Raw genomic sequence first — 72089 nt, forward strand, 5'->3', positions numbered from 1 at the left:
GAAAGCAACTCAAGAGGAAGCATCCCATCAAGAGTATTGTTACCACATCTAGGCCTTTGGAGCTCCTTCATTTGGATCTCTTTGGGCCATCACATTATGATACTCTTGGTGGGAGCAAGTATGGACTTGTCATTGTTGATGATTACTCAAGATACTCTTGGGTCTTTCTCCTTAAGTCTAAGGACGAGACCCATAGAGAGTTCATCACCTTCGCCAAGAAAGCTCAACGTATGTATGAATCCGAGATCAAGGCAATTAGGACCGACAATGGCACCGAGTTCAAGAACTACACTATGCAAGAGTTTGTTGATGATGAGGGCATCAAGCATGAGTTTTCGGCGCCATACACCCCTCAACAAAACGGTGTTGTTGAAAGGAAGAACCGGACTATCATTGAGATGGCAAGAACCATGTTGAGTGAATTCAACTCACCCCACAACTTTTGGGGAGAAGCCATCTCTACGGCCGTCCACTACTCCAACCGGCTCTTCCTCCGCCCCCTCCACAACAAAACCCCATACGAGCTCCTTACCGGTAACAAGCCTAATGTCATGTATATTCGTGTCTTTGGATGCAAATGCCTTGTTAAGAACAACAAAGGAAAGATCGGTAAATTTGAAACTAGAACCATAGAGGGTATATTTGTTGGATATGCGGAGAACTCTCACGCCTATAGATACTACAACCGGTCCTCCGGGACTATTGAAGTATCTTGTGACGTGGTGTTCTTGGAGGATAATGGCTCCCAAGTGGAGCAAGTTGTTCCATGTGTTGCAGGTAATGATGATGATCCATCTAGTGCCATCAAGCATATGGGCATTGGACACATCCGGCCCATGGAGGTTCATAATGATGATCAAGATGATGGAGTAGATGTTTCAAGCACGCCACAAGTGGAGCCTAGCTCAACTCAAGCCGAACCATCAAGTGCAACTCAAGAACCATCCTCTACTCAAGATGAGTCTCAATCCGAAGAACAAGAAGAAGATCCTCATTCCATGGAGCAAGATCATGATGACGATCAAGAAACATCCTCAACTCATGATCAAGCTCAAGTGGTCCCTCATGATCAAGTACTAGCAAGAGATGAATTCATTGATCATGAAGGAACCGTTCGGAAGATCAAGGCCGCTACAAGGGCAAGTGACATGAAAGTGGATCAAGTCCTTGGTAGCATCTCAAGAGGAGTGGTAACTCGTAGACACCATGCATTACTTATCACCTATTGTCAACATCATGCTTTTGTGTCTAGTTTTGAACCACTTAAGGTACATGAAGCCTTGGTCGATCCGGATTGGGTAATTGCCATGCAAGAAGAATTGGAGTGTTTCACTCGTAATGAAGTATGGTCTCTAGTTGAGAGACCCAAGGATCATCGCATCAATGTCATTGGGACCAAATGGGTATTTAAGAACAAGCAAGATGAGAATGGCATTGTTATACGAAACAAAGCAAGGTTAGTGGCGCAAGGGTTTGCCCAAATAGAAGGTATGGATTTTGAGGATACATTTGCGCCGGTAGCCCGTCTTGAAGCTATTCGTCTTTTGCTTGCATTTGCATCTTTCCACAATTTCAAATTATATCAAATGGATGTGAAAAGTGCATTTTTGAATGGTCCCCTAAAAGAAACCGCATATGTGGCTCAACCCCGGGTTTCGAAGACCCATGCCGACCCAACCACGTGTATTTACTCCATAAGGCACTCTACGGTCTCAAGCAAGCTCCACGTGCTTGGTATGAGTTCCTTAGGGATTTCTTACTACATGATGGGTTTTGCATGGGTACGGTCGATTCCACCCTTTTCACCAAGCGGGTTAAAGGGGGTGGCCTCTTTATATGTCAAATATATGTTGATGATATTATCTTTGGTGGAACTAACCCCAATCATAACAAAGCTTTTGAGCTATTGATGACTAGGAAATTTGAGATGTCCATGATGGGAGAGTTGAAGTTCTTTCTAGGCTTCCAAGTGAGGCAACTTGCAAAAGGCACCTTCATCTCTCAAGAAAAGTATGTGAAGGACATGCTCAAGAAATTCAACATGACCAATGCGAGTCCAATGAAGACACCCATGCCCGTAAAGGGGCAACTTGGTTCATGTGACGGTGAGAAGGATGTGGACATAAAGGTATACCGCTCCATGATAGGATCCTTGCTCTACCTTTGTGCCTCTAGGCCGGATATCATGCTAAGTGTAGGGATGTGTGCTCGTTTTCAATCCGCTCCCAAGGAGAGCCATTTAGTGGCGGTCAAACGGATACTAAGATACCTTGTTCTCACTCCTACTCTCGGGCTATGGTATCCAAAGGGGTCAACCTTTGAACTCATTGGCTATTCGGATTCCGATTGGGCCGGTGATAAGGTTGATCGGAAGTCTACCTCCGGGGCTTGCCAATTTATTGGCCGGTCATTGGTGAGTTGGTCATCCAAGAAACAAAACTCCACCGCCCTATCCACCGCCGAAGCCGAATACATATCCGCGGCATCTTGTTGCACTCAATTGTTATGGATGAAGCAAACCTTGAAAGACTATGGTGTGTCTCTTGGTACGGTGCCTCTTCTTTGTGACAATGAAAGTGCAATAAAGATCGCCAATAACCCGGTTCAACATTGTCGCACCAAACATATTGACATTCGCCATCACTTCCTACGTGATCATGTTGCCAATAAGGATATTGATCTCACTCATGTGGGAACAACCTACCAATTGGCGGATATTTTCACTAAGCCTTTGGATGAAGCCCGCTTTGTTAACTTGAGAGGAGAACTTGGTATTCTTGATCCTAAAAACTTGGATTGATTAACTTCTTGCACCATATTCTTGCATTTATCTTGCTATCTAGCTTAGAGGCATAGCACATATGGGGATAGTCATCTTACCATGTCTTGGTATGATGCATACCTATGTGTGCAACATAAATAGACCCAATGTCATTATATGGACCCAAGCATGTCTCTTCGCGGTCACATGACATTTGTGCTTTCACATAGGGGGAGTAATCCCCCGCCCCTCATTGAGCCTTCATTACAAATTGATTTGACTATATAAGGCCCAATGATCTTATTGCGAGCATCATTTCCAAAATGACTTATGATTCTTGATATACACTTCGAATCATGCCCATTGTTGCTATTCACATCTTGTTTGGATTCTCTCTCCAATGGGTATGCCTAGAGAACATTGTGTTTCCAACCCCTTGTCTATGCTCATCTCATCATCATCTATCTATCTATATGTACATGTTATCATTTGAGCACTCACACACATTTACACAAAGCATAGGGGCAAAAACGAGGCAAAATTAGACAATTCTGGGCTGGCCGGTTCCTGGCCCGGTTGGACCGGGTCCCTGACCGGATGGTCCGGTTGACCGGGCGGCAACCGGGGTCTGGGCCGGGTCAGCCGGTCACCAGCCCGGTCTGACCGGTCTCATGACCGGTCGCGCGCCTACTATATATTGGGGAAGGGATACCCCTTGGGGTCATCTTCCCCATTGTTCCCCAATCTCCAACCTCCATGGCCGGCGCCCCAACCATCTCCACCACCGCCTAGGCCCTTCCCACCGCTAGTTCCTCCCCACACTTCACCCAACCATAGATCGGGGTCTCTCAAGCTTCTTCACCAAAGGATTTGGTCCTTCTCAAGCTCGTTTGGGAGATCTTGGGGATTTGGCCCTCAAGCCCTCTTCACGTGTTCTTCTTTCTCACTTGGGCAAACAAGGACAATGTCATCGGGTAAATCTCCCTTCTATTCCCTCTCCTTCTTGCTTTCCCTCTCCCATTGCCACATGTTGAGGAAAGTTGAGAAAACTTAGGGTTAGGGTTAGGGTTTGTAAAGTCCTCATGCCTTTAGACTGTCTCACACCACAATGCACTTCTCCACTATATTGCTATAGTCTATATTCAAGTTTATGAGCTTTTGCATGGTTTTGTGGTAGAAAATCTGGGCACAACATCACAACTCGACAGACCCGGTCACCCGCTTTCGGCCGACTGCCGCTCAACCGGCCGGCCCGGTGCGTGGCCCGGTCAACCGGGCGCAAACCGGCCTGTCCGGTCTGCTGCCCGGTCTGACCGGCCTCTGCGCCGGGTTGCCCAGTTTTTGCACAATTTCATCATTACACTTGGATATATGCTATGCTCTTTTGGTTTCTCTCTTACTGATGACATGTACACTTACCCCACTGCTATCCTTGCTCTATTTTCTCATTCACAGATAGTTGGAGTGGTGAGCCACCACGTGGCGGTGTTGCCAAGCGAGGAAGGATGGCTGATCCTCCCCGCCGTTCTAGTAGTCGTGCACCCCCTCAAGCTCATCAAGGTACTGACATTGGCAGCTCAGCTCGGGGTAGAACCAAGTCTGTTGCTACCAAGCACAAGGATAAGCATGTTGCCCAAGAGGATGATGAGGTAGTGCCAACCATCAATGTTGGGGCTGCAAACCGTCTTGAGTGGCAGGAATGGAGGACAGTGAATCCGTATCGCTTTGAGAAGCCAACTTACACTCGTGCGGACAAGGCCTTCTGGACCAACACACAAGCAGCCCTCTGGGAGGGTTTCTATGATTCTCATGAGTATATGAAGCATGGTAATATTGTATCACCCAAGGCCATCAACTCTGACGAGCTTGTCTTGTATGAAGCCACAAAGTACCGTTTTGTGGTTCAAACCTTGAAGAATCTGGGATTGTATGACCTTGTGTGCCTCAAGCCTGATGATACCCAAGATGATCCTACCTTTTGTCCCCTCCTTGTCCGTCGCCACTGCACCGTCTTCTTCCATGATGATGAGGACCGCACTCTCACCTGGATGACCAGCAAGACGAAGTACTCATGCTCCTACTCTCAGTTCCGTGCAGCCATGGGTTGTGGTGATGACAGTGATCCAGGGTACAAGATTCATTCACGGTCCAGGCTTACTAGGGGTGACATCTCTTTCTGCTATCCTGCGAACCCTTCGCCTGGACCTCCCACTATCTCTGGGATGTACTACTCCTATCTGGTACTTGCTAAGCTGTTCCGTAAGAACCTCATCAGCAAGTCTGGCGACCACAGTGAAGTCCGGAACTATCATCTCAACTTGATGTACTATTGTCATCCTGACAGGGTAAGGAAGATTGATGGCTGTGATCTTATCTACAGTGAACTGAAGAGAGCAATTATGGACCGCATGACTCCCAACTACGCCCAGTATGTTCAGCGGCTCATCAACTACATTGTTCCCGCTCCTCGGAACGTTATTGGTGAAAAAGTCATCATGGACCCATTCAGGTTCCCCATTCAGGAGGCCACTCGTCCAGACGTTCCCTCCATGATGCCCAACACTGAGCGCCGTTCCAAGGCACACCATGATCATGATGCTAGCTCCAGTCACTCTCGGCGCTCCCAGCATGGGGCCGCTCGATTCTTCACATGCATGTTCCAAATGTGCAAGAACAGCAATGATGTTGCACATCAGACCCTTTCTATAACTCAGGAGACACGGAGGCGCCAGAATGAATTCATGGCCTCAAGGAACCACCCTGTTCCTCCTCCTGGACCTGAGATGGAGCCTGTGGTAGCACCTCAGTGGGAGATGCCTCTTCTTACCGATGAGATGCTCCAGAACTTCGACTTCTCCGTGTACGCTCATGGTGCTCTTCCTACTAGGACTGCTCGTGCTCCCACTCCTACTGCTGATGATGCTGATGATAATGCGGGAGATGATAATGCGGGTGATGATGATGCGGGTGATGATGATGCATGCGAGAGCTCCTCCTCGCTTGGGTTTGGTCACTACTGATGGGTGCGATAGCATCTCTCCTCTTTTCTTCGCCTTTTTGGTGTTCCGATGCCAAAGGGGGAGAAGAGAGTAGAGTCTAGGACCACGGGGTTCTTTGATTGCCACAAGCCATGGGAGTTGCTTTATTTGGATTTTATATGGCTTGTGCTTGTTTACTTTGAGTTTTTCAAGAACCATTTGCTATTTTCAATAATTCGTGTATGGATGTGTATGGACGACTATTATGTGTGCTACTCTATGTTAGGATGATTATGTGTGCTATGCTTATATATCTTGATATGCACATCTCCATACCATGCTTGTTTCCTAAAGATATTGGGGGAGCTTCTCATGTTTCACAAATGGTGCACTTTGCATTCAAACGCAAATTCTCCAAGTGCACACATTATGGGGGAGCTTTCATAATATCTTATATGGAATCAAGGTTTAGTGCTTATCATAATATCTATTTGTGACTCTAGCTCGGTTTGTCATCGTATACCAAAAAGGGGGAGATTGTAAGGGTATTTCACCCTTATCCATTATTTTGGTAACGATGACATCGTGCTAAAGTATTTGGCCTAATATGTTTATAAGGATAATCTCAGGTATTAGGCAATGAGGCGTAAATGGTGTATCAAAGGAACAAGAAGGCTAAAGGAGACCCCCCATTTCAACAACAATCAAAAAGGGGTTACAGGAGAAATCCGGTCACCTGCCCGGTCCAACCGGGCCAGCAACCGGCCAGTCCGGCGTGCTGGCCGGTCAACCGGGCGGCAACCGGGCTCCAAAGGAGGAGCCAGCAGATCCGGTTTGCGCCCGGTCAACCGGGCTCTCGACCGGCGGGTCCGGCGCTCCGTCCGGTCGACCGGGCGGCAACCGAGCGACAACCGGCCACCAACCGGAGAAGCGCCAGGACGACGCAAAGAAGCTCCGGTCACTGATCCGGTCTGACCGGCCTCTGGACCGGGCTGTCCGGTCAGGTCTTGGCCGACCGGGTTTGTCGAGGAAAAATGCTGAGGTGGCAAGTGGCAACGGCCAGATTTTGAAGAACACTATAAATAGCCCTTCTTCTACCTTGGAAGGGTTAGGCAACATACTACAAGCTGTTCTTGAGCTCTCTCTCTCTTACTCCATTGTTAGAAACACCAAAAGCCTCCGATCTCCCTCCTCCTCCACCCAAACTCAAATCCCTCCGGGGAATCACTAGAGGAGGACCCGATCTACTGTTCTACCAAGCCAAATCTCATTCCCCCTTGTATTCATCGAGAAGCTTGCTTCCTAGGGTTCCTTGGAAACCCTAGGTGGGCAAGAGGAGTCCGGAAGCATCCGGGCTGTGGATTTGCTCCGGACAAGATTGTGAAGGTTTGGAGGCTACCTCAAAGTCTACCACAAGTGAGTGAGCTATTCCTTCGTGGGATAGGCTCCGGAGAATAGGGTGAGCCTTCGTGGCGTGGGGAATCCTTCGTGGGACCTCCACCCCTCCAAACGTGACGTACCTTGTTGCAAAGCAAGAGAACACGGGAATACATCCTCGTCTCCGCGTGCTATCGGTTATCTCTAACCGAACTCCTTACTTGTGATTTAAACTGCCTAAGAGAGCCTTCGTGCTCGAGATAGTCGTATCTTCATATAGGTTGCTTCACCTAGTTTGCATTAGGCTCATCTTTATATTCCGCAAAGCCTAATATTGCAAAGAAAGAATTAAAATTTGTAGAAACCTATTCACCCCACCCCTCTAGGTTTACCATCTCTATACTTTCAGCTTTTCTTCGTCAGCGCTATCAGCCGTCTGGGGATGCTCTCTACCTATCTGTGGTCCGCCAGGAGCATGCCCTTCAGCAGGGTGATGACGCGTAAAGCACACGCCCGTTGGGAACCCCTAGAGGAAGGTGTGATGCGTACAGCGGAAAGCTTTTCCCTCAGTAAGAAACCAAGGTTATCGAACTAGTAGGAGTCAAGAAGCACGTTGAAGGTTGATGGCGGCGGAGTGTAGTGCGGCGCAACACCAGGGATTCCGGCGCCAACGTGGAACCTGCACAACACAACCAAAGTACTTTGCCCCAACTTAACAGTGAGGTTGTCAATCTCACCGGCTTGCTGTAACAAAGGATTAGATGTATAGTGTGGATGATGATGTTTGCAGAAAACAGTAGAACGAGTATTGCAGTAGATTGTATTTGATGTAAAAGAATGGACCGGGGTCCACAGTTCACTAGTGGTGTCTCTCCCATAAGATAAATAGCATGTTGGGTGAACAAATTACAATTGGGCAATTGACAAATAAAGATAGCATCACAATGCACATACATGTTATGATGAGTAGTGTGAGATTTAATTGGGCATTACGACAAAGTACATAGACCGCTATCCAGCATGCATCTATTCCTAAAAAGTACACCTTCAGGTTATCATCCGAACCCCCTCCAGTATTAAGTTGCAAACAACAGACAATTGCATTAAGTATGGTGCGTAATGTAATCAACAAATACATCCTTAGACATAGCATTGATGTTTTATCCCTAGTGGCAACAGCACATCCACAACCTTAGAACTTTCTCACATCGTCCTGCATTTAATGGAGGCATGAACCCACTATCGAGCATAAATACTCCCTCTTGGAGTTACAAGTAACGACTTGGCCAGAGCCTCTACTAATAACGGAGAGCATGCAAGATCATAAACAACACATAGATGATAGATTGATAATCAACATAACATAGCATTCATTATTCATCGGATCCCAACAAACGCAACATGTAGATTACAGATAGATGATCTTGATCATGTTAGGCAGCTCACAAGATCCAACAATGATAGCACAATTAGGAGAATACGACCATCTAGCTACTGCTATGGACCCATAGTCCAGGGGTGAACTAATCACACATCACTCCGGAGGCGACCATGGCGGTGAAGAGTCCTCCGGGAGATGATTCCCCTCTCCGGCAGGGTGCCGGAGGCGATCTCCTGAATCCCCCGAGATGGGATTGGCGGTGGCGTCTCTGGAAGGTTTTCCGTATCGTGGCTCTCGGTACTAGAACTATTATCGACGAAGGCTTAAGTAGGCGGAAGGGTAGGCCAGGGGGCGCCACGAGGGCCCCACACGCTAGGGCCGCGCGGCCAGGGCTTGGGCCGCGCCGCCCTGTTGTGTGGGCGCCTCGTCGCCCCACTTCGTATCTCCTCCGGACTTCTGGAAGATTCGTGGAAAAATAAGATCTTGGGCGTTGATTTCGCCCAATTCCGAGAATATTTCCTTACTAGGATTTCTGAAACCAAAAACAACAGAAAACAACTACTGGCTCTTCGGCATCTTGTTAATAGGTTAGTGCCAGAAAATGCATAAATATGACATATAGTATGTATAAAACATGTAGGTATTGTCATAAAACAAGCATGGAACATAAGAAGTTATCGATACGTTGGAGACGTATCAGCATCCCCAAGCTTAGTTCCTACTCGTCCCGAGTAGGTAAACGATAACAAAGATAATTTCTGAAGTGACATGCCATCATAATCTTGATCAATACTATTGTAAGCACATGTAATGAATGCAGCGATCCAAAGCAAAGGTAAAGACAATGAGTAAACAACTGAATCATATAGCAAAGACTTTTCATGAGTAGTACTTTCAAGACAAGCATCAATAAGTTTTGCATAAGAGTTAACTCATAAAGCAATAGATTCAAAGTAAAGGCATTGAAGCAACACAAAGGAAGATTAAGTTTCAGCGGTTGCTTTCAACTTATAACATGTATATCTCATGGATATTGTCAACATAAAGTAATATATATAATAAGTGCAATAAGCAAGTATGTAGGAATTAATGCACAGTTAACACAAGTGTTTGCTTCTGAGATAGAAGGAAGTAGGTAAACTCACTCAACATAAAAGTAGAAGAAAGGCCCTTCATAGAGGGAAGCATTGATTGCTATATTTGTGCTAGAGCTTTTATTTTGAAAACATAAGGAGAGCATAAAAGTAAAGTTTTGAGAGGTGTTTGTTGTTGTCAACGAATGGTAGTGGGCACTCTAACCCCCTTGCCAGACAAACCTTCAAAGAGCGGCTCCCATGAAACATTTTTATTTTTGGGTGGCACTCCTTCCAACCTTTGCTTTCACAAACCATGGCTAACCGAATCCTCGGGTGCCTGCCAACAATCTCATACCATGAAGGAGTGCCTTTTTATTTTAGTTCTGTTTAGATGACACTCCTCCCCACCTTTGCTTTCTCAAGCCATGGCTAACGGAATCCTCGGGTGCCGTCCAACAATCACATACCATGGAGGAGTGTCTATTTTTTGTAAAATTATGAGGGTTTAATTAATTTGGGACTGGGAATCCCATTGCCAGCTCTTTTTGCAAAATTATTGGATAAGCGGATGAAGCCACTAGTCCATTGGTGAAAGTTGCCCAACAAGATTGAAAGATAAGCACCACATACTTCCTCATGAGCTATAAAACATTGACACAAATAAGAGGTAATAACTTTTGAAGTGTTTAAAGATAGCACTCAAGCAATTTACTTTGGAATGGCGGAGAAATACCATGTAGTAGGTAGGTATGGTGGACACAAATGGCATAGTTTTTGGCTCAAGGATTTTGGATGCACGAGAAGTAATCCCTCTCAATACAAGGCTAGGCTAGCAAGGTTGTTTGAAACAAACACAAGTATGAACCGGTACAGCAAAACTCACATAAAAACATATTGCAAGCATTATAAGACTCTACACCGTCTTCCTTGTTGTTCGACCCTTACTAGAAAATATCTAGACCTTAGAGAGACCAATCATACAAACCAAATTTTAGCAAGCTCTATGTATTTCTTCATTAATAGTTGCAAAGTATATGATGCAAGAGCTTAAACATGATCCTTATGAGCACAACAATTGCCAAGTATCACCTTATTCAAGATATTCTACCAATTACCACATGTAGCATTTCCCGTTTCCAACCATATAACAATTAACGAAGCAGTTTCAACCTTCGCCATGAATATTATGAGTAAAGCTAAGGACATATTTGTCCATATGCAATAGCGGAGCGTGTCTCTCTCCCACACAATGAATGCTAGGATCCAACTTTATTCAAACAAAACAAAACAAAAACAAACAGACGGTCCAAGTAAAGCACATAAGATGTGATGGAATAAAAATATAGTTTCACTAGAGGAACCTGATAATGTTGTCGATGAAGAAGGGGATGCCTTGCGCATCCCCAAGCTTAGATGCTTGAGTCTTCTTGAAATATGCAGGGATGAACCACCGGGGCATCCCCAAGCTTAGAGCTTTCACTCTCCTTGATCATATTGTATCATCCTCCTCTCTTGATCCTTGAAAACTTCCTCCACACCAAACTCAAAACAACTCATTAGAGGGTTAGTGCATAATCAAAATTCACATGTTCAGAGGTGACATAATCATTCTCAACACTTCTGGACATTGCACAAAGCTACTGAAAGTTAATGGAATAAATAAATCCATCAAGCATAGCAAAACATGCAATGCGAAATAAAAGGCAGAATCTGTCAAAACAGAACAGTCCGTAAAGATGAATTTTTTAGGTGCACCAGACTTGCTCAGATGAGAATGCTCAAATTGAATGAAAGTTGCGTACATATCTGAGGATCACTCACGTAAATTGGCAGAATTTTCTGAGTTACCTACAGAGCCTACTGCTCAAATTCGTGACAGCAAGAAATCTATTTCTGCGCAGCAATCCAAATCTAGTATGAACCTTACTATCAAAGACTTCACTTGGCACAACAATGCAATAAAATTAAGATAAGGAGAGGTTGCTACAGTATTAAAAACTTCCAAGACTCAAATATAAAACAAAAGTGTTGTAGTAAAATCATGGGTTGTCTCCCATAAGCGCTTTTCTTTAACGCCTTTCAGCTAGGCGCAGAAAGTGTGTATCAAGTAACATCAAGAGACGAAGCATCAACATCATAATTTGTTCTAATAATAGAATGAAAAGTTAACTTCATTCTCTTTCTAGGGAAGTGTTTCATACCTTTCTTGAGAGGAAATTGATATTTAATATTACCTTCCTTCATATCAATAATAGCACCAACAGTTCGAAGAAAAGGTCTTCCCAATATAATGGGACAAGATGCATTGCATTCAATATCCAAGACAACAAAATCAACGGGGGCAAGGTTATTGTTAACCGTAATACGAACATTATCAACCCTCCCCAAAGGTTTCTTTGTAGAGTTATCAGCAAGATTAACATCCAAATAACAATTTTTCAATGGTGGCAAGTCAAGCATATTATAGATTTTCCTAGGCATAACGGAAATACTTGCACCAAGATCACATAAGGCATTACAATAAAAATCATTCACCTTCATCTTAATGATGGGCTCCAAACCATCCTCTAACTTCCTAGGAATAGAAGCTTCACGGTTTAATTTCTCTTCTCTAGCTTTTATGAGAGCATTTGTAATATGTTTTGTAAAGGCCAAATTTATAGCACTAGCATTAGGACTTTTAGCAAGATTTTGTAAGAACTTTATAACTTCAGAGATGTGACAATCATAAAAATCTAAACCATTATGATCTAAAGCAATGGGATCATTGTCCCCAACATTAGAAAAAATTTCAGCAGTTTTATCACAAAGCCAAAGTAGCTTTAGCAGTTTCAGGCAGTTTTTCACGCTTTGCATTAGAAGTAGAAACATTGCCAACACCAATTATTTTACCATTAATAGTAGGGGTGCAGCAACATGTGAAGCATTAGCATTACTAGTGGTGGTAATAGTCCAAACTTTAGCTACATTGTCCTCTTTAGCATTTTCTTCTTTTTCCCACCTAGCACGCAATTCGGCCATCAATCTTATATTCTCATTAATTCTAGGGATTTCTATTTTCGTGCCCTCCGTTCCTTAGTTGTGCTCAGTTTTCCCCAGCTCCTTAGTTTTTCCTCAGTTTTCCCCAAGTGCTTGTTTGAAACCCGCAGAAGGCAGCTCAGACGGCAGGATTCCCGTTAAGTTGACCGCTCCGTGCTGACGTGTGGGGCCGCGTCGTGTGGGCCCGCGTCGCGTGGGGCTGGTAGAAAGGGACCGCGTGGGACAGGACGAGATAGCGTTTGGTTGCACGTGAGCAGGAGCTGGGTTTTGTCTCTCTCGGCCATTGGCATTTCCCTTTTAAGAGTACCTTTTCTGCCTCCTTCTCTCTGCCTTTTTTCACATAATTAGTATCAAATCTAGAGAAGCTTGCATTTCTGTCTTTCTTCAATTATTATTTGTGCCTTTTGGCCCTGGTTGTTTTCCCAATATGGCAGCAAATCTAAGCCCAATCTAGTACTCCATCTGGTCCATATGTATGTAGTTAAATCTAGAAGCAAATCTACAGGGAATGTACGATAAATTCACAAGGTCATATAGTAGAATAGGGATAGATAATATAGATAATAAGCTGCATTCAGCAGCCAAACATAGTAGGGTTCGAGGTTCTTCACAGCAAGACAAAGACCATCATACTAACAACATAACAACGAGGGATCCCTAGCTAACAACAAAGGGATCCCAACAACAAAATGGAGGAGGCAGCAAGAAGACACGTCCAGGACTCCGCCTACCCCATCTCGCCTCGCCTCCACTTGTTGCTCCCCTTGGGAGCCTTGGGCTTGAGCGGAGGCATGCGCCCGCCGGAGATCTCCACCCGCTGGATGCTGCGGAGGTGCATGCCGAGCGCCAAGTGCTTGGCGCGGAAGGAGTTGGGGTTCACCGACGCGCCGACCTTGGGGTTGGTGTGGCCGATGTTCTCGGCATGCGTGAGGACGCAGTTGAAGTCAGTGCCGCCGAGCCTCCTAGTGCAGAAGGGGCACCTGTAGACACCCTTGGCGACGTCGAGGTAGGAGACATACTGGCCGACCTGCAGCCTCCGCAAAGACTGGCGAGTCTTGACGTCATGGTGCTCGTCGTCGCTGCCGACGTCGCTGCCAGACAGCTGATCCATATCAAAGGGGAATTTATTAGTGAATGAGTTGCAAACGTGCATGATAACAAAGTTAGGAAAAACAGAGGCAGCCTCAGTTAGAGTGGACACGATTATATGTCTACAGGGACGGTGTAAGCGAACCAAAGCTCATGCACAACAGATTTGTACACAGAAATGGTTCGCTGAACCCTCCCTGTAAAAATCTGTGCCCACCGATTCATCATAGGCAAAGAAACAGATTCCAGATCTGAACTAGAACACATTCCAGATTATTTGCAAAATTAAACGGTTGATATCTTTTGATTCGTGCATAAAATAACTGATTGAGATCCTATGATTACTTGCATAAATTAACTGATTGAGATCCCATTATTACTTGCATAAATTAACCGAATGGCCGAAACCCAAATCTTGAACGAAATCAAGGAGGGAACAAAATATTAGCCCAATACTCATCCATCCACAGATCCATCTACACCAGCACAAATAGGGTTCAAAAAGGAATGGGGAACAAAAAAGGAAGCAAACCGTAGTTACCTCGTTCCATGGGTCCTCTATGGAGGTGTCGTAGCGGTTCGGGGGCGGGACGTACGGCACCGGCTCGTAGGGGTCCCATCCCGGCGGGATCTGACCGCGACCGGCGGCAGCAGCCTCCGATGCACCGACGGAGGCGGCGGCGACGTCCGTTGAGGGGACGGCGGCGACGTCCGTTGAGGGGACGACGTCGAAGAGGGAGGCGTCGCGCTTGGAGCCGACGGCGCCGTGGACGATGGGATTGGCATTCTCCTTGTCCATCTCGCCGGCAGAGGAGAGGGAGAGGGAGAGGGTTTTTTGCTTTGCAGAAGATGATGGGACGTGAGAGAGGCGGCGTTGCGTAGGCGAGTGAGAGTGACAGAGATAGTGGGAGGAGGTGTCTATAAAGGCAAGGGGTGGTTAATGCGACCCGCGTCCTACGCGTCCACCGCTGCACGTCTGCACGTCTTGGACTTCTGCAATACGCCACGCGTCCACGATTGCACGTCTTCGACTTCTGCACCGCGACCGGCGTCTACGCGTCAAATATTGCACGTCTTTCATTTCTGCACCGCAACACGCGTCCTCGAGTCTAACCCTGGAAATTTAGATATACTCAGGTATAACCTCGAGCATTATACTAGCATTTTTTGTGTGCTCAGTTTTTCCCTTGAGTGCTAATACTGGCTAGTGCAATATGCTCAGTTTTACCCTCAAGTAGCTGGTCAACAGACAGTCAACAAATGGGATTAACTAGTTAAATGAGTCATTTAATGTGCAAAAATTCCGAAAAATAGTGGCACATACTCATGGAGTCTTCACCACAAATTGCCAGTTCTCAAAACATAGATAAGTCATAGATAAATCAAGTTTTACCACAAATTGCCACTTCTCAAAGGCCTTCTCAAATCACCTAGTAGCTATGAAGGTGCATGGTTTTCCACAATAAGCCCTTCCCAAAACAGCTTTCCCCAAAACATACTTTGTCTAAATGAGGCCACAATTCTCACACTCATGTATATTTGTATTGCAAATAGTTTGAGATAGGCCAAGATGGGTTTTATTCTACAAAACACGCATTTTCCATTTTTTAAATCTCATATTTGAATCCCTTAGTCTGTTTATTACATAGGTGCCCTTGGTTTCTTGATACTACTCAGTTTTGCTCTCTCCCTCCACAAATTCTCTCACACGTGCAACATTGCCCTGATTGGTCTAGCCCATGTCACGCGGATCGTGCCCGCCGACCGTTGATCGTATGATCTAACGGGCAGGATAACCCCTCTCTCTCTCTGTCGGCGGTTACCTTCCACTCTCTAAGTATGCTAAAGGGCGGTTTTCTGTATTTATTTTCACGCGCTAAAAATTATAAACTCTTTTAGGCATTACTTTTCACGCAAAAAATGATAAACCATCACCGATTTGTTGTAGCCATAAATTTTCACGCAAAAAATGATAAACCGTCACCGATTTGTTGTAGCCATTAATTTTCACGAAAATCCCAAATGATAAACCATCACTGATTTGTTGTAGCCATTAATTTTCACGCAAAAAAATGATAAGCCATCACCGATTTGTTGTATCCATTACTTTTCACGCAAAAACTGATAGACCATCACCGATTTCTTGTAGCCATTACTATTCACGGTAAAAATGATAAACGAACCAATCTATCTATCTCTGTATTTGAAGTTTGGAAGGGTTCACCATCTAGTTATGTTAACTTTCGAGGTTTTGACCTGAAAACAAATGGGTATTATAAAGGGAAATAAAAGTTCAAAAAATGTAAAAATGAAACAATCTACCTATCTTTGTATAGAAGATCGTCTGTATGATTTTTGAGGTCATTTAGAGAAGGTAGAAAAAAATCCCTTTTGAGAAGGTCGAAAAAACCTAACTTGTTACAAAAGCTGGTTTCAGTGAGACCTAACCAAATTTGGCATACATTATGCCATATCTATAACAACAAGGAATATCTAAAAGGGAAAGTTTCAGAAAATTTGAAATTTATGGCGAAAATGATGCCATACATGATGCTGTTTTTCGAGGTTTTGACCTGAAAATCAATTGGATATTATAAAGGGAAATAAAAAGTTCGAAAAATATAAAAACGAAACAATCTATCTATCTATGTATAGAAGATCAGCTGTATGAAATTTGAGGTCATTTAGAGGAGGTAGAATAAATCACCTTGTTAGAAAAGCTGGTTTCAGTGAGACGAAACGGCATGCGTTTAAGCAAAGTGATTTTTTCGAACATCTCCAAATGATCCCAAATTTGCCATACATGATGCCATACGTGTAACAACAAGGAACCCTATCTAAAAAGTGTCAAAAAAGTTTGCCCAACCGTATAGCTCTATCAAAAAGAACCTCACCATGGCGCTAGTATAATTTTGGGCTTAGTTACAAACTTTCGTTACCTAACCTTCAACACGAAACTTGTTTCAAATCACTTTTGGCGTACAAGAAACAAATCCCTCCTTGATTCGAGCACCACAGCCTCCAAACTTTGCCGATGCCGATATCGGCATGGTCAGAACGGCTATGCTCGACGCCACTGCTAGGTCACCGTCGGGATGCACCCTCAATCCCGTCCCCTCATTCGATCACTGACACACCAGAGATACCACCGAGGCCAATGCCGAACGTACATGCTGATGCCAATGCCGAACATGCATCCACGCCGATGTGGGCACGGCCACGCCGCCCCGCTATGTTGGACGCCACAGACCACCGCGAGGTCTTTCCCTTCGCCACCACACTCTTCTAGCACCCATCTATACACGCCAGAAAGGAGAGACACTAGTTTTCTCTACATTGCTCGCGTTCGTGTCGGACACGGTCAGTCAAAGTTTTGAGGTAGTCGTCGATGTCGTTGACCATTTCTTCTCTTCTTTGCATGGTTAAACGCGTCTAGTTCATATCTATCTAATGCGTCTGGTCTCGCCTCATGCAGTTCTTTGTGGACGTCGATCTCATCTCGGCACTCCGCAGGCCACCTCCTCCGTGCCATCGCTGTAGAGCTCCGTTTAAAAATCTATTCCTACCCGTGTATTGCCCCTTGTATCAGCGCCATGGCCCACTTGTCATTCGATATACCGAAGCCCCACTCGTGCGTGTTTTGGTCAGGGATACAGCGATGCTTACGGTCAAACAAAGATGGATGGTCTGACGTGTCTTTGCGGGCTCTACGTGGCCCCACTAGTCAGAAGATAACGGTCAACCGTCGGGCAACAGGCCGTTACAGCATCTGTGATGGTTTCAGACAAGGTCTTGGGGAAAACTGAGGAAAAACTAAGGAGCTGGAGAAAACTGAGCACAACTAAGGAACCGAGGGCACGAAAATAGAAATCCCTTAATTCTAACGTAACTTGGATGGTATTGGCTGTAGAAAATGACTTAATATCTTTATTTTCATTAGGCATAACTTTCAATTTCAAAAGATCAACATCAGCAGCAAGACTATCGACTTTAGAAGCAAGTATAATCAATTTTCCCAAGCTTTTCTTCAACAGATTTGTTAAAAGCAGTTTGTGTACTAATAAATTCTTTAAGCATGGCTTCAAGTCCAGGGGGCACATTCCTATTATTGTTGTAAGAATTCCCATAAGAATTACCATACCCGTTACCATTATTATAAGGATATGGCCTATAGTTGTTACTAGAATTATTCCGATAAGCATTGTTGTTGAAATTATTATTTTTAATGAAGTTCACATCAACATGTTCTTCTTGGGCAACCAATGAAGCTAACGGAACATTATTAGGATCAACATTAGTCCTACCATTCACAAGCATAGACATAATAGCATCAATCTTATCACTCAAGGAGGAGGTTTCTTCGACAGAATTTACCTTCTTACCTTGTGGAGCTCTTTCCGTGTGCCATTCAGAGTAATTAATCATCATATTATCAAGAAGCTTTGTTGCGGCGCCTAGAGTGATGGACATAAAGGTACCTCCAGCAGCTGAATCCAATAGGTTCCGCGAAGAAAAATTCAGTCCTGCATAAAAGGTTTGGATGATCATCCAAGTAGTCAGTCCATGGGTAGGGTAATTTTTAACCAAAGATTTCATTCTTTCCCATGCTTGGGCAACATGCTCATATCCAATTGTTTAAAATTCATTATGCTACTTCTCAAAGATATAATTTTAGCAGGAGGATAATATCTACCAATGAAAGCATCCTTACATTTAGTCCATGAATCAATACTATTCTTAGGCAGAGATAGCAACCAATCTTTAGCTCTTCCTCTTAATGAGAAAGGAAACAATTTTAATTTTATAATGTCACCATCTACATCCTTATACTTTTGCATTTCACATAGTTCAACAAAATTATTAAGATGGGCAGCAGCATCATCAGAACTAACACCAGAAAATTGCTCTCTCATAACAAGATTCAGTAGAGCAGGTTTAATTTCAAAGAATTCTGCTGTAGTAGCAGGTGGAGCAATAGGTGTGCATAAGAAATCATTATTATTTGTGTTTGTGAAGTCACACAACTTAGTATATTCAGGAGTACCCATTTTAGCAACAGTAAATAAAACAAACTAGATAAAGTAAATGCGAGTAACTAATTTTTTGTGTTTTGATATGGAGATTGCAAACAAGATAGTAAATAAAGTAAAGCTAGCAACTAATTTTTTTGTATTTTGTTTTAGTGCAGCAAACAAAGAAGTAAATAAAAATAAAGCAAGACAAAAACAAAGTAAAGAGATTGGAAGTGGAGACTCCCCTTGCAGCGTGTCTTGATCTCCCCGGCAACGGCGCCAGAAAAACAGTACCTGGCGCAAAGTTGACGTGGGAGTTAGAGATCTCTGTGGTGTAACTTTTCTTCAGGTCCCCGGCAACGGCGCCAGAAAAACAGTGTTGATGACGCGTAAAGCACACGCCCGTTGGGAACCCCAAGAGGAAGTTGTGATGCGTACAGCGGAAAGCTTTTCCCTCAGTAAGAAACCAAGGTTATCGAACCAGTAGGAGTCAAGAAGCACGTTGAAGGTTAATGGCGGCGGAGTGTAGTGCGGCGCAACACCAGGGATTCCGGCGCCAACGTGGAACCTGCACAACACAATCAAAGTACTTTGCCCCAACTTAACAATGAGGTTGTCAATCTCACCGGCTTGCTGTAACAAAGGATTAGATGTATAGTGTGAATGATGATGTTTGCAGAAAACAGTAGAACGAGTATTGCAGTAGATTGTATTTGATGTAAAAGAATGGACCGGAGTCCACAGTTCACTAGTGGTGTCTCTCCCATAAGATAAATAGCATGTTGGGTGAACAAATTACAGTTGGGCAATTGACAAATAAAGATAGCATGACAATGCACATACATGTTATGATGAGTAGTGTGAGATTTAATTAGGCATTACGACAAAGTACATAGACCGCTATCTAGCATGCATCTATGCCTAAAAAGTCCACCTTCAGGTTATCATCCGAACCCCCTCCAGTATTAAGTTGCAAACAACAGACAATTGCATTAAGTATGGTGCGTAATGTAATCAACAAATACATCCTTAGACATAGCATTGATGTTTTATCCCTAGTGGCAACAGCACATCCACAACCTTAGAACTTTCTATCACTGTCCCAGATTTAATGGAGGCATGAACCCACTATCGAGCATAAATACTCCCTCTTGGAGTTACAAGTAACGACTTGGCCAGAGCCTCTACTAATAACGGAGAGCATGCAAGATCATAAACAACACATAGATGATAGATTGATAATCAACATAACATAGCATTCATTATTCATCGGATCCCCACAAACGCAACATGTAGCATTACAGATAGATGATCTTGATCATGTTAGGCAGCTCACAAGATCCAACAATGATAGCACAATTAGGAGAAGACGACCATCTAGCTACTGCTATGGACCCATAGTCCAGGGGTGAACTACTCACACATCACTCCGGAGGCGACCATGGCGGTGAAGAGTCCTCCGGGAGATGATTCCCCTCTCCGGCAGGGTGCCGGAGGCGATCTCCTGAATCCCCCGAGATGGGATTGGCGGCGGCGGCGTCTCTGGAAGGTTTTCCGTATCGTGGCTCTCGGTACTGGAACTATTATCGACGAAGGCTTAAGTAGGCGGAAGGGTAGGTCAGGGGGCGCCACGTGGGCCCCACACGCTAGGGCCGCGCGGCCAGGGCTTGGTACGCGCCGCCCTGTTGTGTGGGCGCCTCGTCGCCCCACTTCGTATCTCCTCCGGACTTCTGGAAGCTTCGTGGAAAAATAAGATCCTGGGCGTTGATTTCGTCCAATTCCGAGAATATAACCTTACTAGGATTTCTGAAACCAGAAACAGCAGAAAACAACAACTGGCTCTTCGGCATCTTATTAATAGGTTAGTGCCGGAAAATACATAAATATAACATAAAGTATGTATAAAACATGTAGGTATTGTCATAAAACAAGCATGGAACATAAGAAATTATCGATACGTTGGAGACGTATCACAGGGTGATTCTACTATTGATGAGTTCTACACTCAGAGTGCTGCTATTTGGCGTCAGCTTGATTCTCTCCATACAGTTGTGTGTGTCACCTGTCCCTGTTGTCTGACTGTGCGCGCGGATCTGGAGTTTCAGCGCGTTTTTGAGTTCTTGTCGCGGCTCCGTAAGGAGTTTGACCCGCGCAGGGCCCAGCTTCTTGCCCGTGGTCGTGTTCCGCTCTCTGAGGTACTTGCTGAGCTTCGTGGTGAGGAGACTCGTCTTCGTGGTGCTGGTCTTCTTGAGGTTCCCTCTGTTCTTGCTGCTCGTGGCCCTCCTGTGTCGTCTGCTCGTGGACCTCCTATGCTGCCGGTTTCGTTGCGGCCTCCGGCACAGCCGATACTTCCTACTCCTCCATTCTAGGGTCAGCGTCAGCCCCAGGAGCCTCGTGGTTCGACATCACCTCCTTGCATCTACTGTGGCAGGACTGGCCACACTATCTCTACTTGCTGGCAGAGGGATTCCAGCTTACGTCCGCCGCAGCATACTCATCGTTAGGCTGGTTCTTCAGGATCTTCTGTTGTTGCGCTATCCGATCAGGACATTATCTGTGGTCTTCATGGTCTGCTCGCTGGTACAGGCTCTTCCTCGATGGGTACTGCTGGTTCTGTGCCTGGCTCTTCTGGTACCGCGCGACCACCACCTTCCACACAGTCAGGTACGTCATCCCCGTGGTATATGGATTCTGGAGCTTCTTTTCATATGACCTCTGCGTCTTCTATTCTTTCTCCTCTTCGCTCTCTTGTTTCTCCTATTCGTGTTATCACGGCTGATGGTACCACTCTTCCTGTTTCCAGTCAAGGCACCCTTTCTACTACCTCTTTCTCTGTTCCTGATGTTTCTCATGTTCCTAGTCTTAAGATGAACCTGTTTTCCGCTAGTCAGCTTACTGATTCTGGTTGTCGCGTCATGTTGACGCGGATTCTTGTGCTGTTCAGGACCGCCGTACACAGGCCCTGGTTGGAGCTGGCCCTCGTAGCCTTGAGTCCCCGGGGCTCTCGGAATTAGACTGGATTCGCGTTCCATCTGCTGCCACTTCATCTGCCAGTTCTCCTGCGGTTGCTGCTTCTGTCACTGGATCTTTTCATTAGTGGCATCATCGGCTGGGTCACCTCTGTGGATCCCGTTTATCGTCATTAGTTCGTCGTGGTCTTCTAGGGTCTGTCTCAGGAGACGTGTCTTTGCATTCGTGTCAGGGTTGTAGGCTAGGCAAACAGATTCAGCTTCCCTATCCTACTAGTGCGGCTGTATCTCAGCGACCTTTTGATTTAGTTCATTCAGATGTTTGGGGTCCGGCTCCCTTTCCTTCAAAAGGGGGTCATCGATACTATATTTTTTTATTGATGATTTTTCGCGATACACCTGGTTGTTTCTTATGCACTCTCGTAGTGAGGTGCTTTTCTATTTATCAGCGTTTTGCAGCCATGGTTCGTACTCAGTATTCCACGCCTATTCGTGTGTTTCGTGCTGACTCTGCAGGAGAGTATATCTCCCAGCACCTGCGTGGTGTTCTTGCTGAGCAGGGCACCCTTGCCCAGTTCTCGTGTCCCGGCGCCCATGCTCAAAATGGTATCGCCGAGCGTAAGCATTGTCATATTCTTGAGACTACCCATGCTATGATGATTGCTTCCTCTCTTCCGCCGCATTTCTGGGCTGAGGCTGTCGTTACGTCGACTTACCTCATTAACATTCAGCCTTCTGCTACCCTTCAAGGTGGCATTCCTCTCGAGCGTCTTTCTGGTTGCTCTCCAGATTACTCGATACTTCGTTTATTTGGTTGCGTTTGCTATGTTCTTCTCCCTCCTCGCGATCGCAGCAAGCTGACCGCTCAGTCTGTTGAGTGTGTTTTTCTCGGATACAGTGATGAGCATAAGGGCTATCGCTGTTGGGACCCCGTTGGTCGTCGGATGCGCATCTCTCGTGATGTCACGTTTGATGAGACGCGTCTCTTCTATCCTCGTCCCACCTCGGGTACTTACCCGGTGGATGATATCTCTTTTCTTCTTTTTCCGGATGCACCCCCTGCTATCCCGTCTCCTCCCCCTCCTAGTCCGGATGCGCCCCCTTCGGCGCCATCCTCTCCTCCGTCTAGTCCACCTAGTACTCCTCGTTCTCCGGCTTCGGATCCTTCTGATGATGTCCCTTCTTCCTCTTCTTCTGATGAGTTGTCCTCCGCTGATGACCTTCCCCCTTCACGGCATGTCCGTCAGCGTCGTGCTCCAGCTCGTTATTCTCCCAGTCAGTATGGTCTCTCTGTCGTTTCTGAGCCGACTTCTTATCGGGATGTCGAGCCTCATCCTGAATGGCAGCTTGCCATGGCTGAGGAGATCGCTGCGCTTGAGCGCACTGCCACTTGGGATCTTGTTTCCCCCCCTTCTGGTGTTCGTCCTATCACGTGTAAGTGGGTCTATAAAATTAAGACTCGCTTTGATGGATCTCTTGAGCGCTATAAAGCGCGTCTTGTGGCTCGTGGCTTTCAGCAGGAGCACGGCCGTGACTATGATGAGACTTTTGCCCCTGTGGCTCATATGGATACTGTGCGTACCCTGCTTGCTGTTGCTTCTGTTCGCCGCTGGTCTGTCTCCCAGCTTGATGTTCAGAATGCTTTTCTTAATGGCGAGTTGAGTGAGGAGGTTTACATGCTGCCTCCTCCTGGGTATTCTATTTCCGATGTGATGGTTTGTCGTCTTCGACGTTCTCTCTATGGTCTCAAACAGGCCCCTCGTGCCTGGTTTGAGCGCTTCGCCTCTGTGGTGACTGCTGCTGGTTTCTCTCCTAGTCTTCATGATCCAGCACTTTTCGTCCACACTTCTCCTCTTGGACGTACTCTTCTTCTTCTCTATGTTGATGATATGATCATTACTGGTGATGATCCTGAGTATATTGCCTTCGTCAAGGCTCGTCTTCGTGATCAGTTTCTTATGACTGATCTTGGTCCTCTTCGTTGTTTTCTTGGCATTGAGGTTTCCTCCACTTCTCATGGCTTTTCTATCTCTCAGGAAAAGTACATTCAGGATCTTCTTGCTCGTGCTGCTCTTGGGGATGAGCGCACAGTCGATACTCCTATGGAGCTTAATGTTAAGCTTCGTCCTACTTATGGTGATCCTTTTCCTGATCCCACCCGTTATCGCCATCTTGTTGGGAGTTTTGTTTATCTTGCTGTCACTCGTCCTGATATTTCTTATCATGTTCATATTCTGAGTCAGTTTGTCTCAGCTCCTACCACTGTTCACTATAATCATCTCCTCCGTGTTCTTCGTTATCTTCGTGGCACGATCACTCGCTGCCTTTTCTTTCCCCGTTCCTGCTCTCTCCAGCTCCAGTGCTATTCGGATGCTACGTGGGCGAGTGATCCTACGGATCGTCGTTCGCTTTCTTCTTACTGTGTGTTTCTTGGTGGTTCGCTTGTTGCTTGGAAGACGAAGAAACAGGTCGTAGTTTCCCGTTCGAGTGTTGAGGCTGAGTTGCGGGCTATGGCTTTGTTGATTGCTGAGGTGACTTAGTTACGGTGGTTGCTTGCAGATTTTGGGGTCTCTGTTACGACACCCACTCCACTTTTGTCTGACAGTACAGGTGCTATGAGTATTGCACGTGATCCGGTCAAGCATGAGCTGACGAAGCATATCGGTGTTGATGCTTTTTACACACGTGCACAGGTACATGATGATGTTGTTGCGGTTCATTATGTGCCTTCAGATTTGCAGTTGGCGGATTTCTTTACGAAGACACAAACTCGAGCGCAGCATGATTTCTTACTCTCCAAACTCAGTGCTGTGGATCCACCATGAGTTTGAGGGGGGGGGGGGGGGGGGGGTGTTAGATGTATATATCTGTATATTGTAGTTTCCCCGTATGTTAGGAGGCTTTCTGCATATGTGCACCTGTACATGTACTATTTATTGTGGTATTTGACCCCTGGTAATAAAATAAGCATATTGCCCTAACATGTTCCACAATCACCAATATTTTGGCACTGGCATCTTTATCTGTTGTTCGTCGCGTAGATATGGCTTGTTCCGCACTCGTGGCTTAGTTCATCACGACGCACATGCGTATGATATGAGGTCTGGAAATGATGCACTCCGTACCCCAATTTCTTATCCAATGCATGCGCACTCATTCACCCACTATTCCACTTGTGCCGCGAGCAATGCTGTGCATGTGTTGATGATAATTCTTGCACCCATGTACGCATGACACCATTCTCGCGTCATTCCGCAATTCCATAGCGTATCCCGTCCATGAGCTACGAAGTATCCAAGTGTAAACTCACACTCCAATGCAATAGCGTGGAGCAGCACCACACGATGATTTCCGACGACCGATGCGGCCAAGGAAGTAGCTCTCGACCAAGTTCGGCGGTGCCTCTCCCCTACCCTAGAACGAGCACCCCCTACACGTGCAAGCCGCCGCCCTCGATCCCTGTCAAGGCTCCACGACCAGCGCATCGCGCTCACGGATCACCGTCCCTGTTCCGCCACCGTGTCCGGTCCACCCATCAGCACGCCCAGGCCGCGACCGAACGAACTCGTGCGGCGATGTCACGGCTGCTTGGGGCAACGTGGCCGGCGGAGCGCGGCAGCCAGCCGTCGGCGGTCACAAGCTTTTGGGTGGCAGCGACGCTCGCGGCCATCCACGCCGCCACGGCCCACGCCGCTGCCCTGCCGCCGAGGGAAGGGGGGCGGACAACGACGGCAACGAGCGCCCGGCACCGCGCGCGCACACGCGTCGTCGCCGCGCCGGACCGGAGACTAGCTGCCAAACCGTGGCTTTTTGGGGGATATTTCCACCACGTACCGTAGTCGGCGTCGGCCGGGGCCTGCTCCATCGGAAAGCTACTGTTTTGGTTTCTCGGCGGGTTTGACTGGACGTGCGACATGGCGCGCCGTGGTTGCTCCGGCGGCGGCCTCCGATTCGAGCGTTTGACCGCTGTTTTGAACCTGCCTTCTCCATCCCCCTCCTCTCGTTTCCACAAGCTCCATTTGGTGGCATGCACCATACGACAATCAAATTATTAGGCTTATCTCATGGTACTACTCCCTAATAGGTCTCAGGGTTCTAGCTCAAATTTGATCAATTTAAACTACTCCCTCCGTTCCACCAAACTTGTCTGACATTTGTCCAAATTTAAACCGTATCTATATGCCTATAATATCTAGATACATCTAAATTTGGAAAAATCTCAGATAACTTTAGTGGTACGGAGTGAGTATAAGATCATACCCGCCAGCTGCCTTAATAGCACCACCACAATGTCTACTTGGGTGCCGGGGACAAAATGGATGCACACTGGCAGCCTCGATAAATTGCAAGGAATCTGAAGCCCAATAAACAAGTCGACACGCCCTGGCTGACCCCGAACCACAGGGGTCGGCGTGTACTGTCACGTAGCATCTGGCAAGGCGGCCTCGCTTGGTAGCGATATGTTCACTGGCCGATTTGGTTCCCCAGGTATGAACACCCATCTCCGTACACGTGTTGATGGACACCTGGCGGGGCGACTCCCCATGTCGGGGTGAATGCCACACCGGCCCTCCCATTTGCCGTAGAGTCCATTTAAGCAAGGCACACTGCTCGGCTCTTCACACCGCGTCTGATTACTTCCAGAACACCCAAAAAAAACCTAGCACCACACATCTACCTTCCCGGAGCTCGATGACGTTCAACGACGAAGACAACAGCTCTAGCGGGACGTGCCTGGAGATCGACAAGGCCAATGTCCTCCCAGACAATGGCGCCCTCGTGACGTCGGATGCCAGGCATCCAAGCGGCTGGAACATTAGCGTCAGGGGCCTAGCGGTGCCGCTGGTGCCCAAAGGTGGACAATTGGAGGCACTCATCGAGGAATGCCGCGCCCTCCTCACTAACGAGCAGCTCGCCGACCCAAGCTACGGGCTGAACTACCAACTCTGGTTGGCCTTGTTCCAGAAGGAACGCCGACCACTTTGTTCCGCCATACCCTACAGACCACTTTGTTCCGCCACAACCATCAGGAGCGGTGCTGCTGGTGGTACGGGTGCACACTCGACTCGGTGCTAGCCTTCTACGGCTACACGGACTTGTGGGAATTTTGGATTTAGTTTTAGTTCACCGGCAGGAGCTTGGCGCTCCCCAAGTCGTCCGAGATTCCTGTGGCGACGACGAACCGCTTCGGTGAGGTGCGATCGGTGTTGGAGAATGATATGTTCATCGACCTTGACGACGACGACTTCAACGGCTAGATTAGGATTGATTTTGGGTTTTATCAATTTTTATACAAATTTGTAATATAGACCTAAATTTAAATGAAAATAGTTGTCTTCGTCATAGTTTATTGATTTTCCCTCGATGCCTAAAAAATTATAGGGTGCGCCGGTGTGGGCAGCCCCTCGTAATACGAAAGTTCCTTTCGCCGGCAACCCCATAAAACACCCCGGTGAAGATGCTCTAACCTCAACATTTATTATGGATCTGAAGGATGAAGGAGTAACTGTTTGTGTTTGTTCGCTAAAAAGGAACAATTGGCGTGTTCCAGATTTGTAACTGAACACTCAGTCCCACCATATCAGTCACCAGGCCACCTAAAAAACCATGCCACTCAACTCAATGTTCATCTTGGAGTTCACAAAGCTACATTTCTACTGAAAACAAGACCTGAATTTGTGATGGCCAAGTTTAAGCCAGGCTCCACATTGGCCCCACAAAACGACCTCAAAAAAGATCGCGTTAACAATACTCAACGTGGCTATCCTTGCATCCACGATTCCGCTAGATATTTCCCCAGCCGTATGTGCTGTCGCCGTATAAGAGTTCGCCACTTGGGATCATATCTTTAGCTTGCAAGTCAACGTACGGGCGATGCCACCGTTTTGAAGATTAGCCACCTGTCCGGACAGAACCACCAGTTCTGCATTCTTTATGCACATGAAAAGTGCACGTAAGAGGAGGGATCGTGCCACCTGTTGTCCTCGGTTCTTGTTTTAGTCTCCACGATGCAATCAAGCAACTGTTCACTGCCTGTTTCTGTATGAATTATTGGCAAGCCGAAATCGTCGACGACCATACTATTGAAAGAAAGAAATTGGTCTCCTCGAGCATTGCTTATTTTCAGAAGCAAGCCATATGTACCGTTGCTTTTGGTGACTGGTTTATGATGGTCAAGACAAGCAAATCGAGAAAGTCGAGCTGGAACGACTTACTTGAAGAAGAAAGGAGGCGGTGCCATGCATCCACATTCTTGACACCGCTTTTGCGTAGAGAAGATGACCTTATCACGATATCATCGATCTCTGTCTGTTGGAAAGGAAAAGGTCACGAAAAAGCTAGCTCTAATATGCGTTAGATCTCTGCTTTTTTATTTCTTCCTTTTTGGCAGAGGATTTGGTACGTAAGGACGAAGCAGCGTGAGATCTCGATCACGTACATATCCACATATGTATCTCATGCTAGCTACCATGTCCATCGGTATGGTCCTACGTTTTGCGTGCACTGTTCATTAGCTTGCACAGCTTGTTGCATCAGCTGCCATGAGATTACCGGACATCCACAGATGTCCGTTCACGTGTCCAATTAATACATGTTTTGCTTATGCGTGTCCCTTGCTCATGCGCATGAGGTTCTAGAGATTCGTAGCTAGGCCTAAGCTTTGTTTGGAAACTAAGCGTGCAGGTGTGCTTATCCGCAAAAAGGAAGAAGATTGTCACAGCACTCAAGCGCGGCAGCGTGTCTTTCCCCTTTCGGCATCACGAAGGATCGAAGATGGTATTCGAGCTGGTGTGTATATCCTACGTGTGTCCTATGTTGTCCTACCGTTCAGCAGAGCATATTTTTTCGATAAAGGAAATATATTAATATCAATTACATCAATGTTCTAAAACATTACAGATATACATAGCCAAAAAAGAGAAAAAAAACTTATCCCAGCCCTAGCAATAGTAGTACAACCACCACCAAGACAACACCTGAAATTCAGACTCTTCAAAAGCGACGCCTCCAAAAAGAGAACAGTGCACCAGCTTCGTCATCGCCCGATCAAAGATCTTAGAGCATCTACAGTCGCGTCCTCCAGCGTCCCCAACAGGGATTTGGGGCGCGCCGGACAAAAAAACGTTCCCAGACGCGTCCCCCAAAGCGTCTTTTTGTCCGGCGCGGCCCGGTACGGTGTCCGGCGCCCCGAGCCCGTCCCCGCTACACAGGGGACGCTCCGGGCACACCGGACACACCGAAAAGCGAGGCGAAGCGACCTGAGCCTGACGCGTCAGCGGCACAGAGAAAATTCGCCCGCCGCTCCCGCCACATCGCGTCCCTCCCGCCACATCGCTCCTCTCCCGCCGCGCTTTCTGCTATCCCAACACATTTGACCTATCCCGCCCGCCGATTTATTTCTCCCTCCCACCGTTGCTACGCTGTTCCTCCCGCCGCCACCCTCTCCCCATCCATGGCGCCATCGACTACCCCCAAAAAAATAGCCAAGAAAGAGACCAAGAAGCCGTCTGGCAATGGGACGAAAGGAGCGAAGGCGCCCTTCGCGAAGCCGCGGAAGGCGTCGGCTTCGAACAAGAAGCCGGAAGGCTGGACCGATGATCAGTGGCATCAAGACTCAAGATGAACCACAAATGGAGGCAACAGCGGCGCCGACGTCGCCCAACTGGTACGACTCTTTGTTACATAATCTGTAGCGCCTACAATGTGTTCGATGAAATGATTGCGCTTCCTTTAGTTAGTTTGACAAGGCCATGGATTTGTACCGGAGGAACTCGGATGGGCATAACCGTTCGCGCTGATGCATTGCTATACCAAGCGCAAGATGAACCACAAATGGAGGTTGACGCGCGTTTCGTTGTCGAAGGGGAAAGACACCATTGATCTGGATGCACTGCTGGCAACATCGACAGGGTGCCTTATTGGCAACAAGGCTGCCAAGGCCGCCTTGGCCGACGCTGCGTCGGCCGAGAAGACGCAGGCGTCGCTCACGCAGTGCCTCGTCGAGGTCTCCTCGGCCTTGCTCTCTCGCGACAAAAAGGCCGAGCAAAGGTGGGCGGCGTTGCTCAAGAGGCAAGAGGAGAAGATGGAGCTGAAGAAACGCAGGGTCGGCATGTCCCTGCTGAGATAGTCGACATAAGGATTATCTCCCCGGATGCGGGCGGCGCACAACTTCTTCAAAGGCCAGATCCTCGACGATATCAAAGCCAAAATGACAGCGGCCGAGGCAGAGTCCGAGGCGGCGGCCCAGGCAGCTGCAGCGGCAGCGGCCCCAACCCCGGAGCAAGAGCCGGTAGACGCATCTGCTACTACACCTGCGTCGGCCTCTGCCTCGACGTCGGCGACGTAGCATTACACCGGGCAGATCACGATGAGTTCATCGTCAACGACGGGCCTACATCGACTCAGGATGCGCCGTCGCCGTCGGCGTCGGCATCGCCCTACAACAACCCCTTCTTTTAATTCTATCGTCGGCCTGTAATATGATCGCGTGCCCAATACTTTGATCGCCGCTACTCTGATCGCGACGACTTTGGCGGGAACAATCTCGTTTGAATGCAAACTATTTGAATTCCTCATTGGGGACGACCTTTGGGGACGCGACTGGGGAGCGACGTCCCCCAAACGCGGCACGAACAAAACTCGTCCCCCAAACGCTCGATTCGGCGCCCTTTGGGGGACGCGACTGAAGATGCTCTTAGGTTTTCACCCTGAAGATAGTCTCCGCCCTCAAAATAATGCCTTCAACAAGGACATTGCCAGGCACAACCAGTTAAGGCCAGACCTTGGGTTTTCACCCTGAAAGGTAAGACTCCGAACTTCACATGTGTTGCCGCCCCCATTTTCATACCACTGCTGCGAAGTTCGGAACATCAAGCAAGTCCCTCAACAGCGCAAAAATTTGAACCTCCATTAGCTAGTCCTCATCCGGCCTTCATGATATTCTCTTCTTCTGACTTCACCATGGATCAGCTGTCACTTGGTGTCAACACAGAAAAGAGTTTCGCCGCTCCCTCCAGATCAAACGGTCGGAATAAAAGCACGGGTGCGAACGACCGAATACCACCGATCCAGCAAACTCAAGGCAATAGAAGCACGGTTACACTCGCCGGCGGTGCCTTCCGGAACTCAACACTACGGCTAGATAATGAAGGCCAGGTCTCCGACAGATCTTCATCTTCACCTAAGAGAGACCCTAGGACCGTCGCATATGTGCGAACGTGCTGATTTTAGTAGTGGTTTGCTCTGAAATATCTGAAGATCGCTGGAGCGAGGACTGTAATATTGTGGAGAAAGTAGTGATGATGCTGGTGTAAAGGCATTGCCTCCAAAGTGCAAGTTAAGAGGATCTAATCCACTTTGTTCCCACTAGGATTAACAGGTGATTAATCATGGTTGGTTAGCAAAAATGGGCGCCATCAGCAGTTCTTTAAGCACTTTATTTGGCAAGTCTACCGGTGAATGCTCCAAACGGGGAACGTAGCGATCTGCGCCCGAGTATACAATGATTAGGGGTGGCAGCCAGAGCTTATTTAATCTGATCCGGTGGATTAAAAAACCGGTGTTCATGTCATGGCGTGATCCAATGCCGGTGCCGGTTGTGTCGTGACGTTGGCTAGATGCCTAGGCCTACGACACTTACTATAAGATCATCGCATCTCATACAATACAACATCATATATCTACTCCTCTATACTAGTACTATATAGACTAGATCGACTGCACAACCGTGGATTGGATGTATGTATCCATACTGAATTGGCCGAATCCCATGAACCTGCTGTAGAACACATGAGTGCGTACGTCAGCGCTTTGGAAGCAGATACATCTACCTGCTTCGAATTCCAAATGTATCTTTCTGAAGGGAATTTAAACCTGGTTGGCCAAATATTTCGTACCTAAATGTAAGACATGGGATGGCTGCACTACAACCACCACAAAAAAATATTTTCGAACTTCCTCAATGTACGTATTTAATGTATAACATAAATATCAACATGGCTCCTCATACAGCAACACCATATCTACTTCCTTATATACTACATGTCATAGTGGGCGTATCTAAATGAACTCATGACCAAAAGCTTGTAGAACACAGAGTGCGTACGTCAAAGTAGATTCGTGAGCCACTAGAACACATGTCTACATAGGTCATTACATCAAAACCCTCCATTTGTCACTGGTTCAAGTGAATCCAGCAGATGGTGATGCACAAGTGCATTTTCCTTCGTGAAGGTATAGTCGTGAAAGCTAATTTCCAGCATCTACTCCTTGACCGTCTTTTAATTTTGATATAAATATTGTTGGTGCATCACGTTATGCAGAAGTTGATAGGAATAGGATGAACCCCTCCATAATATAAGAGAAGTATGTCATCACTTGAAATCAGTTTAGATACCGTCCCTTGAAATCCAAATATGTCTCTACTTTTCAAGAAGATTTTGAGGTTAGATCCTGACATATATAGTTCCATCTATTGAATACCGGGTTGATCTCATATAGCAACATCGTATCTACTTCCATATACAATAGAGAATGGTGTACGCATCTAAATGATTTCATGACAAAGCTTGTAGAACACATGAGTGCATACGTCAAAGTAGATTCAGGAGCCACTATAACACATGTGTACATAGGTCATCACATCAAAAACCTCGATCTATCATTGGTTCAAATGAATCTAGCGATCGATGATGATGCACAAATGCCTTTCCCTCCGTGAAGGCATAGTCACATTGGATAGTTGCTCCATATCTGTTCAAGTATTGTGTTTATATGGTTGCACTAATTATAAGAGTAAAATGCCAGTGTTTCTAACGAGTGGCATTGCTGCTCCTTTTATAAGCTGGTTTTCAGCATTGACGTCTCAAACGATTTTTAATTTAAATATTAATTCAGTTGGTCCATCACATTATGAAAAGGTTGGTAGGACTAGGATGGCCTCTCCATCTCAGAAAGATAAACCATCACTTGAAAGAATTTACAAATAATTGCTTTGGAATCCAAATACATTTATATTTTTCAAGAGGATTGTGAAGTTCGATCTTGACCTATATAGTTTTTCATCTATAGATCCCGGGTTGATCTCATATAGCAACATCATATCTACTTCGGTATAAAATAGATCATAGTGGACATATCTAAATGATTTCATGACCAAGCTTGTAGAACACATGAACACATACATCAAAGAAAATTCACAAGCCAGTAGAACACATGAGCGTATAGGTCACCGCGTTGAAAAAACCTCCATTTTTTGTTGGTTGATGGATCTATGAATGAGAGTGCACGAACACCGCCCCCTTCGCGAAGGTGTTGCCACATTAAGAGAGTAGTTTATAACTTATATGGTTGTACTAGGTGCAAGAATTGCATGCAGCTAGCCGCCGGCGTCAAGTGGCATTGTTTTTCTTTTCTTACTTCCCAAGCCAATTTTGTTACGTTGGCAGCTTGGCGGGTTCCCGTAGTGTTAGGGTACATCATATGATGCAAAATATAGGATGGTGACTCATCCATTATGTAAAGAGATACGCCGCCACTTTGTAGTACATACAAACACTTGCTTTGGAATCCAAATGTATCACTGAATTTTAGAACTCTTAAAAAGTAGATCTTAACACAGTATGCTGCCCTAGAATTATTGTAGATTGTCCGTTACTGAATTGGAGGAGAGATGCGACAATCGGTGGTTGATTCTCGCAATGCATCACATTAGAACTAACTTGCATATTATTATTCGGTTTCACTTGACGATCTTTGGAACCTTTGGTTCAAAGGAATTTTATAGAAGTTTGAGAGGATTACGTTTCTTAGATTTTTTTTCCTATACAACTTATTTGATTCGTAGGATTGGACACAATAGAAAATTTTCCTATATCTTCAAAGATAATTTCATGTGTCTGCCATTCCAAGGAAAAAAAACGTAGTTTCTCATGTGGTGCAGCCGAAAAACAACTAGACAGGATGATGTGTTTGCAATTCATGTACTACGATTCAATATATCATGACGTCTAATTTCTATGTTGTTTCTAGTTATGTGTTTTTTGAAATGATGCGACTCAAAGAGGCCCTTAGGCATTCTCCCTCCTTCAGCGAATAAGTATATTTCCAGCTCTTCGAACTTTTTTACAATTTAACAAGCTTTATAGAAAAAAAAAGTAGTAGCATTTATGACACTAAATAGATCTTTTGTATAAATTAAAGTTGATCAAAGTATAGTAAAAAAAAAGTGACTTCGGACAATAGGCAGTACAATTATTCGAGGATGGAGGGAGTAGACGATAAGAACTACTCTTTAACTACCTTAAAAAAAAGAACTATTCTTTAACTTAATATTTTTTCTTCTTGAACAAACATCTGAATAGGTGTCGTTTGTATCAGAAAAAAGACACCTTAAATACACTTTGACGACAGAGTTTTTTTGGCATCTGTTTTCTTCAGGCGAGTATGAACGAACGTAGGCAGGTATTGGTAGCTGCCCAGCTAGCCGGAGACCGGAGACAGCCACACAGGTGTCTGCCCTCATTAGATTACTTCACACGCAGCCAGGAATCCCCTGCAAGCTGCCGCAGGTAGTTCACGTGACGGTTTACCATTTGTAAGCCGGAGATCACAGATTTGTCCCGCACACGTTTACACGTCGGAGCTCCAGAGATCTTTTGGGTTTGGTTGGTGTCCGTGTCGCTGACCATCCGTGCTGGCCGCGGGCGTAATAATTGAGGGTTAGATTACACTTCCATCACCGCAAATCGCTCACCCTTTAAATAGACAGGTCGCACGTCCTGCACCTCATCTCCCTCTCTGACGACTTCATCTTCCAGTTCCAGCTCGCTCCCCCGCGGCGACGGTCTCTCCGCGCTTGACCAGTTGAGTTCTTCATCTTCTCCCCGAGTTCTCGTTCTAGAATTGGTAGTGCCTGTAGCTAGCTAGCTAGCGCAAGCAGTTCCCGTCGAGATTAGGTAGAAAGCTCGTATTTTCCCGCTCGATGTCTCAGTTCGCATCCACGATCTTTGAACATTTCCCCGTCGTACTTTATCCTTTTATTAAAACAGTCCAGCTGAGCTAAACATCGGATGATGCATTGCTCTCCTACGCAGTAGTAGCAGGAGCACGAGCACCGGCCTCTCGTAGTCGTAGCTTTCCCGACGGCGACCCACGGCGAGGGCAGAATACTTTTCCGTGGCGAAAGTATGCCAACTGGGCGCGCATTACGCCAAGTTGCGCTACCTTGTTCTGATGTCGATTGGTCCCCTGCGGCCTACGAACTTGTGAACCAAGGGATAAGTACCTGAGCTGGGCTGTGGTGCGTGCAGATAGGAGAAGCTGAATCGGAGGCGACACAGGCTTGCGTTGCGTGTGGTCTGAAGAAACGCAGAAAATATCGAGAAAAAAGAAGCAAAGATAAAGGTACGAGCTTTTTTATTGCCTTTCTCCTGGGTGTATTCTTGTTCGATGGAATCCTCTCCGATCGCTGAGCTCGCTTACTAGTCAGAATTTCCCCTTTCTCCCCTCCCATCAGAAGAATTCGATACTACCAAAAATACATCTCTCGATTTGGCCTTGCGGGTCGCTTCTTCAAGCTTCTGATTGCTGGTGTTTCTGCCCCGGTTCTCGCAGGTGATTGATTAAACAGCCCGTCAAGCATCCATGGGTTGCGGGCTGTCGACGCAAGACGATGGCGGCGGCGGCGGGCCGCGGAGAAAACAGGGGGGCGTCGGCGACGTCGTCGTGTTCCTCCCGGGGCTCCGCACGCCGAGGAGCGTGGACTTCTCCGCCGAGGCGCTCGACGGGCGCCTGGGCAAGAGCGCGGCGGAGAGGCTGTCGGCCCTGAGAGCGCGGGTCGTCGACATGGCAATGCAAGAATCGGCGTCGGCGCTAAAGCCGAGGCGGAAGACCGCCGCGCGGCACGGTATGTACAGACTACAGAGCATGGATTTTTCTGCTGCTTCCGCCCGAATTGTTGGCTGGTTTTCCGTGGAAGATGTTGACCTCTGAACTGACACCTTCTTTTTGCTGCTCTGCACAGGATCTAGCACCGCTAACCTCCTGCAGGCGCTGGAGGACTACCTGCCAGTCCTGCTAGGATTGGTCAAGGAAGGTAGTCAGTCGAGAAACAGCGTGCAGTTTGTCTGGACTAACCAAGAGGACAATGCCGAGGTAACATTATCCAGCATAATCTAAGATGATGATAACATTAGTAGCTGTTAGTTCTTTGGCGTAACATGAGATTTTCAATTGCAGGAAACGGCCATGGCGGACGCGTGGTACGAGGTGCTCTCCGTGCTTCATTTGATGGCCATGGTCTGCCTGCTGCAGGCCAACTCCCTGCTTCTTCCCAGGGCATATGGCGACGGCTACGGGCCAAGGGTCTCTGATGGTAAGCCTAGTTACAAACTGAACTGCATCTTAAGTCATGTTCTGCCAAGCTTAGGCATTAAGGCGTTAGTTCTTGCCAATGCACACAGAGAGCAGACGTGCCACTGTAGACGTTTTCTTGAAGGCTGCTGGCTACTTGGATTGCGCAATTCGACAAGTACTTCCACAGATACCGTCAGAACTAAGGTCTGCACTTTTAAGCAGCTCACCAGATAGTGTTATGGTATTTCCATATTTAAATAATATTAGGATATAAAGTTGAAAACTTGTACTAAAATTCCCTTTCTTGAATGTACGAATTCAGGAGACAACTTCCAGTAGACCTGGCTGAAGGAAACCTCAAAGCTCTTAGCCTGCAAGCTCTGGGTCAGGTACTGTACTCTCAACTAAGCATGCTTTATTTGAATTATGGTGGCTAAAACCCAAAACATCATGCTCCTACAACAATTCAAATGACCTGTTCTGAAGATGACCATTTCTTTTTTCTTGTCGATGTTGTTTAAAATTGCCAAATTGGTAGAACACATGTAACAGTAGAAACAGAGGATGTAAACTTGAACATAGGTTGCTCTTTCAGAGTTAGTCTCCTGATTCAAAATTATGGTCCTTACGGAACACCAAAAATTCTCAAAGAATTATCTTGAAAAAAAACGTCGCTTAATGTTGTTACAATCTGAGTGATACAGTGCTATTACCCACCCACCCCCCCCCGCGAAGCAACGTATATATGCTGAGTTTTTAATAACACCGGGCACTATATTTGCAATATTTCTGTGTATTGCAGAATGAAACCTAGTACCACCTATGAGGTTTTTCCAAGTTTGGTGCATTTTGTTTTGTTCTATGGTCAATTGGTCACAAAAATTGGCAACCTTCTTTCTGCAGGGGGTTGATATGCAACTTGGGTTGGCAGTTGATAGCCCAAAGGCCACTTTAGCAGTAAAAAGGCGCTTAGCTTGTGAGATGGTCAAATATTGGAAGCAGATTCAGGAGAGCATTCCAGACCTTGCTGCGTCCGACGGATGGGGAAAAAAGCATCTACTGTTTGTCAAGTGGAAGTATGTCGAAGCAAAGGTGTGTAAAGCTACATCAACCATCATATCCTAACTATCTAATTTTCAAATCACATATGTGCGACTCAAATTCAAGTAGACTGTTCTTCAGACTAGATATTTATAGACAGTATGTTCTTCAGACTCTAGATATTTTGCTTGGAGTAGCCTACTAGTCTTCTTACAACCATCTAGACTGAAGTTACTATATGTGCTTTTATCAGGCTGCAGCATACTATTTCCATGGTTTGATTCTGGATGAAGGAAACAGTGAGAAATCGCACGGAATGGCAGTAGCAGCCTTGCAAGCTTCAGAGGAGTTTCTAAAAGAAAGCAAAAGAGCTTCTGAAGCCTTCCATGCAACTCCTCCAACATCCAGGTAAGACATTTGCTCCTAGTTTACTATTTAATGCATATTGACTAGTATTTTATCTTTCTAGTTTACATTTATTTACCCTTAGTATGAACAAACTAGTTTAAGGAACATCTGTTAGAGTCATCAGCACCTATCATTTTAAGCATACAAAATGAAGTACCTAAAACTTTGCAGGAGCCCCACTCCTTTCGGAACAGCTAAGTATCTTTTTGACAAGATCCCAAAAGATGCTTCAAGCAAAGTCCGGATCAACCAGGACCTGTATACTCAAGAAAGGTAACAATTAGCGGCGAAACAAGCTCGCTCTGAATTGGCTTAATTTGTGAATCCAAAGGATTGATGTGCCATCTGTTTTGTGCACTTGCAGGGTCATTGGAGCGCCACCCCCATTGCCAGATTTCTCACTGGCACTAACACCTGAAGATTATGATCTTCCTCCATTAGACCCACTTTGGAACAAAGAGGACGGCCATCAGTAACTGTATATTCAGCAAGAGTGTCTTCTGACAAAAGGCTGTGGCACTAAAGAGAGAGCAAAGGACCAGGATTCAGCCATGTCCAAGCAGAACATGGCACAAATGAAGTGTACAAAAACATGTCCCAACCAGAAATCAATGTCGGCAAATGGAAGCAAAATTTAGAAAGGCCTGAAGATATGTGAAGAGCATTTTACAGTTCAATTTTCTTCTGACAATGGAAATACATTGTCGAAAGCTTTCCAAGAATTCCTGTAAAAAATATTTCCAACGTGTGCCATGGTTCCTTTTCCCTAGGATCTGACCATGGTTTGATGTTGGGGGCTATTCTAAGCCTATTCATGTGGTAAAATTACCAAATATGACCCTGATTTTCAGTGCTTGAGGTTGAGGCGGAACTGACCAGGAAGAAATTATAACTGCTCACCAATAAGCTACAAGATCAATCGCATACAATATCACAATATCTTCTGAGAGTCATGAACATTTCAAAAAGTAACATAATCGACCAAATGTACAACTGATTACTGAAGTGACAGAATCAACTAGCATCTTCGAAAAAATGTATAATACTACGGAAACTTGGTGCAATACTTCATGGCATATTTTATGGAGATCATTGAAAGAGTACACTAAAACAACCGGCTGCATTGCAAAATGCTGTTTCCTTGTCTTTCTACTCACGGATGCCAAATTTAACCTTAGGCACTTCAGCAGTTGCCTTTCAATCCTCCCTTAGCAATTATCTTTTCCATATAAAAACACTTGTTATTTCTTCAACACAAGCTCAAAACAAACAGTTCTGGTTTGTTATGAACATTTACATGTAGCAAAAATTCTATCATGGAGCATGCAACCCCAATCAAGTTTAGACGAGACAACGATGTCCCCGTAGTTAATTCTATGGTTGTTCAGTAGATGCATATAAAAAGCATTTGAATTTCACCAAATGGTGTCTCTGCATGCCATCTACAAGAGCTGATTAATGGCAAAATAGTAGGACCCAACAAGTACAAAAGATGCAATTCCACTGCGCGCCATCCGTAGTCCAATGCCACGGAATAGAACATTCCTATCAGCAGGTGATATTCCTGTCATCCGCTCTATCCATATTCCTGGTGCCCTCCATTTATGAAACCTCCTCTCCATTGCAATGTACTGAAAAACAAATGCGAGAACAAATAATGTGCATTTGCAAACAGGGAAGAATGCAGCTCCAAGTTCAAAAGCAGTCAAGTATAAAAGTACCTTCGGTATCACAGTGCATTGTGAACGACTTTTGGCAGTATCAAATGTATGTGAAGCAGCAGCTGCTACAACTCCAGAGAAGCCTGCGGCAAGACTAGAAGCTAAAGGGTGCACGGGTCCTGCTTCATCTAAATTCCTGTGAGGCACAAAAGGTTAGAGTAGACCAAAACTAGGAAGACTCCACGAAAATCAGTTATGACATTGCCCTTATCTTGACCTTGCAAATTGAATATACTAATATGACTCCATTACCTGGGTTCAGGGTTCATATTAACAGACTTCCACGTAAGCATCGCCGTGTGTATGAATTGCCAAGATGAAAAGAACATTCCACTAAAGACACAGTCTCGGGCTATCGCTGGTCTAAGTCCTCTCCATAGAGCACCCCAACCTTCAAGTGCTATCACTCTAGCAGGCACCTGGACATCAGAGGGTAACGGGGGCTTCCCAGAGCCAGTCAACATCCATGGGTGCTGTTTCAGGGCACCCATCATGTCAGGATGTTTTGGCGAAAGATTGGACAAAAGACTGACACTGCCGTTCCATACTCTGATGTCAGGGACATAACCAGGTAATAGTTTGGAAAGCAATGGAAATGAGTCTTGTACAACATTAGCAGTGTTCTTTAAAGGTATGGCAGAACCAACTTGGGAACGAAGTTTGAGAAGTTCAAATGGTGTGCTAAGAAATGCCTCTACAGCACCAGCAGTAATGCCAGCCAACATAGCCTCAGAATAATAAACATGGTTGTCCTCCCTTCCATCTGCCAAGAGCCAAACAGATCATATATCAGTCTGAAGTTCCACACGTTGACCAGCATATGAGCTGCGGTGATTACACCGTTAGAAAGCACTTTGATGTTTGAACTATCGGAAACCGGATAGTAGAATATATTTCAGAATGATGTGCATTTTGTTTTGTTGCGCACAGAAGCAAAAGCTCCAACCACAACAGTTCATCAGAGGTACCAATGTGTTACAAATTGTCAATCTGCAACTGGAGAGTATGATAACAGGGAAACATATGGGAGAATATGACAGAGGAGTCTAACATACTAAATGTATAGTTTGCTCATGGGTGCTGACCAGCTAATCAAAGGCGCCAACAAGATTGATATAAAGGAGCTCATACTAAGCAAGGAACTGTGGCACAGAAAGAAAGCTTGTACCTTTATAGAAGGCTGTTAAAAGCTCATAGGCCCCAAACCGTGCTCCCACACCAGGCAGTTTTCCAAATATTGACCATCCAAGACCACTGTAGAGACCTAAAATACATTTGATGATTTAATAAGGTACCAATTTTGTGTGGCAGAGCAAGGTAACATATGGGTGATAAGAAGCCATCATACTGGAACAAGAAATGCCCATATATGTCAACCAGGGAAGATTACATGAAGCAGGCAACACAACATATTCGGCTGAAAGCTTGCTGCAAGCGCATGTATTTCAGCACTAAGCAGCACTGGACCAATTAAAATCAAGCTTCTAGTAGACCTTTTACTGTTTGCACCACAAACAATTGTACAATCTGAGTTAATCTGGTCGAAACAACTGAAGCCTTAGGCTCCTACTGGATACACCTTGATGTACACGGTGTGCCACCGCTATGAACACAGTCGCAGTAAGTATACTAATCTAATGCATATTCAGTACCTTTGTCATGCTACCAAACATTGTATTGTAGTCTATTGATGGATTGCTACTAATAGCTGGATGGCAACCCTGAGAACTCAGCCAAAACTAACAACAAAACCAAGCCAACTATGAAGGTGGGTAGACAATACCAGTATTAGCCTGGCATGTCAACAATCAACATCAGAACTCTGTCAACTCCGCTAGCTATTAGGTGTTGCCGCCAATGCAGATCGAAGACTTAACCACTCTAATCAGTAGAGCCACCGTACGAAGGAAGATCTCTACTCGTCTAGTAGCAAGCAAGCAGGCAGGCAGGCAAGCAAGCAAACCTGCAGGGCCGGAGACGGCCATGAGCCGGTCCACCGCCTGGCGGAGCCCCATCTTCTGCTTCGGCCCCGTCGCGCTCAGCTGCAAAACACGCAGAAACAAATCAAACCCTGAGAGAGAGAGAGAAGCGCAGAACATCAACGGGGGAATCTGAGGCCGGGGGAGGGGGGCGCTCGCCTGGAGAAGGCTCTTGACGGTGTCGAGCGGGTGGACGGAGACCGTGGAAGCGCTGATCGCCGCCGCGCCGGCGGCCGCGTGGCCGGCGAACACGCTGTCCCCGAACGGCTTGCCGCCTCCGGCCATCGCGGCGGACTGGGAGGGGAAATGGCTGGCGACGGAGGGGGAACGTCGTGGGTGAAACACTCACGAAGGCCGGCCCGTCTCGGCCCGGCCCATGAAGCCGCGGGCGGAAGTGCGCACGAATCTCAGCGCGATCGGACGGTTGAGAATGCTGACGAGAGCCGCACTCGGGTCCAAGTTCGCTTCCGGCGTTCTGGTGCGCGCGCCGCCTGGTTTGACCCAAGTTCTTGCTCTCACTCTCGCCGCCCGGGAAGAGCAAGACGGAAGTGGCCGCCGTAGCCGCCTGCGCGAGCTAGCTAGAGCTCAAGCCTCGATGGGCCAGGAGCAGAGCCAGCCCGCCCAGGCGGCGGAGGAGCCTTCTCCGCTGCCCGCCGAGCCGGCGCCGGCGCCGTCGCAGGCTCCTTCCCCAGCGCCCTCCTCCCTCGAGGAGCTCGCCGCAGGTACATGCCCAACTCTGAATCTATTCGGCGGAGGCGGTTCCCTCGTAATCTTGGTTTCCCTGTAGATACACGGGCGCTTCCAGGGGTAGTTCTCCTTGAGTCGCGCTAGCATCTAGGTCCCTTCGCGATACTATGGACTGCGATACTATGGACTTCAGGAGCATCGGTGGGAGCGGAGCTCTAGGAGACTAGGACCTCTACAAGTATACGTAGTTGGTAGTGGATGGATGACATTGTTCCTGTGATTCTCTAGTTTGTGGTTATGTAGTGCAGACATTTTATTGGATGGTGAACTCTCAACTGGTGACATATTGCAAATCCTACAACATACTACCATGTGTTCAGGCTGAAACTGAGGTAGTCTTAACTGTTAGTGCCACCTACGGTATATGCTAATTGCTAAGTTAATAACGCCCCGGTCCTGAGGAGCTACTAAGCTTTTAACCTGCTAATATCTGCCCGAAAATACTAGATTGAGTTCATTCAAATTTCTGGACAGTTTGTGCGCTCTTTCAAATTTTTGTGGCATGCTGTGCTCTTTCAAAATGTGCTCTTAGTGTTCTTTTTTTTGGAATCAGGGGCTTTCACTCATCTTTTTTCAATGGAGCCATCATTCATTAATTAGTAGCAGGATTGCAATACTTTCTAGGCAACAACCTAGACTGATATTAACTATCTGATGTTGCATTTTTTTTTTTTTGCCAAGCTTTAAACCGTGCGCTTTGCATGGGATATCTTGTTTCATTTGAAGGCTCATTAATCTATCCTAGCATTAATGTTCTTTTTTTTATAATGCACAGAGGCTATGTCGTTTAGTGAGGATAACAATGACGTAAGACCCTTTCTTTTGTCTCTGTATAGTCAATACCGTATTCTGCATGACACTTGGGATATCAGTGAAACTGTTATTTGCTTGTGCAGTCAATTGACGTGAAGGTACAAAAAGCTCTGGAATGTCCGTGCGTTGCTGATTTGAAAAGTGGACCTTGTGGCAGTGGATTTATCGATGCATTTTCCTGCTTCCTGAGGAGTACAGAAGAAGAGAAGGTTGTATTTTTGCTTCAAATTACTAATTTGCTTTCTTTGAACTTTATCTTGCTGTAAGTTATTTCTTTCCTTACAAATTTCGCGTGGGTGGTCATTAGTTCACCTCTTTTCTAGCCTTCCTTTTCTCAGCACTGACAAGTGGGATCATACAAACCTACAAGCATAGCAGCATGCTACTGTATCATCTGCTGCCCTGATAAACAAAAGCATCAAAATTAATTAATTTGACATACAACTTAAGCAAACTATGTTCTACATTGTCTTATTAGGTTCGGTAGCGTAACACGGTTGTCTTACTAGTTACTTAAACATGTGGCATGATAATCATAACAAACTGCTCTTTGTTCTAAGCTTAGCCCAATATGACCAAACAATAATAAATACTCAAGGATAGGTAACTTCTCCCACTGTCCTTTAATATAAGATGTTATTACAACCAATTACAACTTATATTTGTTGTAATGACATCGTATATTACGGACAGAGGGAGTACTAGACAATGTGCGAGCTATTGTTTAGCAGATCTTCTTAACTGATACCATTTCCCATGTGCTGTGCACCCTTGATACTGAGTGGGTTGATCCTTTTTATTGCCAGCATTTTTTTTCCTATTGGCTTGGTATCAAATTGGTAGGTACATTTTGGTTTATGCAAACAAGATACATTTGCTACTGCACATCAAAAATACTTGGCCAGGCTACCTGTTACTTTAATACAAAATAACACCTCGAGAATTAGCCTCTTGCCTCTTCACAGTTGAGAATAAAGAAATTTAGCTGATATAACTGACTTGAAAACACAAATTCTTGTGGTTACTTTTCTAAATTTTTGTACTCCCTCCGATCCAAATAGACTCCACTTTGTCTAGATACGCATGCATGTAGTCTAGAAACTTAAGTAGATACATATGAATCTAGATAAAGTTAAGTAAATTAATATGGATCGGAGGGAGTATTTACAATCTTTGTAAGAACCCCCGTTACATACAATGATACAAATAGGTCCTGCATGTTAAATGCTATTGACTGTTTCATTCATGTCTAGTTCTTCCTTAATATCGACTTACACAAAACTTGTTTCCGTTGCCTTGCCAGGGATCAGATTGTGTGAAGCCCTTTATCGCATTGCAAAACTGCATCAAGGAAAATCCGGAGGCATTTTCTAAGGAGATTTTGGAAGAGGAGGAGAATGACGAGGAGGCTGAGAAGTCCAACCTGAAAGTTAGAGCTCCAGCGTGGTCTAGAGAAGCCAAGCCAAAGCTTTGAGATCTTGTGGGATTAAGCTGACCGCCCGATAAAAAGATTCCTCTGATTGGTGCGCTACACCTTATTTATCCTATAAATTATTCCTTTATAGGCTAGATTTCCGTGAGCAAAGTATGCATCCTGGGTCCTTCAGCAGAAATAAGCCCAGTTTGTGCACGAGAAATATTCCACAGAGAACATATTCGTTACTAGGTGTAAGCATATACACGTCTGAATTTAGATTGGCAAGAGAAATTCATGTTTGAATCTGCTGGCTGTGTAATATGCAATTAGAAAGTACTCCTCATTATGGCAGTGCAATTTCCGCTTTGGTGAGGATTGTGTTATCATTACAAACATGTAAAACATTCTCAGTTCTACATAACAATAAGGAAATGGTTTTGAGCTATCACTACTGGACCAGACATCATAATAGTACACAAATTGTGGCCATGTCAAGTTAATGCTTCGAGTAAGTGTTGCAATTCCAGCTTTTGAGTACTTCCTGTTTTTCAATAACTTCTTGCCAACCCAAAGCACCAGGCATGAATGGTGTGGTACCTGCTATTTCAATGAAAGTACCAGACATCACAACCCCATTTTGACGAAATGACAAATGGTACTCACGTTAGCTGCTTATGTCCTTGCCCTCGTCCAGCATGACAGCTGAAGGTAAATATCAGCTTGTGATTTAGTGATGCAAAGTTTGGCGAGGTGCGTATTTCAGAGATGTGAATTCAGTTTCAGGGGAAATAGTTATAGTCGTTGCTTCCTGATCAATTTACTCTATTTAAAATATTTATCACGACACAAAACAAAAATGAAGTCAGTAGTTGCCTTCTTGCCTATTTACTCCGACTTCGTAATAAATGTTTGAAAAAACATGCTGGTAGGGATCTGTTTGACGCAGGAAAAAGGGAAGTACTGAAATAAAGAGGAGTACTTGAGTGTGACTTCGGCACATCATCTCCCTACAAAGAGGAAGTTAGATGAAGTGTTGTATTCTCGGTGTTCGTGTGGAAACAGTCTACCAAAAAACAAAAACATATCATGGTATAAGAATTTTGAGAGGATTTCAATGGAAAAAAGTTATTTTCTCTTGGGATTTAAGTCAACCATATAACAAAGAACGTTAGTCTATCTCTAACCAGCGCAGAGAAGAAAAGGCCCTTGGCTCATAGAACAACAATTGCATTCAAAATAGAAGAGACAAGAATTTCAAGACCTCATATTAAAAATTATGCACAGTTGCTAAATATTGCGGAGAATCACATGGTACAAATCATTAAAACATAAACCAGGCCATGTGGATAATTTTATATCGCAAATTTCATTTACATTTTAAACAAATCAATCATGTATGTCAGTACCTGTAGGTTATATCACCTGCGCTTGCAGACAAATCATAAAGTGGTGCATTTATTTTGTTGCATTTCTATCCATGAGTCCATCAAATTAGCATAGAATGTTAGGTAAATGTTAGTTAAAACCAATGTTAAGGAAATCGGTAATCGTTAAATGCTCGGCCGGCTTGGGAGTAGAGATTAATCGGAATTCGGACGATTAACTGATTTAATCGGTCGGCTACTAATCGGTGCAAGCTACACAAATTAGCACTTAAAACAATTTATATAGGAAAAATAATAGTATATGAGCCTCTATATGTCTCTCCCTACTTCTCTAAAGCCTAAAATCCTAGAAAAACTTGTACGCTTCTCCTCCATGACCTAATCTTTATGGTCAGGAGCGAATCAAGATCCACTAGCCGAAGCCGCGTTCCTTCCTTCCACTTCTTCTCCTCTCACCTCTGAAGTTTATATTCTCCCACCACCTACCTAGGGTACGATCCCTCTTACACCTCAACCACCTAACCTGTTGAAGGCGTCCTCCAGTTCCTGGATGAGCTCCTCATGGTGATCGAGCTCCTGTATCTAAGGTCTGGGAAACTATGAGTAACTGATCTGGGAGGGCAAGAAACTATTTGGCAACAGTGGAAATGAAGCTACTGGAGGCTGCAATCAAGCGGGAGCTTCGCAAAATCTACTTTATTGGGGGGTAGCGCCTGTATTAGCGATATGCATTGAAAATATTGTAACTTTTTTGACCAAGTGTGGTAGTTAATCGGGAAAATACCTAGTAATCGGACTTTCAGACTGATTAATCGGGCTAAAGGATTAACACAAGAGATTAATGGTAATCGACACGGGCAAGCCCCTAGTAGCGATTAATCGGCCTAGTAATCGTTGAATCGGCCTAGTTTTTGAATAGTGGGTAAAACAGTGAAGTTTTCGGTTTGCCCATTTTGTGTTGCAGCCTATCAAGGAGAAGTATACTTTATTTGACTCCCAAGAACAATCAGATTCTTTTTTAACTCAATATACTCTTAGGGAGAAGAAAGAAGGTACGCATTCATTCATAGTCTCAAAAACCTAGCTACAAGGTGGCAATATTTTATAACAGATTAGTAACGAATTTAGTTGTATTACAACTAATTAAAAACCAAATAATCTGTTAAACTAAAAACTATGAAGCCTGAGATATTTGGTAAAAAATGAAAGAAAAAAACATATATGAGGAGGATGTATATGACTAACTGAAGCTCGGTTATTTTCAAACATCTACAAATGAACAACAGGAGAACACCTTTATTTTCCATTCTCCTGCTACAATCCCCCCAAAAAAAAACATAGAATTAATGTAAAAGAAATACACTACTTTATTGCAGCAGAGCTCAATTGTGGAGCATGTAGCTGCACTTGCCCTTAAACTAATAAGGAATACTATAACCCAAGGAATTTCCTAACGCCAAGATTGATATTGGTATCAATTCTTTTTTGGTAAAGTTGGAACTGAATGAGTGAAACATGCATGAAGTGAGCATTTCAGCAACACCCAATTGTAGGAAGATAGTGAGATACCTTCAATCCGTTGATGCACGAATATTCTACTCGACTTGCTTTTTCTTGCAATATATCTATAAAAGGAAAACAAGCCATCAACACGCAAAGGAAAATAAGCATATGCATCTGTTTTAACCTTCTAGGCTGAATCTCCTTTTTTCTGGCAATTTCAGTAGTTTAGGCAACCATTGTCACTGAAAATCGTGGTTGAACCAACATATTTTGTTCACGGAAACCACATATTTAACTTTTCTAACCTACAATGATAGATCAATTTTCCTACTTCTATAATCTTGCACTGGTAGAGCCTTACCTCGCGTTCCAAGGGCTTCTCCTCCAAGTTAGCCTCGAGAGATTGAGCATCATCTATGCTCTTCGGAGACATAAACTAAGCCAGAGCTATCTCTTCACGAATACAGCTTTTTCAAGCTACATACTCAAACAAACAAAAAGCGTTAAGGAAAACCAGAAGGAAAATATTGGATTATATAATTTTCAAGGCAGAATGACAATATGGCAATCTAAAGAATAGAACGGAAAATGTGGTATAACACCAGGTATGGCCATATTTATACTTTCAGTATTAGCAACGCAGATGACTATGATGGATGCACTTTTCCAACAAACTCAATGTTTCTATAAGAGGTTATACTCAAAACTAAGATAACATAAAACAAAAGATTTGAAGTTTTGAAAACCTTTCTAGAATCAAATGCATGCCTATATAAGATGATTTACAGAACATATATATTAAACATAAGGCTCGAAGTGAGCCCGGCTTTGAATTAACGAAGCCATCAACCGGCAAGGAGTTACAGCAAGAGTTACAACACACGCGCACCAAGAAACCCAAAACAAAAGACAACAAAGTGAAAGTCAAGCCGAAGCGCCAGCTTGATCCATGAAGAGGGAGCCTTGTCTTCTGTTGCACCGGAGTAATCACGACCGTGCCCACACCAACATACCTCCACCGCGCCAAGCCGACACGCCAAGAGAAACTCAGCGATGCGCCAGCCACCTAGAGAGCTTGAGGAGCCAAAGGAGGGGGGGTCTTACGGCGACGCCTCCAAGAAGGTGAATGACACAAGAATGCGTCATCGTCGTCGGCAGAAACAGAGGTCCTGCAAAGTTTTCACCCAGACCCGAGAGCCACCACCCCTGGAGCTCGGGCTAGGTCCAGACCAAATACACAGCATCTTCCCCTGGCGTTGGTAAAAGCACACCGGCAAGAGCTACGACCAGAGTTTGAATTCCTCCGTGTTTCACTCATATCCGGAAATCTGGATCAACTGTTTCCCCATACCTTACGATTGCTAAATGGCCCCGATTATATGCATGATCTGTTTCATGCTTTTTTAGATGAAAAGCTACAGAGTGCGCACTTGTGATCTCTTATTTGCTTGGCACATCTGATCAGTGTTCTACCTTTTGTGCTCTCATTGAGTAATGCATCTGAATTATCTGCATACATGTAACTGGAATAAGCGATTTTCCGCAACCACTTATAGGTAGATCCAAATATAAATAACCTAATATTATAACCAAGGAAAAAAGAGAATCAGGTTCAACTCAATTTTTCTTTAATGGTCAATGCAATGGTAAGCATCCCATATGTCAAACTTCACCGTTGTTGAGCTCTCTAATGCCAATGTTTGTGACAGAAATGATGCTCCTATAATTAGCTAAATCGAATGCAACTAAAAAAATTGAGACAAAACAAACATAAAAGGTACAGTGGAATATTTTTCTAGTGTTCAGGAAACTGGAAGAAATTGAAGTACAAAAAAAATTTCGTATCTGCATATAGCACATACAAATACAACAGCTTAAGAAATGAGGACTGCAGTGTATTACTGGGAAAGCAGCCAATGATAATGTGGATTTTACAATATGCATACCCGTATAAGCAGATCAGTTATCAACACCTAACAACAGAAAAATACGCGTTGATCTCAAGTTCAAAGTTAACTACACAGTTATAGCTTTCCTAAATGGTAAAACAACAAAAAGATCTAACTGAAAAGTAGGAAGCACCATGAGGTTTCATCCAACAGAGGTGGGCTGGCTCAAATCAACACTCAGATCCAAACTTGATTTGATGCCATTTTCAAATGAAATCATGGGACCAAAAAATAATAATTACAGATTAACTCGATACTCAGATATCTGATTTAACTTCAGTGTAAAACACCACATAAGTACATATCTGATATGGTAGTTTGTTTATCATACTGAAGTGAAAATGCAATGGCTAAATAACCAACTTGCTGGTCCGAGCAATATCCAGTGGCATTGGCTTACTGTTAAATATAGAGTAGGCCGAAGTGAGCCTTGAACATGGACCAATATTAGAGACAAACTTACATAGCTAAATCCAGCATATCCGGAGCCCAATATGTTCTATCTGAGCTCTATACAGAAAAAATTAGTAGAAGCCACTGGAGTTTCTAAACAAGTATCCTGCCACAGCTATTCTGACAGGTGTCCTGCATGCTCTCATTTCTGTTGGTAAGCTTTGGATGTGCAGAAACTTCATGTATGCATGGCACTGCCAGTCTAGACAATAAGAAGGAATCGAGCTTGACACGAGAGAGTGAGATCACACTGGCCTATGCAAAGAAGCAGTAGTAGTGGATCGTAAATTGTTACAAATCATCTCATTCTATAGAATAACTTGATTAATTAAATTTGCACAAAGTAACTTGGACTTGCAAAACCAGAAGTAGTTAATCATCTCTTTTTTTACATTATGTTTCAAACTTAAACCTATCACTGAACTGGATACAAAGATTGACTTCAAAACTTCGGTTCTGCTGAAAAGGCAAATTTGTATGTACAACCTAAGCCTGAAACACTGAATTGTATCTACAGCCTAACTCTGAAACAATGGATTGTATAAATGAGATTGACTTCAAAGACTGTATTACCAGAAGCTATCCGCATACTATATGCTGGTCTAGCTAACATCAGGCGCATCGCAGTCTCCAAATTATTTCCATGTATGAAAGACTTACCCCTTTAATATATCATATATTTGAGATTTTTTTGCAGTTAGATTTACATCATGTTCCATGTGAACTACTACCACCTAATTAGACAAGTGCACTGTTAGACTTTTCAAAAAAAAAAATGTAAATAGGCAAGGAGAAGAAAGGTATGCAACTAAGTTGCAAGCCTAAATGATGTATACGAAACTCGAGATGGAATTAAGCTAAAAGGTAATACAAATATACTCCCTCCGTTCCAAAATATAAGGCGTCTAAGGATTGGTCAAAAGTCAAACCTTACAAACTTTGACCAAATATTTAGAAAAAAATATTTACATCTATAATATCAAATTGACATATTAAGAAAATATACTTTAGGGTGAATCTATTGATAATGATTTAGTATTGTAAATATTTATATTTTTGTGTATAAACTTGATCAAACTTTAAAAATATTGACTTTTAACTAATCCTTAGACGCCTTATATTTTGGGACGGAGGGAGTACTACATTAGCACAACTACTAAAGCACTAACAGAATAAACTTGTATAGTTTTATTGGAGCAGCTGAAATACTAACCAGAAAAAAAATCTAATACCCATATTTAGATGTAGTCCTCCAACCATTGTATCTACACGCACAGATAAGCAGCATGCAAAAGTGCAGGACGGAAAGAAGAAAATTAAATTGACAGACTTTAAAAGTCACCAAAGAGAGAACACATTTGTGGTATCAGGCAGAAACACCGTTGATTCCGTTCTTGAGGAAGACAAAATCAGCTACAAGTGATGTGTGGAGGCACAACTGCTATCGCCCATAAATTCTGTAGTCAGGCCAATAATTTAAAACAACTATGATTATGTATTCAATGAAACAAATATCAGTCAGCATAATGTGACACACAAATGACTCTAAAAATGTAGATAAGCAGTCGTACAGAGCATGTCACTAAGTAATAAGAAATTAAGTAGTAAGCAGTAAACTGTCCAAGAAAGAAAGAAGCGGGGATGGAAGGCAGCAGCCCCATTGGGAACATGTTCTACCACCTGAATCAGTGGTCATAGAACATGTCGATGGTATCCATTGGAGCACAAAAAGCACCAACAAAGAAATTTCTAAGCATATACCCTCCAGAGCTACAATGCAAAACGCACAAGAAAGATTCACATGCTCCTCCAACCATGCCGTGCAAGCATCTCCTCTGGCTTCATGCCATGTGTTATGACTGGGTTGGTCTACCGCCGGAGGGGGTCCACCGGCCAGGCTTAGTTAGGGGCTTAGCCTAATTAGCAGATTAGGGGCTTAGCCCATCAGCAGATTTCTCTTATATATACGAGTTGTAATCGACCAGAACAATCAAGCAATAAACATATTTTGTTGCCGACTCCTCAAGGAGTCGGAGTCCCAAACCCTAGCCGCCGCCTCTCCCAAGCCGCGCGACGGTGCCCTGCCGCCGGCGCCCTCGCCTCCGCACGCACACCGCCCCTTCCTTCCCCTACAATCTCCGCCCTAGACTGGGTAGACACGCTGGTTCTACCAATTTGGTATCAGATTGTCCTCGTTCGGTCATGTCGTCGTCGCCGCCCACCACCACCACCTCCGCGTCGCCCAACCCGCCGCCTCCCGCACCGCCGCGCTCGCCGCCGCCCTCCACGGGAGCCGCGGCGTCCATGGCGGAGGCCGCCGACGCTGCTCCCCTCCTCTCGCAGCAGGAGGTCTCGACGGCCATCCGCGACCTCGCCACCGCGGTCTAGGGCATCCGCTGTACTTGATCGGCACACGGGGGATGACCACGCCATCACTACCGCCGGCCCTCACTGCCTACCCGGCCGCGTCGGTGCTTCCACCCGCCCAGGGCGTGCCCGTGCCGCCTCCGGCCTCGCCGCCTCCGCTGCCGTGGGCGTCGTGCCAGCCGGCCCCGCCTCGCTGCCCCAGGGCGTCCCCATCCAGCGGGTGCCGTTCCCGTCGTCGCCCTCCCAGCTACCGGCGTGGGTGACCGCGACGGAGCCCCCGCCCATCTACTCGGCCGCATCGGCACCTCCTCCCGTCTACACGGCTGTCGGGGACCCTCCGAGGCCTTCCTTCCCGGAGCCGACGTACTCGCGCTTTGCGGAGCCCTCCGCTGGCCGCGCGGAGTACCCCGGCCAGGGCACCGCCGGCCTCGCTCCCTCATGCTACGCCAAGCTCGATTTTGCCACGTACGACGGCGTCGAGGACCCCCTCAACTGGCTCAACCAATGCGAGCAATTCTTTCGCGGATAGCGCACCCTCGCTTCGGACCGGACTTGGCTCGCCGCGTACCACCTCCGCGGCGCCGCCCAGACGTGGTATTACTCCCTCGAGCAGGACGAGGGTGGCATGCCCCCATGGGACCGCTTCCGCGAGCTCTGCCTCCTCCGCTTCGGTCCCCCGATCCACGGCAGCCGCTTGGCGGAACTCGGGCGTTTGGCCTTCACCACCACGGTGCAGGATTTCGCCGACCGCTTCCAGGCCCTCGCATGCCATGCGCCCGGGGTGACGGGGCAACAGCGCGCCGAGCTCTTCATTGGCGGCCTTCCCGGCCACATCCGCGTGTACGTGGAGCTCCAGGCCCCGCAGGACCTCCAGACGGCGATGCACTACGCGCGCGCTTATGAGCGTCGCGCCCAGGCGGTTCAGCAGGCACCCCTGGCCCGCGGCGGCCGCGCCGCTCGGCCTCCTCCTCCGACCGTGGCTGCCACCCGCCCCACCCCACTAGGACCGGCCAGCCCCGCCCCCGCGGCTACTCGCACGTTCTGCCGCCTCACCCCGGCGGAGCAGCTCGAACGCCGCCGCCTTGGGCTCTGCTTCAACTGCGACGACCCCTACACGCCCGGCCACGTGTGCCCGCGCCTCTTCTACCTGGAGACAGTCGACGTGGAGGAGGGGGACGCGATGCCCGGGACTGCTGCCACCACGACCGAGCCGACCGAGCCGACCGCCGCGGCCGCCACGGCCTTCGTCGTCTCCCTACACGCACTCGCCGGCATCCGCCACGAGAGGACGATGCTGCTACCGGTCACGATCCATGGCGAGACCCTGGTAGCACTGCTGGACACGGGCTCCACGCACAGCTTCCTCCCCGCCGCCACTATGCGCCGCCTCGCGCTCCAGTCGACAGGCGGGGATCACCTCTGCGTGACCGTGGCCAACGGTGACCGCCTCCGCTGCCATGGGGTGGTCCAGCACGTACCCCTCACCATCGGCGATGAGAACTTCGTCATCACGTGCGCCGGCATCGACTTGGGCTGCTTCGACTTCATCCTTGGCGTCGACTTTCTGTGGACGCTCGGCCCCATCCTCTGGGACTTCGACGCCCTGACGATGACGTTATGGCGCCAGGGTCGCCACATCCGCTGGGAGGGCCTCGGGGGCGCCACCCCCGCACATTAGCTTCAGCTCGTCTCCGGGGACGACGACGCCGAGCACACCCTCCTGACACACCTCCTGCAGTAGCACGGCGACATCTTCGAGGAGCCGCAGGCCCTGCCGCCCCCACGTGCGTGTGACCATCGTATCCACCTCCTGCCAGGGTAGGCGCCAGTGACGGTGCGACCATACCGCTACCCACAACTGCAGAAGGACGAGCTGGAGCGTCAGTGCGCGCTCATGCTTGCCGCGGGCATCATCCGAATCTCCACGTCACCGTTCTCCGCGCCGGTGCTGCTGGTGCGCAAGTTGGATGGCACGTGGCGCTTCTGCATCGACTACCGCGCCCTCAACGCCCTCACACTTAAGGACAAGTTCCCGATCCCAGTGGTTGACGAGCTGTTCGACGAGCTCCACGGGGCGCGGTTCTTCACCAAGCTTGACCTCCGATCAGACTATCATCAGGTGCGCATGCACCCGGAGGACATCGCCAAGCGGCGTTCCGGACGCATCATGGCCACTTCGAGTTCGTGGTGATGCCCTTCGGCCTCACCAACGCGCTCGCGACCTTAAAGGCCCTGATGAACGACGTCCTCCGTCCATACTTACGCCGTTTTATGCTGGGTTTTTTGATGATATATTGATCTACAGTGCATCATGGGCGGAGCACCTGCAGCATATCACCATCGTCTTCAACGAGCTTCGAGCGCATCGACTTCACCTTAAGCGCTCGAAATGCTCGTTTGCGACGACTTATGTGGCCTACCTCGGTCACGTCATATCCGCCGACGGGGTGGCGATGGATGCGGACAAGGTGGCGGCCGTCGCCGCCTGGCCGACGCCGCACTCCCCGCACGCCCTACAAGGGTTCGTGGGCCTCGCCGGATACTACCGGAAGTTCATCTGGGAGTTTGGCCTCATCGCCTTGCCACTCACGCGCCTGCTGCAGCGCGATGCCTTCGCTTGGGACGAGGAGGCTACCGCTGCCTTTGAGGCCCTCAAGGGGGCCCTCACGACGGGCCCCGTCCTCCAGATGCCGGATTTCGACAGGCCGTTCATCGTCGACTGCGACGCCTCGGGAGCGGGGTTCGGTGCCGTCCTTCACAAGGGTGACGGGCCTCTCGCCTACTTCAGCCGCCCGTTTGCTGCACGCCACCTCAAGCTCGCGGCGTACGACCAGGAACTCATTGGCTTGGTACAGGCCGTGCGCCACTAGCGCCCCTACCTATGGGGGCGCTTGTTCCGCGTACGCACGGACCACTACAGCCTTAAGTTCCTCTTGGACCAGCGGCTGTCGACGGTGCCACAGCACCAGTGGATCAGCAAACTCTTCGGCTTCGACTTCACGGTGGAGTACCGTCCTGGGCGCCTCAACACTGTGGCCGACGCCTTGTCTCCCCGCGATACCGACCAAGACACGGCCGACGGCGCCTCGGAGGGGCGCCTGTTATGCATCCGCTCGGGACCCTCTTTCGCCCTCTTCGATCGCGTCCGCCAGGCGACCGCGACCGCGCCGGATGCCCAGCTTCTGCGGTAGCACCTTGACGCGGGCAAGCTGGACGACCCATGGCGCTTCATCGACGATCTCCTCCTCCATGGGCGCCGGGTGTTCGAGCCCGAACACGACGACCTCCGTCACCAGGTGCTGCTACTGGCGCATTCTGCGGGTCATGAGGGTGTCCAAAAGACACTCCACCGCCTCCGCGCCGACTTCTACGTCCCCGGCGATCGGGCCATGGTCCAGGACTGGGTGCGTTCATGTGAGACGTGCCAGCGCAACAAGACAGAGACTTTGCGCCCAACGGGTGTTTTACAGCCGCTCGACGTACCATCGCAGGTGTGGGCCGACATCTCCATGGACTTCATCGAGGGCCTCCCTAAGGTGGGGGGCAAGTCCGTCATCCTCACGGTGGTCGACCATCGCGCTCGGCCATCCCTACACGGCCTCGTCGGTGGCCCGTGCCTTCTTCGATGGCATTGTCCGCCTACACGGGTTTCCCTCGTCCATCGTCTGTGATCGGGATCCGGTGTTCACGGGGCACGTGTGGCGGGATCTCTTCCGCATGGCGGGGGTCCAGCTCAGGTTCAGCACGGTGTTCCACCCCCAGACGGATGGCCAGTCCGAGGTGGTCAATAAGGTGATCGCCATGTATTTGCGCTGTGTTACAGGTGACCGCCCTCGCGCTTGGGTGGATTGGCTTGCATGGGCGGAGTACTGCTACAACACCTCATACCACTCCGCCCTGCGCGCCACACCATTCGAGGTGGTCTACGGCAGGCCACCTCCGCCTATTCTGCCGGTGGAACCGGCAACGGCGCGGACGGAGGCAGCTGGCGAGCTCATCCGCACCCGTGACGAGATGCTAGCCGAGGTGCGGCAGCGTCTTGCCCAGGCTCAGCAGGTCGCCAAGCACTACTATGACGGCCACCACCGCGAGGTGGAGTACACGGTGGGTGACTGGGTGTGGTTGCGTCTGCTACACCGTTCTCACCAGTCTCTTGACCCGCGGGCAAAGCGCAAGCTTGGTCCGCGCTATGCGGGGCCCTTCGTCATCTTGGAGCGGATTGGAACCTTGGCGTACCGTCTTCAGTTGCCTGATGGGGCGCGCATTCACGATGTCTTCCACATGGGGCTGCTGAAGCCCTACCGCGGCACGCCACCGGTCACCACTCCACCACTTCCGCCGACGGCAGAGGGCCGTTTACTACCCAGCCCGGCGAAAATGCTGCGTGCCCAGCTACGTCGTGATGTTTGGCACTTGTTGGTGCAGTGGGAGGGCCTTCCAGGTGAGGAGGCGACTTGGGAACCACGTGATGCGTTCCAGCAGCATTATCCGGACTACCAGCTCGAGGACGAGCTGTTTGCGCAGGCGGGGAGATATGTTATGACCGGGTTGGTCTACCGCCGGAGGGGGCCCACCGGCCAGGCTTAGTTAGGGGCTTAGCCCAATTAGCAGATTAGGGGCTTAGCCCATCAGCAGATTTCTCTTATATATACGAGTTGTAATCGACCAGAACAATCAAGCAATAAACATATTTTGTTGCCGACTCCTCAAGGAGTCGGAGTCCCAAACCCTAGCCGCCGCCTTCGCCTTGCGCCGCCACTTCTCCCAAGTCGCGCGACGGCGCCCTGCCGCCGGCACCCTCGCCTCCGCACGCACACCGCCCCTTCCTTCCCCTACAATCTCCGCCCTAGACTGGGTAGACACGCTGGTTCTACCACCATGAAAGCATTGTTTGCCTGCAAAGAGGAAGACACTACTGAATCACTGAAGTCTAAAGCTACACTAACTTATTCTCTTTTTAAATTTAGACATACCAAGGTGTGCTCACAGCCATCTCGGCTCACACACCAGCCACTATTTCTTCTCAATCGTTGCTGCTTGCCAATCAATCAACTCCTTCTCAAGCCTACCACTTCTCCATAACCTCCGATAAGAACGGCCTGCAAACGTTTTTTCTCTTCAGGAATTTCATCAAACCGTTTGCGTGCATAAGAGCCTGGAACAAAAGGAGGTAAAAAAGTGTTTGCATCTGAACTCCATCAGCTGCAGCAGAGAGGAGGAGGAAGGAATTCACGTCTTTGGGTGGCCCCAGTGGCGAAGGACGGAAATTTTTTGAGGTCGGGCGAACTTTAAACATAAAAAAGGTGACGCATAAAAATAAAATTGTCTTGACAATTAATATTTATATGATATAAGGCATAGTTGCTCGGTACTATGGTAAAAGCAACATATTTGAATATAACCAGAACCTTCAAATGTACCGATAATGAAGCTTCAGCGTCGTTTAGAAGTTCCATGCAATGAAAAATATGCAATTGAAAACATGGAATACATTAGTAGTTAATTAGCCCATATTACCGACCTCACAATTCACAAATTTAAACTTCATCCAATTGACAAAAACTCCGACAATTGTATCTCCCCCTTAGCTGCAGTATTCTTCCTCTTCTTGTCCATCTTAGTTCTTAAATGTCGACCACAAAATCACAACGACAAACTGTCCGTAGTCTCGCAGAAACTAGGGTGATCTGCGGGCAGGATTAGGGATAGGAGTACCAGAGTAGGGAAGTGGGAGGGATGTGGTCGGGACTCGGGAGAAAGCAGGTAGTGCAGGGCATCGGGCGGCCGGCCCGCGGCGCAGTCGCCCATCGTCCGTCGCCCGTCGCCCGTCGCCCGTCGCGTGGAAGACGAAGTGACGAACAGGAGAACAGCGCAGACGACGCCTAGAGGCTCCAGCCCTGGACTCCTGGACACCTCGATTCACGATCGAATCGATTGAGGACTCTGTGGGGCACGGCCGCACGACTCACAGGCTAGTGGTTTTCCTTCCACTGTCCACCACGCGTGGCCTGTCAGGCTAGCCAGCAGCCCATTTCGTTAGCAGCTTCTCCCCTGTGGCCCATTTCCTTCCTTTTCTTCGTTTTTTTCTTCAGATACGAATAGAAATTGTGCAAATCTTGATTGTATGTCTAAAGATGCATATATATATGCGATTTTTTGCAAAAAATTAAGGTAGGGCAGCTGCCATACCTTGCCCAAAGGGGAGCTTCGCCCCTGGGTGGCCCTGGTGACAAGGGATTAACTTGTCAATGCCTACAAGTTGTAGACTAAGGTTTCGCGGAAAGTAGAGGGCAAGTAGATCTCGAAGGTTCAGCCGAAACAGGTGCCCGACTATGAAAACTAGGGTTGCGTTGACAATGATTCGATCATTTCTTTCTCCCTCGACTCCCCTTTATATAGGAGGTGGAGCCGAGGCTTTCATGTCATACAAGTTACAAATAGCGAAAGACTCTTTGAGTTCGTCGCCGTAAACGTACAAATCTCTTTATTCCTAATCTCTCTCTATCTTCCATACCAATGTTTATTGGGCTTTCGGACTTTGTAATCTTCGGGTCATGGACCTTCAATTATCCCCGAGTACTTTATTCGGCAGGCCCATTCGGGATGCTTATATCAGTAGCTCCCAAGATTTTGCTTAAATCACAGAGCCGAGTAAAATCTCCATTGTAAAGTCAATCCATAAATTCTTCGAGCTACCACACATTTTCTCTAAAATATTTATATTTTGCGCAGGCATAATGGTAGATGGGGCTAGTTTATCTGACGGATCAGGTACCAGTTAACTGCTCTCGTGAAAAACCTGTAAAAACCTACTTCAAGGTCAAGTCCCTGGACTCGACCTCGATATACTGGCGTAATTCAACATGTGACGCCTAAGGTCTTACCATGAGCCGAATTGCAGTCATATTTTATCGAGTACCTAACGCGTCCGCTAGGATTTTTCTTCGCGTTTGTTGACACGGATAAAGTAGTAGAACGCATTCGGGTGCGATACCACTCCTCACAGGACGGATCCTGGGGACTTACCTCGCAAAATATTACAGCATCCAGAATTTTCATAGCAGGAGACGCGCTTCTGGGAATATATTGTCGAGTGCCTTTTTCGGCTGCTGGAATTGCTAATTTCGTCGAGATGCTGATGATAATGTCTTGATCTCCTGATGGGAGTACATGATGAGTTATATGTAACTCAAAGATATACGACGATAACTTCTCACTTTATATTTTGTATCGTCATCCTTTTTTCCCCTCTTCTTTTTATGTTTCATCGGGTGCGCGACCAGCGCTCCCGATGGGAGTAGCCCCCGAGGCTACAAGCGAGTGCTTGCACTTGGGTATAGGCTCAACTCAAATTATTCATACCTTCTATATTTTTGGACTTGCTGCTGTATTTCTTTCTTTATTTTCATCGGGTGCGCGACCAGCGCTCCCGATGGGAGTATCCCCCGAGTCTACAGGCAAATGTTTGCACTTGGCTGTAGGCTCAGCTTTTGCTACTGCAATGAACTCTATATTTTTATCTTTCGACTCATCCTATTATCGGAAGTATGAACTACTTCTGATAAGAGTAGCCCCCGAGCATATGAACAAATGCTTGTATTTGCTCATAGGCTCTCAAAGTTTCTTTGTTAGAACACCCGAAATTTTCCTGCCACTATCTTTGATGAAGGCACTCGAAGTTTTCTTTTGACGACGTCATTGCTGATGATGGCCACGATTACCTCCTTGGGAAACCACGGTTGCTGTCACTTCACTGAGACGTGGGTCCAGAATTCTGCGCCATGAACACGTTGCGCGAGTGGGGGACACACGTCCTCCGTAATTTCCGGCACGCGCGCAGTAACTCCCGTCCAGTAACTTCTTTTTATCCAACGGCGCGACGGGTCAGCTCCCTGCTATAAATTTACTGCCTCTTCCTCATTCATCCCCTTCGCCGCGCCGCATATCTATTCTCTCTCCTGCTCTCCGCCATTACCAGCACCGAGCTCCTCGCGCTCTCGCTTTCTCCCGCTGCTCCACCAAAGCGCTCCCCCATGCCGCCGCGCACGAAACTGACGAAGCACATAGCTCTGGGCACCAACGCTCCGATGGACAAAGCTGAAGTCTCTGGATGGGAGCGATCCAAGATCTCCAACCAGGATCAGAGGATGCTCAAGAAACTTGGCCTGCTGAAGAAGCATGATTCGTTGATCTTCCCTGGCGACGAGAGCTTCCCGCGTCCTCCTATCGGATACCGGGTAACTTTCATTGACCATCTCATTCGCGGTCTCTCCACCTTTATCCACGAATTCCTCTGTGGTCTTCTCTTTATCTACGGGATCCAGCTACACCAGCTGACCCCGAACTCCATCCTCTACATCTCCATTTTTATTACCTTGTGCGAATGTTTCCTCGGCACCCATCCTCATTGGGGCCTATGTAAACGCATTTTCTACCTCTGGCGCAACAACTCTCAAAACACCGTCTACAATGTAGGCGGCGTTTGCATCTGCGTCCGTCCCAATGTTGACTACTTCGACGTCAAATTCCCCGACTTCGTCCAAGGGTGGCGCAAGAGGTGGTTGTACATCCATGACGAGTACAAAACCTCCCAGGAATATGGCATCTCGCCATTCGAAGCTGCTGAAGAAATTCAAAGGCGCCGATCTTGGGACTCAGAGGCCACTACCGAAGAAAAGGCGGCCACTGAAGCCTTGATGAAACGCATCCACCAGCTCTAGAACACCAATGGAGAGGAACTCTCGGGTGTTCAGATAACTTCTTACTTCCTTAGGATCAGGGTGCAGCCTCTGCAGGCTCGCAAAACCCCCCTTTGGATGTACTCTGGCGAGAAAGATGTCGACCGCTTGTCCAAGGATCTCTCTGTGAAAGACTTGGAAAGGCTCATCCGATGTTTTACCTCCTTGAGAAAGAAGCACGAGGTTCCGTCCTCTTGCCGCGTGGAGCCATATAGCGCTCACACGCTCTTCCTGAAGTAAGTGTCTCCTTTGTTTTAAACTCTGTTTTTATCGACTGTTGTTGCATTTTCTTGTGTTCTTACTTTCTTGCCTTTACTTAATGCTGCACACGACCACCCAATTCTCTTTTCTCTTCCCCAACTCCCTAAAGGTGAAGAGGTAGATGGGCGCGCCGTTATCACCAACGACTCGCAAGAAAACTCTCTTCCTAAGAGTGACGCCGCGCAATCTCAGAAATCCGCAGTTTCCTCCGAAAAAGAAACTGGGTCAGGACGATCTGACTCTAGCCACTCCATCTCTCCTCCCCTTGCCAATTCTCCTGGGCGCAAGAGGAAGAGAAACGATGTCAAAGACTCCGGCGCCTCCAAACCTACTGAACCGGCTGCCGAGGAATCTTCACCTGAAGAAGGGGGTGCCTTTGACCCTTACGATGACGCTGGCGTCGTTAGCTCGTGAGTCACTTTATTTTTATGTTTTATCCAAATCCCTTTTGTTCGGAATGCTCATTTTCTATATTGACAGCTCTAAAGAGGAAGAAGAAAAGGAGGAACCCGCGGTTCATGGCACGGCTCCTACGAGCACGTCCAGTACTATGGTTCTTTCTGAAGAACACCGCACTGCTGCGGAATCTTCGCCTCCCCCTCAAAAAAACATGGAAACATCGACTCCTTTAGCCAGCCCCTGAGCACCTTCACCGAAAAAAGCAAGGATTGGGGCTGGCGATGCTCACGAAATTGTGGCGGGGAGTTCTTCGACTCCTTTGTTAGACGACGTAAGTTCTTTTTTTCTTTGGTTTTCTATGGTGTGATGCTTGTCTATCTTTTCTCTTTCTGCTGATGTTTTTTGACCTTTGCCGAGTTTTGTCTCTTTTTAACTTGCTTTCTGATGTTTCCTCTTTTGCAGCCTCTGATGAAGCATCTCATCAACCTTAGAACCCAGTTTATTGGGTTTCGTGATGAAGCCGACGATTTGAAAGGTAAAACCCGCCTTCTTTTGAATGACTCGCTTTCTTCGCCTAGCACCTGTTTTTGTATTCTGATTATTGGTCTTTTCTCTTTGAATATCTTTTCAGAGGCGCTCCGTCGAGCCGAAGAACACGCTAACGCACTTGCGGCTAAGCTAGATCTCAGCGAAAAGGCTCGCGAGAAAGCTGAAAAAGACGCTGCTACTATTGAGGATCTCCGCAAGAGACTCCAAAATGCTGAGAATGCTTTGAGCGACAAGATTGCTCCGTAAATCGAGCGTGAGAACGCCATAGTAGATCGGTTCGACACCCAGAATCGGAGATTCACTAGTAAGCTTTTTTGCTTCACCTGCCTCTTTGTATTTATTTTGATTTTGTCCCTCTGAATGTTGATGGACTCGTATTTTGTTCCAGCAGGAAGGATGAGTGAAGAATTTACTTTGCACGAGGGGGTCCAGGATCGCCTTCTCGACACCCTCTAAATCTTGGAGTTAAATGGCGACTTGGCACGCACCAGTATTTCCAATGCTCCTGTCGCGTTTAAGCGCCTCTTTCCCCATTTCTTTCCTAAGGAAACACAACCAAAGATTTTCTCTGAGCTCGTCCAGCACTTCCTGGGTAAGGAAGATCGTGCCTTGGCCTATCGACAAGACAACTTGAAGGTTGGAGTCGAGAGAACCATCGCCTTGGTGACCGACAGCTAGCAGGACGTCGACTGGGCGAAGGCTGGTAGCCCCAAAGGGATGAACAAGGAGAAATGGAAAACTTTGATGAAGGGCGCTAAGCCCCATTCGAAGAAAATCCTCGCCTTCATGAGCCCGAAGCCTCCTGCATCCACTAGCACTGCTAGGATGGAGGTCAAGTAGACCAACATGTCCCTATGTTTTTTCTTTTCCTTTTGTAATTGTCGCTTTCTTTGTGATCTACGACTATCCATATCGGCTCGCTAGGAGTCGACTTTTGTAAGGGACCTTGCTTATGTAAATATCTCCACTATTAATGAAAAAGTGATCCTTGCCAAATGATTGGTGTCGATATTTCTTTCTTCTAGTTGATTTTTGATAACTATACCCAGGCTGCTAGACCTTTCGGTGCTTCACCTGCTACGTCTCGCTCTACGAGAACATCTACCGATGTTTTCTTAGATGATTCTTCGTGTGCTGATTCAGTTCAACAAGAACTAGCCGAACTTCGACAAAAGCTCCAAGCCATGAAAAAACAAGTTGTCACCATTATGGACCAATCCCGCAAATCCTCTGAGCGTGAGAAAGCTGCTCTTCGACAAGAACAGGAGGCTCTAGAGTTAAAGGAATATGCGGTAGCGGAGGCTTTGCGGGCTACCACCCGTGAGGATTACATGCTTGACCTAATGACTGAAGCAAGTCAAGATATGGCGGGTGTGTTGCGCTGCATCTTTCTTTTTCCTCGACATTCCTCGTGTGTTTTCTCATATCTTGTTTTTCTTGGTTGATTCTAGGTTCCTTTCTTGATGCTGTTACTAAGGACCAGCGCGTTGATGCGCGAGTTGAGGTCCTTCTCCGGCTTGCCAGACAAAGCGGTAGTGACTTCTGGGCGAGCGAGGACCACACTCGATGAATTTTTTGGTTCCAGGATCGAGCCACTCAAGTCCGGGAGTTCCGTGATTTCTTCGGCAACACTCTGGCTATGATTTATAGTGCTTTGTTTCCTCGGAACCCTCAGCCTACAAATCTTACCGAGCTGATGGATAAATTCAAGGATGTAGAGAGTATCCATGACTTTGTGAAGGCGCAGTTGATAGCTGGTGCTAAATTTGATCTGATTTGGCTGAAGATTTGTTACTCCAAATTGGATCTTGACACTGTCTTTGATACTCTTTACCGAAAAACGTCGAAGAGAAGGGTGAACGCCGAAAAGCACAATGAAGCTGTATAGCCTGTGGCTAAGAAGATGATTGATGAACTTCTTTGGTACGATGCTGCTTTCTTCACAGACCATCGTTACGATGATTCGACGCAGATTGTTCGCGCTGCCCGGGAGAACATAACCATAGATAGGTTTATGTAAAGATTACTTTTTCTCTTTCCCGATATATTTGGTCTGAGCCGAATATATTTGTGGCTTCATATGTACTGTAAACATTATTGCGAGACTTATGTATAGTCAAGGCAAATTTGTACGTTTATTGTTTTCTTTTTCAAGCCCCCGAGTGTTTTGGTGGCGTATCTATGTTTATTACCGCGAGGTTTTTAACCTAGGCGAATAACTTTGAGCTATATTTTTCGAGAAACAGGTATATCTTGTGAATTCTTCGGGTTCGAGCCCCCGAGTCTTGCGAGAAATATATATGCCATCACTATTTTTATTATATTGCAGCATCGTAAGCCCGCCTCATTAAAAACCTTCCAGCCCCATGATGTCTACGCACGCTTCTATTCCTGTAGACAGTGTTGGGCCTCCAAGAGCAGATGTTTGTAGAACAGCAGCAAGTTTCCCTTAAGTGAATCACCCAAAGTTTATCGAACTCAGGAAGGTAGAGCTCAAAGATATCCCTCTCAAGCAACCCTGCAATTAAAATACAAGAAGTCCCTTGTGTCCTCAACACACCTAATACACTTGTCAGATGTATAGGTGCACTAGTTCGGCGAATAAATAGTGAAATACAAGTAATATGGATGATTATAAGTAGTAATTGCAATCTGAAATAAAAATGGCAGCAAGCGAACATGTAGCAGAACTTGTTGGAAACGGTGTTTCAATGCTTAGAAACAAGGCCTAGGGATCATACTTTCACTAGTGGACACTCTCAACAATGATCACATAACTGAATAAATAAATGCTACTCTCAAACACTCTCTTGTTGGATAACAAACACCATTCATTGTGTAGGGCTGCAAAAGCACACCTCAAGCCGGAGTAAACAAGCTCCACAACGCCATAAAGGAATCACACACGATGCGCACAATGTCACCATCACACCATGGAGAGTAACTCCGGAGTTCATATTAAAGTAACCTCTAGAGTGCATATCTACATATTCAACTAGATTACAAAGCTCATGATCACATAAAGATCACACCATGGGAGAGAGATATGAACCACATAGGTACCGGTAGAGCCCTCAGCCTCGGGGGAGAACTCCTCCCTCCTCATCATAGGAGACAACAATGGCGATGAAGATGGCGATGGAGTCGATGGAGATGGCTCCGGGGGCAATTCCCCGTCCCGGCAGGGTGCCGAAACAGAGACTTCTGTTCCCCGAATTAGGGTTTTTGGTGGCGGCGGAGCTACGGAACTCTTCTAGAGAAATCGTCGATCCCGAATTAGGGCAGGAGCTTAATGTTGGAGATATGCCCAAGAGGCAATAATAAAATGGTTATTATAATATATCTTTGTGTTTATGATAATGTTTACATACCATGCTATAATTGTATTAACCGAAACATTGATACATGTGTGTTATGTGAACAACAAAGAGTCCCTAGTAAACCTCTTGTATAACTAGCTTGTTGATTAATAGATGATCATGGTTTCGTGATCATGAACATTGGATGTTATTAATAACAAGGTTATGTCATTGTATGAATGATGTAATGGACACACCCAATTAAGCGTAGCATAAGATCATGTCATTAAGTTATTTGCTATAAGCTTTTGATACATAGTTACCTAGTCCTTTCGACCATGAGATCATGTAAATCACTTATACCGGAAAGGTACTTTGATTACATCAAACACCACTGCATAAATGGGTGGTTATAAAGGTGGGATTAAGTATCCGGAAAGTATGAGTTGAGGCATATGGATCAACAGTGGGATTTGTCCATCCCGATGACGGATAGATATACTCTGGGCCCTCTCGGTGGAATGTCGTCTAATGTCTTGCAAGCATATGAATAAGTTCATAAGAGACCACATACCACGGTACGAGTAAAGAGTACTTGTCAGGAGACGAGGTTGAACAAGGTATAGAGTGATACCGATGATCAAACCTCGGACAAGTAAAATATCGCGTGACAAAGGGAATTGGTATCGTATGTGAATGGTTCATTCGATCACTAAGTCATCGTTGAATATGTGGGAGCCATTATGGATCTCCAGATCCCGCTATTGGTTATTGGTCGGAGAGAAGTCTCAACCATGTCTACATAGTTCGCGAACCGTAGGGTGACACACTTAAGGTTTGATGTCGTTTTAAGTAGATATGGAATATGGAATGGAGTTCGAAGTTTTGTTCGGAGTCTCGGATGGGATCCAGGACATCACGAGAAGTTCCGGAATGGTCCGGAGAATAAGATTCATATATAGGAAGTCATATTCCAAGTTTGGAAATGATCCGGTGCATTTATGGCAGGTTCTAGAAAGTTCTAGAAAAGTCCGGAAGAACGACACTATGGAAGGTGGAGTCCCGGAGGGACTTAACTAGCATGGCCGGCCAAACCCTAAGGGGGAGGAGTCCCAGGTGGGCTCCACCTTGGTGGCCGGCCAGCCCCACCTCAAGGCAAGGTGGGAGTCCCACCTTGGGTAGGACTCCCCCCTTGAGTAGGTTTCCCACCTTTGGGAAGTTTTGGTGTTGGGGTCTTATTCGAAGACTTGGACCACAACTCTTGGGGCTTCCACCTATATAATGAGGGGCAAGAGGAGGGTGGCCGGCCACTCTTGGCTCATCCTTGGCCGCACCCCTTTGAGGGCCGGCGCCCAAGCCCCCTCTCCCCAAACCCTAGCTACCTCTCCTCCACCACCTCTCCCGCATATGCTTAGCGAAGCTCCGCTGGAGATCTCCATCGACACCGCCACCACGCCGTCGTGCTGTCGGGATTCCAAGGAGGATCTACTACTTCCGCTGCCCGCTGGAACGGGGAGAAGGACGTCGTCTTCATCAACACCGAACGTGTGACCGAGTACGGAGGTGCTGCCCGATCGTGGCACCCTGATCAAGATCTTCTACGCGCTTTTGCAAGCGGCAAGTGATCGTCTACCGCAGCAATAAGAGCCTACTCTTATAGGCTTTGGAAATCTTCAAGGGTGAGTCTTGATCATCCCCTCGTTTCTCCCATCTTCTGGATTGCATCTTGGCTTGGATTGCGTTCTCGCGGTAGGAAATTTTTTGTTTTCTATGCAACGTATCCCTACAGTGGTATCAGAGCCGTGTCTATGCATAGATGGTTGCACGAGTAGAACACAATGGTTTTGTGGGCGTTGATGCTCTTGTTATCTTTAGTTTGAGTACTTTGCATCTTTGTGGCATAGTGGGATGAAGCGGCCCGGACTAACTTTACATGACCGCGTTCATGAGACTTGTTCCTCGTTCGACATGCAACTTGTATTGCATAAGAGGCTTTGCGGGTGTCTGTCTCTCCTACTATAGTGAAGATTCAATTTACTCTTCTATTGACAACATTAGTATCACCGTTGTGGTTCATGTTCGTAGGAAGATTAGATCTCTCTAGAAAACCCTAAACCACGTAAAATATGCAAACAAAATTAGAGACGTATAACTTGTTTTTGCAGGGTTTGGTGATGTGATATGGCCATAATGTGATGATGAATATGTATGAGATGATCATTATTGTATTGTGGCAACCGGCAGGAGCCTTATGGTTGTCTTTAAATTTCATGTTGAGTAGTATTTCAAAGTAGTTGTAATAGTTGCTACATGAGGTGAACAACCATGAAGACGGCGCCATGGACCTTGACGCTACGCCGACGATGATGGAGATCATGCCCATTGATGATGGAGATCATGTCCGTGCTTTGGAGATGAAGATCAAAGGCGCAAAGACAAAAGGGCCATATCATATCACATATGAACTGCATGTGATGTTAATCCTTTTATGCATCTTATTTTGCTTAGATCGCGACGGTAGCATTATAAGATGATCCCTCACATTAATATCAAGATAATAAAGTGTTCTCCCCTCGTATGCACCGTTGCCAAAGTTCGTCGTTTCAAAGCATCTCGTGATGATCGGATGTGATAGATTCAACGTTCATATACAACGGGTGTAAGCCATGTTGCACACGCGGAATACTTGGGTTTGCTTGATGAGCCTAGCATGTACAGACATGGCCTCGGGACAACGGAAACCGAAAGGTTGAACACGAGTCATATGGATGATATGATCAACATGTTGATGTTCACCATTGAAGCTACATCATCTCACGTGATGATCGGTTTTGGTGTAGTGGATTTGGATCGTGTATCACTTAACAACTATGAGGGATGTTGTATTAAGTGGGAGTTCATTAGTAATTAGATTAAAACATGAACTAATTATCATAAACTTAGTCTGAGTAGTATTTTGAATTAATTTTGTAGTATTGGCATCCGTTTACTACTATGCGCTAGTCTTGTAATTGAGATAGAAATACTGTTAAAATCTGACAAGAAACTTTACGGTTTTGTTAAAGAATCAAGAATTGATTAAGTCCTATTGCAAACTTTTAGTAAACCTCACATTGTTGATTCAAAGAGCTATGTTTTCAATTAGTACCTAAAGTTATCTTGTCTCCGTGAAACTTGAAGTTCAAATCTGTTTGAAAAGTAAGGAGCTGAAAATTTAGTTTTCAGAAATAATCAAGGTATGAGATATATGTGATATCTAAGACCTTATTACAAGATGATAGAATATAATTTGGTGAGACTACATAAACTCATAAGTTTTATGGGAATGTACGAAGGTTGAAGACGCAAGGCGTCCCAATCCTCCAACTATTGGGGCACTAACAATATTCGCATATCCATGAAGTAATCGTCCTTAGTATGCACCGTTGCTAATACTCGTCGTATCGAAGCATCACGTGATGATCGGGTGTTACAGATTCTACGTGTGCATACAACGAGTGCAAGCCAGATTTGCACATGCGAATACTAAGGTTAAACTTTATGAGCCTAGCATGTATAGACATGGTCTCAGAAAGTCATCATGATACAATGGATAAAATTATGAATGAAATTGTTCATCATATTACAAGGCTACTAATAGTGAATTCCGGAACACTTGTCATATGATGATCAACTTCAAAGTAAGAACCTCAAGGTTATTGGTATTTGACCAACAAACCTAGAAGTTATTGATGTTGAAGTGTCTTTCTGAATAATGAGGAAAGCTAAAAGAGAAACTACAAAATATTATTGGCAGAAAGAAAGAAAAGACTAGAAAGTCTAGCTCAGGTGTATATAAATGATATACATGTTATGGATGTATTCCTCGTTTGGTCACACAATGAAATTCTTGGGTATTTGTACCATATTGGTTGGTATGATGTATCATACAAAACAACGCAATACAAGAATACAATGGCCTAAGTGACTGACAAGGAATATGATAGGAATGCACGTCTGGAACAAAAAATAAAGTGTTATTATGTTCATCGTTGGCATTCTATCTAGCCCTTAGAATTTATAATAAAGAACTTAATAATTGTTATTTTTCTCTTGTCAAATAAAAACAATGAGTTGTTCAAATTATGACATTACTCCATGTACGATGGATAAGTTATTATAAATTTTAATGGTGAAACACACATACATAACACTGACGCTAAAATACCGTAAGGCAAATGATTTGAATTCCACTTATTTGTGGAACCGCCATTTAGGTCATGTTGGAAGGGAACGCATGAAGAAACTCCATGCAAATGGATTATTGGAGTCATTTGATTTATGAATCATTTGGCGCTTGCAAATCTCTTCTAAAAGGAATGACAAATACCGTTCATAGGCCAAGTTTTGAACGGGCAACTAACTTAGTGGAAACATACATGATGACGTATATGGTTCACTGGGCATAGTTGTGTGCGGGAGATTCTTCTACTTCATGAAAACTTCAAACAATGAATTGAGTATATATATGTGGATATATTCGATAAGGAAGAAGTTTGAAATATTTGAATGGATTCAAATAAATTTCAGCATGAAGTAGAAATCATCGTAATAGAAGAGTCAAATATCTATGATTGGATCATAGTGGAAATATTTGAATTACGAGTTTTAGCGAACATCTAAGAGAGTTATGAAATTGTTCTACAACTCACATTTCTTGAAGTATCATAGTGATGATGAAGTATCCAAGAGATGTATCCAAATCTTGTTGGATCAATGATGAGATAAAATATTGATGCCATTATATTTTTTGTGGATTATGCTTTAGTGACTACCGCTTTTACACTTAATAGAGCATCATCATGATCCGTTGAAATGACACCATACGAGTTATGGTATGGGTATGAATCCGAATAGTCTTTTCTTAAAATTTTGGTATGCATAGCATAAGTAAATAAGTTTACAACCAAAATCGGATGAATGTCTTTGTTGGTTATCCCAGAGAATTGATTGGGAATTCTTCCCACTATGTAGACAAAGACAAAAGTGTTTGTCAATGTTTCTTATTTCCAAGAAATTGTTTCTAGCGAAGTATTTGAGTGGGAGGACAATAGAACTTGATAAGGTTTATGAACCTGAGCATAATGATCAGAATAGCGCAGCATCGGAATTGGTTCCGGAAGCGGCCACGACGATCATGGCTCCCATGACTACAAATTGTTTTAGCCATGGAGATCAAAGTACATATTGAACCATGTAGGTATGGTTTACTTTGTGATCAAATAAATGATTTGTGGACAAAGGATTGATTTTGAACAATGATAAACCAACTATAAACAAAGAAGTTATGATGGGCCCTGACTCCGTTAAAATGGCTATACGCCATGAAATCCAAAATAGATGAATATTTTTTGAAAGTAAATGGATCTATAAAAATTGATGAAGCTTGACTTGTTGAAAAATTGTTTACGACAAAGTTCAAAGAGTTGACTACGATAAGATTAGATCTTCCGTAGCAATGCTTATTGTCTATGTGGATTATTCTAGTAATCACTACATATTTCTTTTATGAGATATGCTAGTAGGATGGCAAAATACATTACTTATAAGAAGTGTGTATTAAAGGTGTATACAAGATACAACCAAAAGTTTTGCTAGTCCGTGGAATACTAGATAGATATACAAACTTCAATTGGATGAAGTAAGTATCACGGAGTTGGAATCTTCACCAGATGAAATAGTCAAAGAGTTTTTGATTTCATCAGAGACGATGAAGAGGCTTGCATTTGCAAGAAATTAAGTGGGAGCGCTGAGATATATTTATAAAACTTTATGTAGATGACATATAGTTGGTTATAAATGATGTAATTATATACTTGATTAAAAAGGTTTCATTGAGAATTAATTTCAATGAAAGGATATGGACTGAAACAAATTTAGTGTCAAGATCTATGAAGATAGATTGAAACACATAAATAAGTTTAAGTCAAAGTACATAGGATGGATATTGAAGTAGTTCAATATAGAAATATTAAGAAAATATTCTTGTCATGTGAAGGTTTAACAAGAATTGAGTGTATCTGACACTCAATGAGTAAAAACACATGAGTGATTATAGATCACAAATAATATGTACAAAATCAGATGTCATGTGCTCTTAAAAATGTTATGAGCATGTACCAGAATGATTCATGTGATGATCATTGAAAAACAGTAAGAATATTCTTGAGTACTTAAGAAGAACCAAGTGTATATATATATATAGTTTTGTATGGAGAAATGACAAACAAATCGCTGTAAGATGTTGCACCGATATTTGTTTTGTCACATATGAAAATAAAATTTCAATCTCAAATTAGACTAAGTGTTGTTTAAAAAGTAGCACAATGAGATAGAAGTTGTCTATGCTAGATTTAGAAGAGTTCTAAATATTGTGACGGATTCTACAAACGAAGGCAGAGTATGTCATTGTTTTGACAATGACTGAGGATGTTAAGTCAAGAGGTTCTTTGAGAACTTCGTGTAGTTCCGATAGTGTCAGAACTTTGAAGCTATATTGTGTATGACAATATTAGTGACATATTTCAGACCGCGGAATTAAGGTTCCACCAGAAGACCAAAACATATTTAATGCCGACTCATTTGAAAAATGAGTGATGCGTTAAGACGCAAATGAATTGCAAAATACATACGTTTCTGAGCATGTCAGAATTGTTGACTAAAACTTTTCCCATGAGCAAAACATGATAAAGCACCGGAAGGCCAAGGTGTTATATCTTTACAAATGTAAACTAGATTATTGATACGTCTCCGACGTATCGATAATTTCTTATGTTCCATGCCACATTATTGATGTTATCTACATGTTTTATGCACACTTTATGTCATATTCGTGCATTTTCTGGGACTAACCTATTAACAAGATGCCGAAGTGCCAGTTGCTGTTTTCTGCTGTTTTTGGTTTCAGAAATCCTAGTAACGAAATATTCTCGGAATTGGACGAAATCAACGCCCAGGGTCCTATTTTGCCACGAAGCTTCCAGA

The 72089-nt window shown here is 45.9% G+C and overlaps 3 protein-coding genes across 4 annotated transcripts; 2 read left to right on the forward strand and 1 right to left on the reverse strand.

Moving 5' to 3' along the window:
* Positions 1-34422: 34422 nt before the first annotated feature.
* LOC127335673 (uncharacterized) lies at positions 34423-38336 on the forward strand. Of its 2 annotated transcripts, XM_051362391.2 has the most exons (11): positions 34423-34545; positions 34993-35086; positions 35297-35588; positions 35706-35836; positions 35921-36056; positions 36145-36241; positions 36360-36426; positions 36941-37129; positions 37332-37486; positions 37658-37759; positions 37851-38336. In XM_051362391.2, exons 3-11 carry the CDS (start codon positions 35327-35329, stop codon positions 37960-37962), a joined length of 1251 nt encoding a protein of 416 aa, XP_051218351.1. In that variant the 5' UTR covers positions 34423-34545; positions 34993-35086; positions 35297-35326; the 3' UTR covers positions 37963-38336. The 2 variants fall into 2 exon arrangements, with proteins under 2 accessions (XP_051218351.1, XP_051218352.1); XM_051362392.2 differs by lacking the exons at positions 34423-34545; positions 34993-35086 and adding an exon at positions 35094-35166.
* A 358-nt stretch (positions 38337-38694) lies between these two features.
* On the reverse strand, positions 38695-41522 carry LOC127335674 (uncharacterized). The gene is made up of 6 exons (XM_051362393.1): positions 41346-41522; positions 41171-41249; positions 40376-40471; positions 39460-39970; positions 39208-39343; positions 38695-39117 (listed from the first exon to the last, which is right to left on the reverse strand). The coding sequence occupies exons 1-6, from the start codon at positions 41469-41471 to the stop codon at positions 38929-38931; spliced, it is 1137 nt and encodes a 378-aa protein (XP_051218353.1). The 5' UTR covers positions 41472-41522; the 3' UTR covers positions 38695-38928.
* A 25-nt stretch (positions 41523-41547) lies between these two features.
* LOC127335675 (mitochondrial intermembrane space import and assembly protein 40 homolog) lies at positions 41548-44611 on the forward strand. The gene is made up of 4 exons (XM_051362394.1): positions 41548-41908; positions 42709-42740; positions 42830-42955; positions 44050-44611. The coding sequence occupies exons 1-4, from the start codon at positions 41563-41565 to the stop codon at positions 44218-44220; spliced, it is 675 nt and encodes a 224-aa protein (XP_051218354.1). The 5' UTR covers positions 41548-41562; the 3' UTR covers positions 44221-44611.
* Positions 44612-72089: the final 27478 nt, after the last annotated feature.

Source organism: Lolium perenne, chromosome 2, assembly GCF_019359855.2.
Source record: "Lolium perenne isolate Kyuss_39 chromosome 2, Kyuss_2.0, whole genome shotgun sequence".
NCBI lineage: Eukaryota > Viridiplantae > Streptophyta > Magnoliopsida > Poales > Poaceae > Lolium > Lolium perenne.

Bases quoted from the DNA above. Each gene is read 5' to 3' on its own strand.
- LOC127335675 (XM_051362394.1), top strand. From the start codon at position 41,563: ATGAAGCCGCGGGCGGAAGTGCGCACGAATCTCAGCGCGATCGGACGG. The intron at 42,741-42,829 runs GTAAGACCCTTT...TTGCTTGTGCAG, and splicing joins TTAGTGAGGATAACAATGAC to TCAATTGACGTGAAGGTACA. The intron at 42,956-44,049 runs GTTGTATTTTTG...TTGCCTTGCCAG, and splicing joins GGAGTACAGAAGAAGAGAAG to GGATCAGATTGTGTGAAGCC.
- LOC127335673 (XM_051362391.2), top strand. From the start codon at position 35,327: ATGGGTTGCGGGCTGTCGACGCAAGACGATGGCGGCGGCGGCGGGCCG. The intron at 36,242-36,359 runs GTCTGCACTTTT...GTACGAATTCAG, and splicing joins CAGATACCGTCAGAACTAAG to GAGACAACTTCCAGTAGACC. The intron at 36,427-36,940 runs GTACTGTACTCT...TTCTTTCTGCAG, and splicing joins GCCTGCAAGCTCTGGGTCAG to GGGGTTGATATGCAACTTGG.
- LOC127335674 (XM_051362393.1), bottom strand. From the start codon at position 41,471: ATGGCCGGAGGCGGCAAGCCGTTCGGGGACAGCGTGTTCGCCGGCCAC. The intron at 41,250-41,345 runs GCGAGCGCCCCC...CGTGTTTTGCAG, and splicing joins CCGTCAAGAGCCTTCTCCAG to CTGAGCGCGACGGGGCCGAA. The intron at 40,472-41,170 runs GTTTGCTTGCTT...AATGTATTTTAG, and splicing joins GGCCGTCTCCGGCCCTGCAG to GTCTCTACAGTGGTCTTGGA.